Consider the following 72,089-nt stretch of genomic DNA (forward strand, 5'->3'; position numbering starts at 1 on the left):
CCCCCAGAGGCCGAACATCAGGTCGGCTGCTTACATTTCGGAACAGAGGGAGCGGGGAAGGAGGTTTCCGAGCCTCGACCATGGCGAAAGACGTCTTACACCAGGGCCTATCGGTGGGAGGGGGCCCCCCTGCTGAGCCTGTGGCTTCCGACGGGGTTTGTTGGACCTGCCAGCATAGTGGGACTGGCGTCCCGCAGCAGGAGCGTTAAGCGGTCGCTCAGATGGCGTCTTGCACAGCCAGCTTCCTAGAAAGACACAGTTTGAAGGCCTCGTCCTCCTTCTTCTTATCAACGCAGCGCTGCTGCATCAGTGCAACGGCTGGACCGAAAAGAGCTTGACCCGGTTCAACTGGTGCCCCAGCGATGCGACGCTTCTCACTATCGGGGAGACCAATTAGGTTGAGCCACAGCGCACATTACCCAACCACCGACAAAGCCATAGAGTGCCCGCTAGCCTGGACAGCCTGATGGGCATTGTGTAGGATGAGGTCATTGACCATGATGATCTCCTTCCAGAGATCGGGGGATGGCGACCCGCTCTCCAGCTGCTGGCCCAAATCAAGCAGGAGTTCAGCCTGATACGCGGACAACAGTGAGGAGACATTGAGAGCTTGAATGGAAAGAGCTGAGTTGTCTGGCAATGGAAGGCTCGATCACTGGGGGATTGCCCATGCCCTTTACCTCAAGCGTCGTGAGACCATGTTTTAGATCAAGCGGATCTCCCCAGCAATACCTCATGTGTTTTGCACATGCAGGGAGGACGGGCAGGAGCTGCTTCCTCGGGCCGGCAGGAGGCCCTAGAAGCTTACCATCATACACATCCCTCTCCTGATCCGAAGCGTTCAGAAGAGCCGGCCATTCGATGTTGAGGCGCACGGCAGCGCACAAAGCTCCAACTTCACCGATTGAGGTGGGGAGCCTGAGGGGCCGCGGAAGACGGGATGGCTTCCTCGTCATCCGAGCCCTTGAGAAGGCCCGCCTCGGCCTCATCCCTGGAACCTGCCGGTCCTTCGGGGGAAGCGGTCAGTAAATCCTCAAACGGGGAAGGACACATGTTAGCCCAGTCAGAGGAAGCCGCACCGCAGGAGGCCCCCAGGTGCACGGCGTCGTCGCCTTTTTCACCCTCCGAGTCGGACAGCTAGAAGTCGACACATTGGGAAGTGGCCGTCTTGAGCCTGCGATGCAGGAGCTTTTTCGAGAGTGCCAGGCAATGGCTACAGTTCTCCGACAGATCAATAGCATCTTGCGCATGCTTGAGACCCATGCAGACAACGCAGAAGGGATGGGAATCCCTCACGGCGATAAGCACACCGCACGCAGCCGGGCAGGCTCGGGATAGGTTGTCCACCGGAGTAGCCGGAGCCGCTTTGGAGAGCGCCATAGGGAGGAAAAAAAAGGCAAAAAAGCAGGCGGGCAGCCTACAGAAAAAAAGGGTGGTGCGAGCCTGGGTGGCTCGCGAAGCTAACCTGGCTGAGGATGAGGTAAAGGCGTTAACTTACCTGTCTTTGGCACGCACTCCTGTCTGTCAAGCCAGACTTGGTGCAATTGGATGCTTCTGTAGAGGTCAGGAACGGATGCCCTTCCCATAGGTGGATCTCAAACACGAGATGATGAAAGAGAACCTAATGTTTTGGGGGTGTTTTCAGTTCGTGGACCAGGGAACCTAATCACAGTTAACGGCACCATGATAAAGGAACAATACATCAAAATTCTCAAGAACAACATCAGGCAGTTTTTCAGTGGCCCAGCCAGAGTTCTGACTTAAATCCGATTGAGAATCTGTGGAGGGAGCTAAAGATCAGGGTGATGGCAAGGAGACCCTCCAACCTGAAAGAGTTGGAGCTCATCGCTAAAAATTAATGGGCAAAAATACCAATGGAGACATGCAAAAAGCTGGTGAGCAATTATAGCAAGCGCTTGAATGCAGTAATAGCCAATAAAGGCTTTTCTATTGACTATTGAGAAGGGTATGAATAATTTTGGACATGCCACTTTTTGTACAAATGTAAATAAAAGATGAGTAATAATGTTTTCCACAATGATGTCATTTCTAATCAAGAAAAAAACTTGCTGCTTATACATATATATATATAAGTACACAGAGTATATAACAAATTTACAATTTTCTATATTTCTGCATAAATATAATCAAAAACCATCAGATTTTCACACAAGTACTTAAAGCAGACAAAGTGAACCCCCCAAAAAATTATTTAAAAATATCGCACTCTCTATTATGAAAAATATATGTATGTATACCTAAATAATTGTGTAAGTAGAAAACCCCCCGCAAAAACTGCATTTAGAAATAGTTCCCCCTCCCCTTCCTCACAGAAGTTTGACCCACTGCCTGCTTTCCCAGTTCATCTCACCTACTCTGCACACACAATATTCAACTCCATTAAGTAGGGGATTTTATTCACTCTAAATAAAGCGATTCTCTTTAATGTAGTTGATGCAGACTCATTCATAAATTAGTTGTGGCAAAAATGCTGATTACCGATGTAATTTTCCATGAATCTGCTATATTAGCGATTAAAACATTACTTATCTAGTTAACGTTAGCTTGTTTACAATAGCTTATTGCATAGTGCACTGTAACTAACAGGCCAAAGCCGATGTTTTATTTTGGATGACTTGGCATAATGTTAACTTAACATTAACGGCCACAATTGGCATATTGTTTAGCTGTGCATTTACTAAATGAGCACTGTGCTACATCCGAACTGACCTCACTGTATTTTTTTGTATAATCAATTTGTATTCTGTTCTTGTGTCTTAATTAATTTTAAATAACATTTTAAACCTTTTAATTACTTGTTTTTATTGTTGTGATTATTTTTTATGATAGTTTTACTTTCTTTATGTAAAGCACTTTGAATTACCATTGTGTATGAAATGTGCTACAGTATAAATAAACTTGCCTTGCCTTGCAGTGTAATAGACTAGATAAAATGACGGAGAAATTGAAAATTTTAACCTGAGAAAAACTGAAAATAACAATAATGACATAGTCTCCATGCTACAATAATGACAAAAGCAAAGTTGTTCCCACAGTGAAAAACACTGAAAATGTGAAAAGTTGTTCCCACATCTCCCTCCCCCATCCTGAACACATTCTGCATCACTGTCTGGATTAGGAACTGCACTGTCTCAGTTCACAAGACCTTGCAACGTATAGTGAGGACAGCTGAGAAGATGATTAGCATCTCTATTCCCTCAATCACGAACATTCATATCCATTCATAAAGCCAATAGTATTGCAGATGACCCCACATATCCCCCACACGCACTCTTCAGCCTCCTGCCATCTGGAAAAAGATACCGTAGCATTCAGACCCTCACAGCCAGACTATGCAATAGTTTCTTCCCTCAAGCCATCAGGCTTCTCAACAAACACATATGAACTATACCAAACACAGACACTCATCTGTATGAACTGCACTAATCGCTCACTCTTTATGCTGTTTTTGAACACTGTACAAATTGTGAATATAAATGGAATGCAATAATTTACAAATTTCATAAAATTCAATATAGAGAACATATCAAATGTTGAAAGTGAGACATTTTGAAATGTCATGCCAAATATTGGCTCATTTTGGATTTCATGAGAGCTACACATTCCAAAAAAGTTGGGACAGGTAGCAATAAGAGGCCGGAAAAGTTAAATGTACATATAAGGAACAGCTGGAGGACCAATTTGCAACTTATTAGGTTATAATTGGATATAAAAAGAGCCTCTCAGTGTCTCTTAGAAGTCAAGATGGGCAGAGGATCACCAATTTCCCCAATGCTGCAGCGAAAGATAGTGCAACAATATCGGAAAGGAGTTTCTCAGAAAATAAATTGCAGAGTTTGAAGTTATCATCATCCAAAGATTCAGAGAATCTGGAACAATCTGTGTGTAAGGGTCAAGGCCAGAAAACCATACTGGATGCCAGTGATCTTCGGGCCCTTATACGGCACTGTATCACATACAGGAATGCTACTGTAATGGAAATCACAACATGGGCTCAGTAATACTTCCAGAAAACATTGTCAGTGAACACAATCCTCTGTGCCATTCATTATTGCCAGCTAAAACTCTATAGGTCAAAAAAGAAGCCATATCTAAACATGATCCAGAAGCACAGGCATTTCCTCTGGGCCAAGGCTCATTTAAAATGGACTGTGGCAAAGTGGAAAACTGTTCTGTGTTCAGACGAATAAAAATTTGAAGTTCTTTTTGGAAAACTGGGACGCCGTAATCCGGACTAAAGAGGACAAGGACAACCCAAGTGGTTATCAGTGCTCAGTTCAGAAGCCTGCATCTTTGATGGTATGGGGTTGCATGAGTGGGTGTGGCATGGGCAGCTTACACATCTGGAAAGGCACCATCAATGCTGAAAGTTATATCCAAATTCTAGAACAACATATGCTCCCTTCCCATCTGGAGTTATATCATAATATAACAACATCATAATATCATAACATCAGTCAATCAGCCCATTTTTATTGAATGAATTCTATTTACAAGTATATGTAAATGAGATCTTGTATCTTCAGAATCTTATGGTGTTAAATGACTATTTTATTGTCAAGGAGGACTCTTTTTCTCAGTTTGCCGTTAATGGGGCCATTGATAAATCATTTCCTGTTAAACTAAAATTACGATTTATGGTAATGCTTTTATTGATGCTATCTGGAAATGTTCAGCCAAATCCAGGGCCTACTACATCTATTCCTTGTGTACCCACTCCTTCTGATTTTAAAAGTAGAACAGGTCTTGGGTTTATACATTTAAATGTTGGAAGTTTAGTTCCTAAAATGGATATGATTAAGATTTGGGAAAATATGACAAATGCTGATATAGTCGTTCTTACTGAAACCTGGCTTAACTAATCCATAACTGATGATATGATTTTTATTGAGGGCTATAAAGTTTACAGAACTGATCGGGTAGGTAAAGGAGGTGGAGTGGCCATCTATGTCAAATCTAAGTTTGTTAGTTCTGTAAATTTGTCAATTACTAGAGCTAAACCGTTTGAAGTATTGGCCATCAAAGTGGGTATTTCAAAATGTAATAATATCACTGTGGTTGGCTGTTACAGACCTCCTTCTGCAACAAAAGATTTAAAGCCTGATCAGATATTTTACATGAGTTAAATGACTCTGAGTTCATCCTAATGGGGTATTTAAATTGGGACTGGCTCTCAGGGACATCTGATTGTTTTAAAGAATTGTGCGACTCCTTAAATCTTGCACAACTTATTATTGTACCAACGAGACCAAATCTTAACGTTCAGTATAAGTCTACTTTACTTGATTTAATTATAACGAATAATGTTCAAAAATTTACATCAACTGGCATATTTTGCAATGATATCAGCGATCATTGTGTAATTGCTTGTGTCAGGGATGCAAAAAATATTTAAAAAAATTTGAGGAGTAAGCTTTCTTGCATGATTTGTATCACAGTGACTTGAGTACTTTTAACACAGGATGTTGAACTGGCATGGGAATATTTTCAATCATTTTTTTGTCTATCTCTAATAAACATGTTCCCGTTAAGAAAATCAGGATCAGTGGTAGGGACAATCCCTGGTTTTCAGACAGTCTTTCAGAGCTAATTCATTTGAGAAATAAATCATGGGCGCAAGCCAGATTCTCAAATGCTCCTGCTGATTGGTCTACATTTAAAACATTGAGGAATAAGTGCACATTGATGATGAGCCACTAGAAGCCTGTATTAGACAAGAATGGACCAACATTCCTATTCCTAAACTTGAGCAACTTGTCTCCTCAGTCCCCAGATGTGCAGACTGTTATAAAAAGAAGGGGATTTTGAATGAAAGAAGAGGGGATGCCACATAGTGGCAAACATGGCCTTGTCCCAACTTTTTTGAGATGTGTTGATGCCATGAAATTTAATATCAACTTATTTTTCCCTTAAAATGATACATTTTCTCAGTTTAAACATTTGATATGTCATCTATGTTGTATTCTGAATAAAATATTGAAATTTGAAACTTCCACATCATTGCATTCTGTTTTTATTCACGATTTGTACAGTGTCCCAACTTTGTGGAATGGGGTTTGTATTTTTTCAATCGCTCTAGTTGCACAATGTACTTTATAATATACAGTGTGCACACTGGTCAGTGTTATTTTGTGTATTTGTCTTGTATAATTTTGTATTTTATGTGGCTAGGATTTAAGTTCTTAACACTGGCGCTCTATGTAGCACCATGGTCTTGGAGAAACATTGTTTCATTTCACTGTACTGTGATGGAAATGAAAATAAAAGCTTCTTTACTTGACTTAACATCTCAGACTATACACACACACACACACACACACACACACACACACACACACACACACACAAACACACACACACATATATATGTATATGTATATGTGTATATATATATATATATATATATATAATATATTATGTATGTATGTATATATATATATATATATATATATATATATATATATATATATATATATATATATATATATATATACATATATATATATATACTGTCAGTTCCCCTCCGGAAACGCTAGGGGAACGCCCCTGCGTGATCGCATTCCGAACCACGTGTGTAATCTGACCACTAGGCGTTGGGACGTGACATCATCGGCGGGTGACGTCGCATAAACAGGAAGCTACAAATGGCTGCGAGATGGACAAGATGCTAGCTTCTGCTCGTTCATTTAAGCGCTGTTTATTTTTTCTGATACTGTGTTTTTCTCATCAAGTGATGGCTAGCAGACAGAATTTCCGTAAGTGTGTTTTTCCGTGTCCCCGTTTCATTACCGGGAAGGATTGGCATGATCGATGTGTCGTTTGCTTGGAAGTGGAGCATGCACAATCGGCTCTCGAGGGAATTGATTGCTCGCATTGTAGTCACATGGCTATGCGCACGCTTCACTCTTGGAGTGAACAAGTTCCAGTAGTCTAAAAAGCAGTACCAGCAGTGAGTTTCAGCAGTACCTCCCTTGGCGATCTCGTGGGGCTGTTCGGCGGCAGCCCCAGCCTGGTCCTTCCAGGCACCGCAAAGCCCAGAAACAGAGCGTGGCCACCCAATCTCCGCGGGCAGGGCCTAAGGGCCCAAGGCGACGCTCTAAGCCCAAGAAGGAGCAGGATGACCTGAGGGTCACACTCACCTCCGACAAACGGGTAGTGGTGCGTAGATCCTGAGGTCTATGGTTGGGGGATGGGGCACACCTCACGATACGGTGCACATCTCTCCCCTGCACCACCAGGGCACTAGGCCGTTGGCTCTGCCACAAGATGTGCTCCAGGGTCACCCTCACCTCCGACAAACGTGCAGTGGTGCGTAGATCCTGAGGTCTACGGTTGGGGGGATGGGGCACACCTCACGTTACGGTGCACATCTCTCCCCTGCACCACCGGGGCACTAGGCCGTCGGCTCTGCCACAATATGTGCTCCAGAGCACGGCCCCTGCCAGCGAGCACCTCCCTCCACTTCCGGCCAAAGCCTCGGTACGGATGGGGGAGACCCGCCGCCTCTCAGGAGGTATCAACGGACACAGTACGTTGCTCTGGCCATTCGTGTCATGGAGGCCGGTCTGCCAGTCCTGCCATAAGGTGTGCCTCAGGGTGCAGCTTCCCTCCAGTGGTTCGCTCCCCACCTTTCCACCCGGAGGTTCGTTGTGGGAGGGGAAGTTCCGCCACCTCTTGCGAGGCATCATCAGCTGCAGGGCGCGACCCCAGTTGCTCTGAGTGGGTCAGAGGCCAGCCCCGAGGTTTTCTCTCAGGGGAAATCCATATCTTACCATCAAGGTCTCGCAGCGTGCCTTTCGAGCCTTGGATATTTGGAGAGACCGGATGTTTCTGTCCTGAGGCCCTGTGTTGGGGACTCCATGTCGTCACGTGACGCTAGTGACGGATGCTTCCCTCACAGGGTGGGGAGCGGTCATGAGTGGCCACTCCGCCCAAGGTCTGTGGAGCTGCCCACGTCTCTTGTGACACATAAATTGCCTGTAGATGATGGCAGTGTTTTTGGGGTTAAAACACTTCCTCCCGGACCTAAGAGATCACCATGGTTTGCACGGACAATACTTCGGTGGTCTCCTACATCAACCACCAAGGGGGTCTCCGATCTCGCCCTTTGTACAAGCAAGCACGAGCTGTCCTCTTGTGGTCTCGGGACAGACTATTCTCTTTGAGGGCCATTTTTATCCCGGGACTGTTGAATGTCAGAGCAGATGCCCTGTCGAGGCAGGGGCCGAGGTGGTGGAGCTCATATAGTAGAGGTTTTACAGAGCCCAGGTGGATCTTTTTGTGACCCAGGAGACCTCACACTGTCCCCTCTGGTTCTCTCTCTCTCACCCAGCCTTGTTAGGTCTGGATGCCATGGTACGGTCGTGGCCGAGGCTACTACGCCTGTACGCCTTTCCCCGATCGCACTGCTCCCTGGAGTTCTGGAGAGAGTTCGCCGGGATGGAGTCCGTCTCCTCCTGGTAGCACCTCGATGGCCGAGCAAGCCATGGTATAGTTTGCCGCTGGGTTAACCCCCTCGACCCTGAAGGTTTACATGTCCGCCATCGTGGCATATAGCACCCCGCCGGCGGGGCAGTCGCTGGGTAGGCACCCACTGGTGACACATTTCCTCCGTGGCGCCCGGAGGCTGAGGCCTGGGACGCGACCCAGAGTGCCTGTCTGGGATCTGTGCTGGCAGCTCTATCAGAGCCCCCCTTTGAGCCATTGACCGAAGTGGCCTTTAGAAGGTGCCTTCGGCCTTCTCACGACCTGTCATGTTGCAGGCATTCTGCCCTCTTCCATTTACAGCCCCCGAACAGGAGCGACAGAACCGACTGTGTCCAGTGCGAGCACTGGTCACTTACCTCCGCAGGACGAGTCCGTGGAGAAAGTCGGAGCAGCTGCTCGTCTGCTACGCCCTAATAGGAAAGGTTTCTGAGCCACTAAGCAGACATTGAGCCAGATGGGTAGTGGATGTGATTGTGTCGACTAACGAGTCCTCTGGCCTCCCCGCACCGCTCGGGGTCCGAGCTCATTCTACCCGAGGTGTGGCGGCCTCTACAGCCTGGTCCACTGGAGTGGCACTCCAAGACATCTGTGACGCTGCGAGTTGGTCCACCCCACTGACCTTCGTCAGTAACCCTAATTCCAGAGGAACGAGATGCTGCGTCTCCGTGCCACACACCCTGCATCCCTGCGGCGCTTACATTCTCTCGCAGGAGCTAGCGTCTTGTCCATCTCGCAGCCATTTGTAGCTTCCTGTTTACGTGACGTCACCTATTGGTCAGATTACACATGTGGTTCAGAGCGCAGTCACGCAGGGGCGTTCCCATAGCGTTTCGACGCAGCGTCTCGTTCCTTACGGAACTAGGGTTACGGTCGTAACCTAGAGACATTATCTCTAATATGACTGGTCACAAAATGAATCCCTATACATTCTATTTTGTAGCCTTTTATTAACTCACTGATATTATTAAATATTGTATGCAACATATTTCTTCTCACTTTTTACCTTTTGGCCATTTTCTCCTTTGCTAAAAACTTTTAAGCCTTTTAAAAATCCTCGTCCCTAATTCTAAAGCTTTTTTAAGGTTAAGATGCTTTTTGAATAACTTTTATCATTACTAGGATCTTCTCTTTCATTTGAAGTGGAATCAGCCACATATCTAAGAATTTTCTTAGAATTACATCACTAAGCGCAACTCTTTGCAATAAGAATATGGGCTCATGAATATGTGAAAAATACATTAAGCTCTTGACCTGTATGTGCATGATTGCCCTGCTGCCATATGACTGCATAAATATGCCAGGTACAGGTGTTAAAGTGTATCTCTCTATATACCTATATCAGTCACCAAAATAGGGATAAATCTCTGCCTTTAACCAATTTGTCAAAACCATTAACCATTAAGGTTATCAGCTTTGGTATCTGCTGAAAAATGAATTGGGAGAATAATCACACGTTAGTTCCTTTGCTGCAAACACCTTTAACACTCAAAATGAGACAGCCCATGTTGCTCTTTCTCTTCTCCTCAGTGAGGGTAGATGTTTTTTTCTTTATAAAATTAAGTTGACACTACTCAATCTATTTAATTATTTTGAGCATTTGGATTTACAGTGTTGACTACTTGAAAAAGTCAAGGTTTCACCAAAGCAGAAATCATGGGATGTAGGATTATTTTCAATTCTAATTTTTTAGCTTCTGAAGTGGGGGAATTATTCGAAAGCTTCTGTGCCATGTCTAATGTAAAAATGTCTTAACAATTCTTTATTCAACAAAACACACAAATTCAAGGATTCCTGAGAATTATGCAAAGATTGAACATATCAGAAGTCTTTTGTAGTGCGCTGTAGACATGCTCAAAGTTTTCAATTATTCTATCCCTTAGATGTAAGAATTCCCTAGAACGTCTTGAATGTTGATATTTTCTTTGTGGGTGGTGCTGGTGGTGGTGGGTGCTGGGAAGGGGGTGGGGGTCTTGGGGATGGCTTTTGAAAGATTCAGAGTTTTGCTCAGGGGGAGCGTGTGCACGTTTTTGCTCATGTGCATTTGCTAAGGGGGGCGTGTGTGCTTGTGTGGCATTATAGATAGCCTCCCATTGGCTAACGATCAGTCTGAGAGACGTTCCTAACTCCGCAGGGTGGCATAATCTTGATTTGATAACCATCCAGTCTGAGGGGAGGGGGTAACCCTATCACAAACCACCCCAGATCAAACATGTGTTTTAAGTACTTGTCTCTTATATAATTAGGAACAAAGACATGGCCTTGTTTTACAACACTGTTTCATCTGAGGGGTCATAACCCCCACCCCCACCCCCTTTTTTTAAATACCATTCTACTATCTATTCAATCAAACACATGGCCTTGTTTTATAACACTGTTTCATCTGAGGGGTCATAAAACCCCCTTTTTTAAAAAAAATAATTATCTACTATCTAGTCAGTCAAATACATGGCCTTATTTTACAACACTTTTATCTGAGGGGGTCAAAAAACCCCTTTTTTAAATAATTTAATTTACATTAAAGTGGAGCAGTGAAGCAGTAAATTTATCATTCAGTGAGAGTGCATAGTGAGATACACTTTAGTGTATTACAGCCTCTGTTTTGACTTGTTAGCTAGATGATTTCATAATACACTTTTATTCAAAAGGTACCAACAAGGTATGTAGGGGGATCGACGCCAGTTATTTTGAATACCTTTATGATGTTGTTTTTTTGAGAGGGAGGTAGGTAGGAAAATTGTATTTTATTTTATTTCATTTTGGTTTAGTAAAAGGTATTTTGAGGGAGATTGGTCTGTTTATTATTTTGGTCTTGTCCTCCCCTGAAGCCTAAAAACCCTTGTCAATTAGTGAATAAAAGATTGTATATTGTAATATCTCTGAATAAAGACTTTCATTTGCACATTCTGTTGCGACTGACCCCTAGACGGTCGTAACATAACTATACTAGGTTATGTATATAATCTGGTTATGTATATAATCCAGTAACACAGCCTCTCGTTCCCTTCACAGGGAACCACGTTACATACTATTATAGTTCTCATTCATGGCTTGATTCCATGGGAACGTCAATACAACTTCCCACACTGGTAGATCTACAGGAGCAGAACACCAGCTACCCCTGTACGACATGGAATCCTGGAGTGTGATCCAAGTCCAAGTTAAAAATCTGATCAAATTATGTGGAAACGGACAGTCTGCTGCCTCACAGATATCACCAGGCTGAATATCGCTCTTATATGCCGCACACCTAATAGGCTGGGGAAATACCAATGTGTGTAGCAATGTGTGTAATTGTTGCTATCTGCTCTGCTGACTCAAGGGGCAGAGGACAGAAAGCTTGCAAAATGACCAGGCAACTGGGTGCAGTGTTCACCTTGGGCATCCCATTTTATGATGCAAAATAGTCTTGACCACAGCTAGAGCAAATTCCAGGCAGAAGGAGGAAGTTTAGAGGGCCAGTAAGTCCCCACTCTCTTTAGAGACATCAAGGCTAAAAGGAAAGCCATCTTTAAAAATGTAAAAACTTCTCAGATGCTGACTCCATGGGCTCAAATTAGATTAGATTAAATTAGATTAGATTAGATTGGATTTTACTTTTTTGTTATTACACATGTATAAGTAAAAGGCCATAAAATGCAGTTTGACATCTAACCAGAAATGCAATAAGCAGCAAGTTCAAGATGTACAGTATTTACAGTATGAACAGGATAATATACAAATGAATATACTATTGACAAAATATACAGGCTGGGTGCTATAGACATTATATACAGGGTGTTATATATTATATTGACATCATATATAGGTGCTACTGACATAATGAAGCTGGAGACACATTCAACCAGCAACTCATTGATGTGGATGAGAGTGTGCATGACTCCTCTCTCCCTCCTGAAGTCCTTGATAAGCTCCTTTGTTTGCTAGTGTTACAGAGCAGGTTGTCTGTGCACCATACGGCCAGATGCTGTACCTCTTCCTTGTAGGCTGTCTCATTGTTGTTGGTGAAGAGGCTTATCACTGTGGTGTCATCAGCAAACTTGATTATGGTATCAGATCAGTCTGTTGATCTAGTCTGGGGTCTGTTGATCAGAAAGTCCATAATCCAGTGACAGAATGAGGAGTTATTTTCCATATATTCCCAAGTTTAGTGAATAACTTGGAAGTGATGATGGTATTAAATGCTGAGCTAAAGTCCACAAACAGCATTTGTGCATATGTGTTATTTTGTCCATATGTGTGAGCACAGAGTGCAGCTCTAAGGAAACTGGGTGGAAGACAGTTCTTTAGGTGTACCAGGACCAGTTGCTCAAAGCCCTTCATGCTAATGGGTGCGAGTGCTACTGAGCTATAGTTGTTCAGCCACATCGGGTTGGAATATTTCATAACTAGAACATTGGAGGTGGATTTAAAGCACTTTGGCACAGTTGTTAGTTAGAGCGACAGTTTTAAGAAAACCCTGCAAGCTATTCTACCCATACTATAAGCCCACACCCGGGGATGCCATCTGGTCTAGCAGCCTTGCAGCCTGGATGTCAGAGGAGGTGTGGGTGAGGGGCTGGTGGGTTTCAGAGTGTCAGGTTTAAGTGGCTGTCTCTCTGTTGTTACTGTTGAAGCAAGCAAAGAATTATTTAGATCGTTCAGGAATGAAACGTCTGTCTTTGATGAGCCTAAATTGCTGGGCTTATAGTCGCTGATGGCCTGGATGCCCTACCAAATGCGTTAGGGGTCAGAGTTTTAGAAGTAATCCCCTACCTTTAGCTTGTAGCAGGGCTTGGCCTTTTTATTGCCCCTCCTCAGGTTTGTTCAGGATGTGCTGTAGGCCTATGCATCACCTGATCTGAAGGCAATGTTACAGGCCTGCAGCAGGAGCCATACCTCCTTGTTCATCTATGGCTTCTAATTTGGATATGTGGTGATCTGTTTCTGGGTTGTAACACTGTCGATAGTGCTGTCTACCTATGAACGCAATTCGTCCTCTGCAAACCCTCAGGGCTACAGTACCAGCACTGCCCACTATCTTTCAGGGTAAGAGGTACTACAAGAGGTACAACAAGACATTTCTGTTTTGGCACCAAGGGGGTGGAATTAATTTCCCCTAGGGGTCTGGACAGCTAAGTCACTGGATATCTTCAAAGGACAGTGAAACCCACTTCTTCATGAACTAAGTGAACTAGCACCTATTCCCCTGTTTGTTAATGTGTGTATTAAAAAAAACAGTGTTTGAACAGTGTTTTAGGCTTATGGTATCTTAAGTCTTTAACCTAGTGAACCAGAGATAATGGACTCAATGATAAAGACTTAAAAGCAGTTTTGTACATTGTTCTGGATAAGGGCACCTGCCAAATGCTGTAAATGTAAATGGTGTTGATATAATCCAGCATAGAGGGGGTGTAAATATCAATGTCCATGTGAGAACCACAAGTAGACTGAGAAGCAATTCTGTTTGTTGAAACCTGTCCTGAAGTACAGATTCTGCCCCTGCTGGCCACACTTTGTTGATTGTTATTGTTGACTTTACATGTTGGATGAGTGGTGAGTTAGGGGTGGTCACTTAGTAGTGAGAAACAAAGAAAGGTGGTCTGACTGTCCCAGGTGTGGAGGGGGGGTCACAGTGTAAGCTCAAGTGATGTTTGTGTAAACATGGTTCAAAGTTTTGTTTTCTCTTGTATTGCAGGAAACATGCTGGTGAATCACTGCCAAGTTTGAGTAATAAAAAAATCACCTGCAACTATATAGGCTGCATAAAGTTCATTCTGTAACGAGTCTGTCTGTGTTTCCCTTTGTTTCTGTCTGCTGTCATTTCCCTGCTGTTAATTGTTGACCCCGCCCACCTATCTGTTACCATGGACATTAACTACACTCATTCTCTTCCCCAGGTGTCTTGTCTTAGTCTGTGATTGCCTCTGTCTTGTGATTGGTTCTTGTTCCCTATATATACACTGTTTGTTCATTCCCTTGTTGTGAGTCGTTGTTGGTGTTTGCCATTTTTGCTTGTCTGTTCCTGTTCCCTGTCCTGTTCAGTGTTATGACCTGTTTTGCCTGCCTGTTTCTCGTTTTGTTCATTAAAATAGTAAAACTGCATTTGGATCCTCACTTACCTTTGTCTCACCATGTCACATCGTGACACATTCATAGCAAGCTTGGCATTTACATCTGGGGGGACATATACTGCGTTAACAGAAGTGGATGTGAACTCCCATGGCAGATAAAAAAGGTCATTTAAAAACAAGAAGGTTTGTACACCAAGCATTGTTAATAAATGCTCATCCCGATTTGGTAGCGTGACATAGCTTAAAGCAGGTGGATATGCAGGTGTTGCTCAGAAAAGCAGTGCTGGCTTTATAAATATTTTTAGAAATATTTTGAGTGCAAGGATGGCTTGCTGGTGTATATCCAGCTTGCAAGGAGCTACTGTCATTTCTTGCAGTATAGCCCATAGTCTCAGAACAGGCCTAGTTAAATTATGACAATTTAGAGAAAAAGGCCAGGCTAACCTGACCACCTGCTAGCTGTGAAGAGTCATTGCCCAGGTCCCAGACAGAGGTGGCAAATGTACACACATCCTTTACTTAAGTAGAAGTACAGATACTCATTTTTTAAAAGACTCCAGTAAAAGTAGAAGTAGTGACTACACTCTTTTACTCAAGTTAAAGTAAAGAAGTATGGGCTCTGACATGTACTTAAGTAAAAAGTCGCCGTTACTACTACCTGTTTAGTGTCACTCAAGTAACTGGACGTTATGTTTTATATGATTATATAATTTTGGAGTGTGCTGATGGATATTTGTGTTCATCAGCCACAAGATTGTTATGAAAGGCAGGCACTGATGTAGGTGAGGTAGGGTGGAGTCAGCGTTCACATTCATCCCAAAGGTGTTCAGTAGGGATGAGATCAGAAAACAACCACATATAGCAGGGAAGGTCAGGTGGCCCAATACTTTTGGAAATATAATGTATACCAAGTGTATCACCAAGGCCATATCCCAAACTGTAGGGAGATTCCAGCTCTGTCCTTGAAAACAACTCAAAATTATTGTGATGTTTTACAAATGACAAAATTAATGTTAATTAAATTAAGCACTTTGTGTTTTTTGGGTTGACACCAGGGGCAGTTCTAGGATTTCATCTTTAGGGGGGCTTAGCCCTCAGTGAGAATTTAAAACAAGAAGAGTTCTATATTATATATGACAACTCTGGTAATAAGAATAGTGAAATTTCACTGCTTTTGTTTGCCATCTTTGCGTCTTTCTGCCGATTAACGTTATAGATAAACGCCTCCAGCTCTGACTGCACGTACCTGTGCTTTTCTGTTCAAATAAAACAGACAGCTGATGACGCACTTTTGAAAGACTACAACACACGTGTGTAAAAGTATGGAATAAAAGCAAAATCTAAAAAAATCGCTCTTGGATCTTGGATTTCTTTCCCATCGACGACATGTCCTGCATTTTAACGTAATTTTTATTGTTTATTTATGAAAGTAAACATTATCCTTATAGTTTTAGGGTGGCTGAGATTACAGACAGGGGGCTGAAGCCACCCTAAAAAAGGTCTAGAACTGCCCCTGGTTGACACAATTCGCAACGCATTCGCCAGAAATACTTTTTGACGCCGATTATTTCAAACATCTCCCTCAAATATGGCCATGGGTGTTCAGGAATGTCCTCGTTGTTAGTTATTTTAACATCGGTGACTCCCTCTGAATTAACATTAGCCATTCCTTTTGTAGGGGTGCTGCTCATTGTTAGCTCCGCTATCCTTAGTCTATGTCTGATAGCCAGTAAATAATACAGTACACCAGTCACATGGTGAAAAATGATAGGATGATAGGCTGGAAACAGCGCTCAATGAGAAGAAATAATACTGAAAGTAACGAGTCCATTTTGAAAATGTAAGAAGTAAAAAGTACAGATATTTGTGTAAAAATGTAATGAGTAAAAGTAAAAAGTTGTCCGAAAAATAAATAGTGGAGTAAAGTTTACTTAAGTACAGTAACGAAGTATTTTTACTCCATTACTTCCCACCTCTGGTCCCAGAATATTAAGAATATATCCCGAACGTCACAAATTAACGCTAATTACGGAGGTAATGAAAGTAAAAATGTTTAACAAACGAAAGCAACAGAGCAAAATATTGAGGGAAATGATAGAATAAAACAGTATAATTTAAATGTAGAGGCAGGCAAAAAACCAAAACACCTTTATTAAATATTCACATATTTTTACACCTATATTACAGCTTCAGACCTCACCTTTGCTAATTTACACCCCTCTACAGTATTACTCTTAGTAACCTTTGACTGCTAAAGGTTTATCTCACTGGCTGCTACATTCCGACTACCTTCAAACCTGTCCTTGGCCTAAGACTACCTACTATGTTCCTGGCTCCTGGTATAGACCTAACCAATGCCCCTAAAGGCCTAGCTAGTTTCACATAATGTATAATAGAGTTTTAGAGGGTGCTTCAACAAGGATTGTAAACCTCAGACATGTGAAGTGTAATAGAACTGGTGCTCCCGTGGGCTATATTTTTGTTGATTGTAATTATGCTGCTGAGTTTTCACCTATTTGCACTGCTGTGAGGACTCTAATCCCGGATTTGGGGGTTACCATCTACACCTAACTTTCCACTATAGAAATTACTTTATCACTCTCAAGTGAACAGTACAAAAATGAAGATGACTGCACAGAATTATTGATAATAACAGTATTTTTTATGAAGACGGCCATTAAATTAAGCTAATTTGCAAAACCTGTTTTTGAAGACATGTCCTAGGATATTTGGTGTGACCCTAAATATGAAAGCCAAAAAACTATTGACATGTGATTAACCAATTATTAGGAAAACCAAACAAAATAATGATTGTTTTGCATAGCTTTCACAAGAAACATTTCTGGCATGTACAGGATTAGATTCTGAGGGCATATCAAAAGGTTTTTTGTGCACAATGGAATGGCTGCTAAGGTTGGGGCATGGTCGAGCTGAAATTTGATGCACTGCAATCCTTCTGCTAATTTGTAACTCAGATCCTTCAAAAACATGGCTGCCCATCAGCTATCAGCAGATATTACATATCATTAATATACAGCAACTCCGTCCAGGGTGTATCCTGCCTTGATGCCCGATGACGCCTGAGATAGGCACAGGCTCCCCGTGACCCGAGGTAGTTCGGATAAAGCGGTAGAAAATGAGTGAGTGAGTGAGTAATATACAGCATACTTCACAAAACATCATGAGTAGGTTAATCTAAGGAATCTTTATCATTCTTTTTAACTTGGTAAAAATTGTCCCCTGGGGTGATATTTGCTGAAGGCCTGTTACATTTTTATATAATAGTACCATGTATATCAGACTTCCAGTTACAGCTTATACTCTGTATGTATGTTTTTCTGTGCAGTGAATCTCGTGAATCAACGTGAGAGAGATTTTGAATATATAAGCTCAACCTTAAAGAAGGAAGTAAACAGGTTTGAGGTGAGAGCAGAAACGTTTAGAAGGTAAAGAAGGCTTACACTGTTGGGTATTGCACAATGTTATAATTAAGAAGTTTTATAAATTAGATTTAATGGTGAGGGAAACATTACAAGAAAGTGCACCTGTCTTATTAATTGGCTTCTTAAATTGTTCTTTTAAACAGTCTTTGAGCATTACCTATAATGATAAAACATGCATTTTTCCCCCACAACAGAAAAAAGTGTAGAGATTTCAAACACCACATAGTGAAGTACCTAGAGTCTCTTCTTTGTTTGCAGCATCAGGTGCATGCATGTATACGATTGCTTTTGTGTTTGCATTATGGTGCATATTGTATTTGATTTAATAAATATATTTGTTCTTTCTTTTAGATGGTGAAATGCTGGGAGGCCTTCCTGACAGTGGGAAAAGCCATCATGTAACTATAACATAATCATTACCATTGATAAGATTCCAGAGGAACAGCTATGATAATGAGGATAAAATAAAATGTGAAATGCACAAAAGGTGTTGCTTTTAATTAGCAAAATGTTGAAAACAAATCACACTGTAAAGCAAGCAAAACCTTAAATTAATTGTTCTGTAAAGTGATACTTTTTAACTGAAAATTATTATTATTATTATTATTATTATTATTATTATTATTATTATTCAAAAACAAATCCTAAATTCAACTCAGAAATACATATGTAAAATGCAATATTATACAAACCTGGCTATTTAGGCATATTTACACCTATGCACATGACTTAAAAGCTTTGTTAACAAAATCAACTGCAAATATATACTTTGGTTTGTCTATATTTGCATGCCTATGCAGATTCACTAAAAAAGAAACAGTAACCGATGAACATCAAAGCCACTCACTTATGGCATTATGCTGTCCTAAAACACTATTATAAAAAAGTGTTTCTTTATAAACTACATAACCTTCTGGATAATTATATGTTCAGACCATATTTATGGCTAAAAGCTCACTCACTCATTTTCTACTGCTTATCCAAACTTCTCAGGTCACGAGGAGCCTGTGCCTATCTCAGGCATCATCGGGCATCAAGGCAGGATACATCCTGGACGGAGTGCCAACCCATCGCAGGGCACACACACACTGTCATTCACACACTACGGACAATTTTCTAGAGATGCCAAACAACCTACCATGCATGTGTTTGGAAGGGGGGGGGGGGGGTGTCATTGGAGTACCCGGAGGTAACCTCTGAGGCACGGGGAGTCGAACCCCCAACCCTGGAGGTGTGAGGCGAACGTGCTAACCGCTAAGCCACCGTGCTGGCTAAAGGCTGATGTAAGTCATTGTATTTAAATGTGGCATAATTATACACTGATGGAAGTGGAATGCAATACAAATGAGAATTACTTTCATTTCTGAGATCCAAATCCATTTCTAAAAAAGCAATACAATGGGATAAGCAATGGGAAATTGTTAAAAACACTATACAAATAAATTGAATACCTTGCACAATGCAAACATTTTTGCAGCTACAGGTCAAGAGTTTGAAGATGCAGACAAGTTTTGACCTCTGTGAATTTGGACTATAGAAGCAGAAGACCACTTGTTATACTCCTGTAAGCCAAGAACAGGAGTCTAAAACACAGGTTCTTTGAAACGACAGACGACGGTTACAAAAAAGAAATATCATCTGGGCTTTTTCAAGTCTTCAACTACATTTTTGTGAGTCTCCATTTTGATGTTTGATGTAAACATTAATGCAAGCTATTGACCTTGCATTTTTTTAATTTATTTATTTTGTTTGTTTGTTTATGATGTATCTCTGGAGTTCAAATCCCAGTGCTACCACACTGTACTGCTAGACCCTTGAGCAATTCCCTTCACTCCCACTTCGTCAGTTGTATGTAAGTCGCACTATGTAAGGCCATCTGCCAAATGCCATAAATAAATAGTAAATATAAAGAAATGTAATACAACTGCAGCTTAATGATTTCTGCTATTCATTCCAATATGAAACATTGTGCTGCATAATTTAAAAAAAATAATTGCGTAAATTAGCTAAATTGAGTTGCTAAATGAAGTTGCAATGTGCTTGTGTATTCTGATGCAATACGATTAAAAATATTCTGTGGAGTATTTATTACTTTAACAAAAGATCAGATTTAACCATGAAAGGCAGTGGGAATTCATGAAAGACTTTGATTATTTCAAATAGTTATTTGAATGATTTATTTACAAAACAACTGTCATTTAAAAGTTTAAATCAAAATGCAATGAAAATCAAAAGAGTACCAATGTTATAGACTGTAATTGATCCCATTGATCTAACATTCATTTTCAATAAAAATTACAATTACTGGTCTTCAGAAAACCAGTTTAAAATTCACATACTGATCACCAAACATTTATAAATATACAAAATCATCTGTATTACAATGCTGTTTAGCTTGAAAATACACTTAAGCCTGAAAATACACTTAATGATGATCAACCTTGGAGATTGTTAATGGTAGGTTTGTAACCCATATGTGGGGACAACACAGTCAGGGCTTCATTTTTAATGTCCAAAATGTCTCTTAAATTTGAAACACATTTACCATATATGTATATGTGGTCTAAAATATTATCTAAAATATTATTTTCATTATAAAATGACAGTTTTTCCTGATCAAATTTGTTTAAACCGCAAAACATCTGACCCATAGTGAAATTACTATACAATATTTAGAGAGAAAAATGAGATGATAATGAGAGGATGTAAATAGTCATAGAAGTTAAATCTGGCCAGACATCAAGTGCTTTTTCAAAACAATTAAAACTTGTAGCCACATTAGTGTAATAGATTAAGAAGATGAGGGCTCAAACAGACAGGATATCAGTGAACTTGCAAAAGTATCAGTTTGTACAGAGGTAGTAGCTGGCTTTACAAGCCTAGAGGAAGCAGGTGATAGACTGCACCCTCCATGGGTGATACAGTGCATTTCAAAAGTATTCATACCCACTGAAACTTTCCACATTCTGTCACATTACAACCACAGCCAAAAATTTATTTTATTGGGATTTTATGTGATAGGCCAGCACAAAGTGCCACAATTGTGAAGTGTTAGAAAAAAATTATAAACATGGTCCAAAATTTTTTACAAATAAATATTTGAAAAGTGTGGAGTGCATTTGCATTTAGTCCTCCCCCAAATCCATACTTTGTAGAACCACCTTTCGCTGCAATTACAGCTGCAAGTCTTTTGGGCTATGTCTCTACCAGCTTTGCACATCTGGAGTGAAATTTTTACTCAAGCTCAGTCAGATTGGATAGTGTCTGTGAACCGCAATTTTTCAGTATCCTCCAAAGTTACCATAGGCCTCTTTGTGCTTCATTAATGCTCTCCTTGCCCAGCCTGTCAGTGTAAGTGCACAGAAATTTCTTGTTAGGTTTGAGGTTGTATAATTCTTTTTCTATTTTCATATGTCTGTACAGTGCTCTGTGAGATGTTCAGTCTTGGGATATTGTTTCATAACCTAAACCTGTGTTAAACCTCTCCACAATTTTATCCCTTACTTGTCTGATGTGTTCCTTGGTCTTCATGATGCTGTTTGTTCACTAATGGTCTATCATATAAAATCCCCAAAAAATAAATTTTTGTTTGTGGTTGTAACATGATAAAATGTGGAAAGGTTCAGTGGGTATGAATACTTGCAAGGCACTGTAGCTGTCATGAAAATGTCTAAGAATAATTTAATAAGAAAATCAGGAAAAAATAGGATACAAGTAAAATATAATGCAATATATAAATATCACATTTTTCATGTAACACAAAGTGTAATTTTTTGGTTACTAAAAATTATCCATTATAGCCTATTTGGTTGTATATAGCCCCTGCAGATGTGTGTGCGTGTACTGTATGTGTGTGTCACTGGCTTTTTATAGGCCCTCGCTGTCTGATAACTCTGGGTTGCTCAGGAACTGGTATGACTGTCAGGAGTGATCACTCTGGTTGATAATGTGGCTATAACCAATGACCAGCTTGCTTTGACGGCACAACACGACAAACAACACTACAACGAGGAGTAGAAGAATGAAGCCACAGGCAGCCAGCCCAAAAATCACATCTACACCAACATACAAAATAGAAAATAAATTATTGATCTCATTTGGAAGTGAATGGTAGACATAGCATAGTATTGACATTATTAAAGTGTGTCATTTGTTTTTGTTTATACCTTTATCACTTGAAGATGAGCTGATCTGGCACTCCTTGTGCCAATCTGTTGGAATGACCGAATTTGTGAGTCTAATGAAGTCTTCCAGGGGGCACAGCCGGGCACAACCAGGTAAAGTTAAATCGTATGGCTCAGTTGCAGTGCTATCATTACGATAAAACATTGCCACAGAGTATGATCTGAGGGAAAAGACCAGACAGCATAAATGTACAAGTAAAACTTATACTAAAAAGATGTGAACTCCATGTGATCTTTTGCATCTATACAACATTTGTTAGTCTGTATATTTATAATCAGACCCTCCAGTGTTACCCATATGAGGATGGGTTCCCCTTGAGCCTGGTTCCTCTCGTAGGGTTGCACGATTTAGGGAAAATGTCATATTGTGATTATTGAGGTCAATACTGCAAGTAAATGCAAGTTATACATGGTACTGCACACACCATTATTGATGATATTTGGAGCAATATTACATGTAATTGTTAAACTTGATTCCCTTACATATACATTTGCTTTTAAGCCTAATTATTAATTTTGATTATGATGTGATTGTGACAGGGGCTTGGGAAGAGGTTTCAGGTTGGGGTAAAGAGTTTTTTCTGTCACCACTTTTGAATAAGAAACCATATCATGGCTATAAAACTTGTCAAAACTCCACGAATCACAAAAGTATCAGTGAAGTTGAGAACACTTGTTTAAACAGTGCATAAACTCGAACTTGACTGCACATCACATTTTTTACTTTATTGATACTGCTTTTAATCGTAATGCAAAGACCGGTCATCGGGACATAAGCTGTCATGTACAATAAAAGCGCCTGCTTTTTTTTAAAAAAAAAAGCACAAAAAGCCGCCTAGACGGTGGACTTGCGCTCAGGATTTTATATATATTTTTTTTTGAGCGGCGTGTGGACAAATTCTTTTTACGCACACACTATTTTATTTCTTGATAACAGACCGCTGCTATCTATAACACACCGTTACCATGAAAAACAGAGCGTTGCCATGGACACAGGATTCTAGCCGTTGAGACGGAGCACACTATTTTCTTTAGCGGACGCAATACAATTGTTCAGCAGTTTCGTGTTGCAGCCACAGGCATATGAGACCTGTAATGAGCAACAGCACGAAGCCGCGAACTCGTCCTGAATATTTTAAAGGTGTAACAGCTGATGAAAAAGTAGAGACAATTGTAGAGGAAAATGAAGAGAGATTTTATCTTAGTTTTTATTTTATACAAAACATTTACGTCTCGTCTTTTTTCGTCAACAATAATGCATGTTAATTTAGTCTTAGCGTTTTTGGACAGTGGTGCAGTCTTGTCATCGTCTCGTCTTAGTCATGAAAAAAAAGGTTGTTGACGAACATATTTCGTCTCGTCTGACGAAATTAACACTACATATAACAGAGGTAGCATTTTTTCTGGCCACCAGTTCAGTGTCCGTCTGCTCGGCATCCATCTTCACCCGTTCTGCACACCGGAAAAAGTCACGACATGACCATACGCGCCACTGCCTAAACTGAAACTCACTGGTCTTTTTTTTTTATTAGTGGATAGCGGTGTCTTGTATGAAATAGGCAAACAGCTTTCAGAGAGAATGGGTTGTCATGTCCACACACGCATTTATTTATTTCATAAAATCGCAGCATTTTGCGTCATATAATCGCACAGGCTTGATATCGCGATTGCGATATGATTAATCGTGCAGCACAACTCTCAAGGTTTCTTCCTTACCATCCAAGGAAGTTTTTCCTTGCCACTGCTGCCTGAGTCACCTCAGACTTGCTCATTGGGGATATATACATACAAATTGTGAACTAAATCTATCTAACATTAATCTTGAATTTTGTATTATATTAATCTTTATATTATTCTTATAATAACCCTTTGTTCTATGTTTATGTTCTGTACAGCTGCTTTGAGACAATCTCAATTGTAAAAAAGTGCTATACAAATAAACTTGAATTGAATTGAATTATGACACTTACTGCAGTGCTTCAACTAAGTGTAGAAAACAACTAAAAGTGTGTAAACTTGTATGGACCTTCACAGATAATGTGTAAGCTGATGTACATTCACTGGCAACTTTAACAAACTTACATGTGTACCTGTTCTTTCATGAAATTATCAAATCTGCTAATTGTATAGCATTGGAGCAATGCATACAGTAATGCACTTAACATGGAGGTTGAGTTAATGTTCACATTAAACAGTAAAATGAAAAAAATGTGATCTCAATGACTTTGGTTGTTGGTGCTGATTTCTCTAAAGTTTTCACTGCAATACCATGAAGATAATATTTAAATACTATGGAAAACAAAAACAACTAGTGAGCCTTTGTGAGTCAAAACAACCTATGCCAAGGTTATAGTCATTAAGATCACGGTTTTGTGAACATTACCTACAGCTCTCACCTATTTCGTCATGATTTGGCATTGCACAGATGTTACGTGTGTGTGTTTTTGTGTGTGTGTGTCTGTGTGTAAGTGTGTTTGTGTGTTTTGACAGTTTGCATCACCCATTCTGATCCTGATGCAGTTCAAATATGTGACAGGAAGCATATGGTGGCTGTAATCCATTATACACATTAAGTGCCTCCTGAAGCGCTACAATGGTTGTGTCATGCTGAAGAAGATATAAAAATACAACAATAATTATTGTTTGTGTATTTTGAGTTATGCAGGATTATGAAATTCTCAATGTTCTCAATGCAATCCTAAAATTTTCTCTGCAAGCATGTGGTTGTTTTGCAAATATTTTTTTACCAATATTTTTTACTTTTTACCAAGTAGGTACATGTTGTACATTATTACATTTCAATGTCTAATAACCACATGAAAAAGGACAGAATGATTCATACTAAAAAAGCATGATAAATCAATTTGGCATTTACAACGATGGTATTAACAAGGTGCTTTCTTGGTATGACACTATGAGTCTTAAATGTATTAAGTACTACAAAGAGAGTACATAAATGGAAACAAATGAAAAAAGAAAAGAGGAACTGACTCACCGCAGAATACATGATCATCTTCAGCTGCTGATTTAAATGTAAAAAGGCAGCAGCTGATAGGTTCTTAATAATCTGATCCAGCAAGACACCTAAGAGAAAGAATACTAGATGAATGCTAACTGTCCAAACTGTACTGAGATAGTAGAAGTTCTTAATGAGGGAACTGGAAGAAAAATGAGCAAGGTATTCAATTTACATGTATACTATTCTGTATTCTGTGCTCTGTAGTAGCATGGGCACCAAAATTGCAAAGCTGCAAAAAGTAAAAAAATGTACACATCAGGCGTCTCATTTATAAAACTGTGCGTAGGATCCCTACTAAACGTTTACGTACGCCCAAAAGCCAAAAATGGCGTACGCCAAAAAAAATTCAGATTTATAAAACCGTGCATACGCACACCTGTAAGCAATGTTCCCTTTATACCGTAAATCACAGATCACCCGCAGATGTGCGTCCATGAACCAGCCTCAAATCCCGCCCTGTACACGCCCATTTTTAACCATAAATAGTCAATGCAAATCACTGCGCGGGCACGAGAGGGGACCTCGTTATAATGAGTTTCCTCTGCACTCTGCGTGTTTAAAAATGGGGTGAGGAGTCAGCGTCTCAGGGGTAGCCACTGTCGCCTGCAAGTTATAATCATATTAAAAGCAACATTGTTATAATTATATTAAAAACAAAATTGTTACATTTTCTACTTTTTAATATTGTTAAACTCACCAAGAAGCCAGCCATCACATAGCTACTGCACCTGCATTTAGTCTGTTCCCTACACTGTTATGTATCAAGATAAAGGAATCATGTGTTGACCCAGGCCAGCGTGTCACAATGTTTGTGAGGGTCATGTTGGAGTCACATATGATTTGCACATTAATAGAATGCACATGATTTCTATTAACATTAGCAAATTCATTTTCAGATGGTGCCCTTATAGCAACATGACAGCAGTCAATTGCGCCGATTACATTTGGGAAACCAGACATTGCTGCAAAATTTCATTTTAATTTCGGCCTGTTCTCGCACAGTGTAGGGGAACCTGATGTATCGACTACCCATATTAAGTATACCATTCAAAACAACAGTTATTATGGCACTCAGGGACGGCTGTGATATACCAGACCTATAGGGTGAGATGTTAGATTCCAATAGAATTATTTCATATACGAAAAGGTTTTAGACACAAAGTTGTACTTGATAGTTTTTTTTTTATATAAATAATTTACCTGTCTGCCAATTCCCGCTGGAAACAGCCGGTTGCCACGAACCCCAGAGTGGTGAGGACTTGTATTTGGACTGGGATGGCATGGTTCCGGCGTGTCGCCCTCTCTAATACTGGACCCAATTCAACACATATATCTAAGAGCACACCTCTAGGGAATCATAATGGGCCAGGAAATCATCATGGTCCCTGAAAACTCGTTCTCTCCTTATTCTGCCATTGGCATAATCCTCCAACAGTGCCAGCAGTGCCATCATGAAGCATTACATACCCTGGTCACCGGAGGATTTATATGTTTCTACCAATTAGACTGATCGTTAACACCTTGACAACATCACAGAATTAATTTGTGGGCGAAAATTTAAGAAGAAAATGTTATAGTGAACACATACTTCTTCATGACGGTTTTGTAATGAACACCGTAATAGTTAGGACCGATGATGAGTAGCGATTGTGCTTCATGACTGTATATGCAGACTTTGACATTTTATGATATATGTACATTAAGGAAAATATTCTGCAGTTCTCTAATAAATGGGTATTTCATGCTATTCTGTATCACATGTAGTCGCGCCATCTCCTCCTGCCCTCCCGTTGTGGACAATGTAACTGTAAGGCAGCGCTGATTATTCATTCATTCATTCATTCATTCATTCATTCATCTTCTACAGCTTATCCGAACTACTCGGGTCACGGGAAGCCTGTGCCTATCCTCAGGCGTCATTGGGCATCAAGGCAGGATACACCCTGGATGGAGTAGCGCTGATTATTATTATTTTATTTTTAACACATTTTGAATTACCTTTGGATTTTACTAGATGTATATAGCCTAAAACAATCGGCACAAATAACACTGTTGGATTTAATCTTCATGATAATGTGGATATAACGTATGAAATGGAGTGAAAATTATATGTCATTCATTCTTATAATCGTTCTTCTCACATGAATTTTCTACAATCTAACTTCAGTTCACGACCTCACCATCTGTGTCGCCAATTCCCTTTGTCTCCGGAATGTGCGTACGCACGTCTCAAAGTTTGCTTATAGGTGCGCACATTCTCCCGTCAAGTTTGTTTTTTATAGATCACAACCTTTGCGCCAAAACTGGCGTACGCTTTAAATGACACCCCAGGTGAGGGATATAAAAATATTTCCAAAAATATAAACAAGCACTGCCTCTCATTAAGATGTGGAACATGCAAGGCATGCAAAACTAGATAACTAGATGGCCACCACTTTGAGGGACCTACAGTATTTTATGGCCAACAGAGTACACAATATGCATCACACAATATCAAATATATCACATACATCTGGCCTGTATGGGTGCAAGAAAAAATACACTTCTCAAAGTTCCAACTGGAGTGATGTACTTAGTTTGAAATTACATTACATCAAAGGCAGGGTCTCCGTAGAATCAGCTTTCCAGCACTGGAGAGAACTGAAGGAGCAGGAAGTTGGCCGCATATTCGCAGATTTGTGTTTCCCGAGTCAATAACTCCTGAGCTAAATGCCGTTACTACACAACACCTCTTTTCTATCGTAGTAATGTATAGAGGCAGCTACAACCTCGTTTTGTGTAGTAACAGCGTTTAGCTTAGGAGTTATTGACTCAGGAAATTCAACTTTACTTAAGGCGCTTTTTTCCTTCTCGGTAGGTGAGTAACGTTGGTTTTGCTTTGTATTGTTCTTCCCTTCAGCTATGAAAAAGACACATTTCTTTCCATTATTTGCCTAGGTTACGTATGTATGTGTGGGCGGAGCTATCAATACAGGGGTGGGACCCATTTGGGTTAGGGGCGTGTTTGTTTTGATGATTTCAAATTTCGACATGGGCTTTCAAAAATCGGAGACCCTGCCTTTAAATTACATGGAGATTAAATACACTATATTTTAAGATTAAAATACAGTGTAGAAATACAAACATTTTTATCTTTCTGTTTATTATTATCAGAATTTATGGATGGAATCACATTACAGAGTCATAAGTAAAGCTTTTAAATTTGTGAATAATGAAAATGTCCTGATCTGACCTCCTTGTAGCCGGCATTTCTCCTCTCTTTTATAGACACCAAACATGATCTGGAAACCAAAGTTTTTCAGCAGCTTCAGTGTGTTCATCACATCTGGAGTCACCCAGGCTGGAGGGAACAGGCCATGCTTCTTCTGTGTGCAGAAAAGTGAGAGTTACATTGTATGCGTGTGAGGGACGGAGGGCCTGAGAGAGAGTGAGAGATAATAGGCACTAGGCACCTAATTCACAGTCAGATCCAGAAATATTTGGATATTGACAAAATATTGTTACTAAATTTAATTTATCATCAACAAGGTCACTCAGCAAGCAGACCCTCCACACAAAAGATGTTTTTTATTTTTTCACTATTCTATGTCACCTTTAAAGTTTGCTGATAGACTGCTGTGTGAGAAAATTCCTAGATCTACAGTTTCTGAAATACTCAAACTAGCCCATCTAGTTCAAACAACAATGCCATGATCACAGCCACACTTTCACACTTTCTTCCTTCTGATATCTATCTTGGTATCTGCTTTTTTTCTGTTTGTTTGCATTCTCTTGCTGCCCAATGATTGGCTGAATAGGTAACTGCAAGACTGTGTAAGTGACTGTACAATCTTCCTAATACATTGAAAAAATTGTCCACTCCAAAAATATTGCAAACTCAAAGGCTTTTTTCTTTTTAACTAAATCCATTTGAGTGTGAGATCAAAACAGTATATGAATATAAGGCAAAAAATAGAAGTATAAGAATAAGAGGTGATAGATCAAAATTCCATCTTTTATTTCTTGATACATACAGGACATGGCACCTTTGGAGGTGTGGCAGACCACCCAATGTTTTGGTAAGCAAAAGTATAGGAACCGCTAGTCCTAATGTAAATTGTTTAAAGCTGGTTTTATGACTTCTGCATAGTTGAGACAGTATAAACATTTTAGATTTTCAAACCTTACACTTCAAACAAAAAATTCAGTGTTATAGAAAATTTTGTATGTCAGAAATGAAAATATATTACTGTTTATGGCTTAGAACTTTTTACTGTTTTTTTTTTTACAGTTAAACATTTATTTCCCTTAAAGCTTAAGGATATCTTTGTGACAAAGACATGCATTTGCTTAAGTTCTTTAACATTCATTTAATTTTTTCTACCACTTATCCGAACTACCTCGGGTCACGGGGAGCCTGTGCCTATCTCATGCGTCATCGGGCATCGAGGCAGGATACACCCTGGACGGAGTGCCAACCCATCGCAAGGCACACACACCCTCTCATTCACTCACGCAATCACACACTGCGGACAATTTTCCAGAGATGCCAATCAACCTACCATGCATGTCTTTGGACCGGGGGAGGAAACCGGAGTACCCGGAGGAAACCCCGGAGGCACGGGGAGAACATGCAAACTCCACACACACAAGGCAGAGGCGGGAATCGACCCCCAACCCTGAAGGTGGATGCGAATGTGCTAACCACTAAGCCACCGTGCCCCCCTAAGTTGTTTATTCCCAAGGGATTAGGGCCTTGATCTGGGGCCCAGGAGTAGTAGCTTGGTGGCCCTGGGATTCAAATTCATAACCTTCTGATAAGTAGTCCAACACCTTAACCACTGAGCTACCCCATCCCCCTTACAGCTAGATATTACTATTATTATCAGTACAAATAAACTGCTCACAGAACCTCACCTCACAGAAAAGTGTATCATAGATACTCCATATCATCTCAAGGGACGTTGACTTCAGCCCAGTTTTATTCCATACCATCTCCAGGAAATCCTACTCAGTAAAAAGCACAGCATTCAATACATTAATACATTGCAACACTGTAATAATGTTATGCAATGCAACCAGCACTTCCACATGCTTAACATCTTAAGAAAAAAAGCTTCTTAACTGGAATATCTGGAATATAATCATATCTCTCCAATCTAATTGAGATAAGAACGATAATCCTAGATTTTTATTTAATTATATAGCTAAATTAACTAGAAATAACAAAAACACAGAAAAATGCACACTATCAATAGGCAACAAGAATGAAAAATTATTCCAATGGTAAAATTCCAAACATCAGGCAATAAATTCAGACTAGCGTTAAATTCGTCAGACGAGACGAGACGAAATATGTTTGTCAACAACCTTTTTTTATGATTAAGACGAGACGATGACAAGACTGCACCACTGTCCAAAAATGCTTACTAAGACTAAATTAACATGCATTATTGTTGACGAAACAACAATTGTATGAACAATTTGCTGAACAATTGTATTGCTTCCGCTAAAGGAAATAGTGCGCTCCGTCTCTACGTCTCTTAGAATCCTGTGTGTCCATGGCAACGCTCTGTTTTTCATGGCAACGGTGTGTTATAGTTAGCATCGGTCTGTTATCAAGAAATAAATTAGTGTGTGCGTAGAAAAAATTCGTCCACACTATGCTCGAAAAATAAATAAATCCTGAGCGCAAGTGCACCGTCTTGGCGGCTTGTTGTTTTAAATTGTATTTCCTGTGGCTGCGCAGGCTCTTTTATTGTACATGACAGCTTATGTCCCGATGATCGGTCTTTGCATTACGATTAAAAGCAGTATCAATAAAGTAAAAAATGTGATGTGCAGTCAAGTTTGATTGTATGCACTGTTTAAATAAGTGTTCTCCACTTGTCACTGATACTTTTGTGATTCGCGGAGTTATGACAAGTTTTATAGTCTTGATACTGTTTCTTATTCAAAAGTGGTGACAGAAAAACTCAGCACCCCCAACCTGAAACCTCTCCCCATGCCCCTGTCACAATCCCATCATAATCAAAATTAATAATTAGGCTTAAAAGCAAATGTATATGTAAGGGAAGGGCTTTGACGGTGCAAGTATTCGCAAAGGCCGGTGCTTATTGGAGGCGAGTGGACATAAGGGTCAGTGTTACTTCTGAAGGCAAGTGGACAGAAAAATTGTGAAAGCTTCTGGACCTCTAGGGTGCCAATACTTTTGGAGGCGAGTGGACATGAGCATGTGACGTGATGCGAATACATGTGAGGTAATTTTTTTTTTACATGTTGTGCAAATTTTTGATTTCGCTTGTTTTGGGGGCGGGGCTACACGTGACGTCACCAGAATACCCTGTGGGGTGCCAATACTTTTGGCAAAAAGTGGCTACTGAGGGTTTGGACATTTCATGTCAATATTGAAGTCATTATGGGATTCTACTTATTATACTGCATAGAACAGTACATGCAATTCTTAATGTTGAATGTATTGTGTGTGTGAGAGCTTAGAGGACTTTTCGGAATTCCCTATTCAAGTCTATGGGATGTTTGATCGTCGACTACGGGAAAACCGAAAATTCTGCCGGAACTCTGAAATAAAAACTTCGTCCGGAGTAAGGTCCTAAAGAACTTGTCCCGAGTTCGGTGTAAATCGCTCGAAAACGTGCCGAGTTATAAACCTCAAAAATTTATAATGGAAGTCTATGGGGAAAAAGGCCACTTTGAGCTTCCGTACCGGGAATGCCGGAATTCCGATCGCTTTGAAAAATAGGAGCAACAAACTTCAGACCAGAGTCTACGACATATCCGAATTTGGTGCATGTGGCTCGAAAGCCCTAGGCCGCATTTTTTTTTTAAAATTTTGTCTAATAATAATAATAATAATAATAATAATAATAATAATAATAATACGCTTATAACGGAAATCAGAATGTTGGCTTCTACAAAGCCAACATAATAATAATAATAATAATAATAATAATAATAATAATAATAATAATAATCTTATAACGGAAATCAGAATGTTGGCTTCTACCAAGCCAACATAATAATAATAATAAGGTTATAACGGAAATCAGAATGTTGGCTTCTACAAAGCCAACATAATAATAATAATAATAAGCTTATAACGGAAATCTGAATGTTGGCTTCTACAAAGCCAACATAAATAGGTGACGAAATTAACACTAATTCAGACTATAAAAAACTGCTGAACCTGTAGATAAAAATATATCAAAACAGTTTATAGAATGTTTCACACCTCTTCAAGAGAGTGATTTAATTTTAACAATTTTCTCTTCAAAATCACTTGCATACTGGGTCCCTTAGTCTGTTTACTAGATAATACTAGTAGCAACAAAACCCCTTTTAAAAATAACTCATTCTTTCCTTACCACTGATTATATACCTAAATACTAATTATACTGACCTCTACCCCTGTCAGATGTCTAACTAAAGGCGATTATCCAATCTCAAAGATCCAAATCTGAAAGGTTCACATGCATTTTTGAGTGTTTTGAATGCTGTCTCTTCCAAAGACACACATTCTGGCTCCTCCTTTTATTTATGCTGTCATGTGGCTAGTCATGCCATAGTCCCTGCTTACACTCTGCACACAATGTACCTTGTTCTTAACAATTATATGATCACAAGCATGTAACAATTACATGATCACAAGCATCTAATATTCTCTCTTGTCCTATGTAGCTACATTGTTTTGTGTAGCACCAAGGGTCCTGGAGGAAAGTTGTTTCATTTCATTATATACTGAGTCAGCTATATATGGATGAAATGACTATTTTCATTTATTTTACTCTTAGGTCCTACTAATCTAATGTATGTTGGTTACATTTAACCTGTACACTAAATATGCAGGCACAAAGTTCTCTGTTGTAAAATCAGTTTCATACTTGTTCTAGGTTATACATTTCAAATAACTTTTGACAACAATGCAGGCATTAAAGGGAGAATTATTTTAAGTAATCTGGAGAGAGATTTAAACTCACTTTGTAAGTCTTGGTCATATTTAGGAAAATTTCCGTCCTTTCTGTTTCATTCATAAGCACTTGGTAGCGTGGGCAGTTTGGAATAGGAAATAACAGCAGCTGGTAAACAAAAAAAAATCATGACACAATTACTAGTGATCAATTAATGTTCATGGTATTATATCTAAATTTTTTTATTATTTTTTTTTTTTTGCAGTAAGCAAATGTGGAAGGTGCATATTCTTACCTTTTCCTCATCTTGGGGGACTGTGTGTATTGGTATAGGCTGCCAGGCCAAACCTGGATGAAACACCTGTGAGCCATTGGGTGGGTAAAGACCAGCAAGATTTGAGGCTGCACTCATCAGAGTGCGATCGTAATCTGTGCTCCGTACAACAATCTATGCCACAGGAAAAAATTGGAATCAGCACCTAACATAAAAGGCTGACATTAAACAAGGGTTACATAGGCTTAACAATTTACAATGTCAAGGTATATCTGAAAACAAGGCAGTTTTCAGGCAATATTACTCCATAGAATACTGTCATTGCATTGACAAACCTGCTTGTTCGCATTGGTTGTATTTCAGTCAATTTAAACTGACTCAATTTATACTGTAGTCTAAGAAAAACATAAGAGCAAGACTAAAGTTTGCAAAAGAACACACAGAGAAAGGCCAAGACATCTGGAATAATGTGCTTTGGACAGATGAGTCTAATATTGAATTATTTGAAGACCATAACAGAGGGAATGTTTGGCATACACCATGTATATGACTATAAAGTCTGGATATCCCAAAAGTTGCACAAACAAGTTCTAATTAGGCCAGAATTCAGATATGAACAAATCACTCCTTTCCCACTGCTGTGCATCCCACTCAAACAATGCATTGATTAGTCTCTCACACAGAACCTAATGTTTTTTTTTTTATTATTATTATTTATTTTTATGATTCACCATACCCACTCTGATCAAAAGGTGCAGCCTATTTGTTGGTACCTGAACAGCATTAAAGACTACAGCAGGGGGCAGACCTTTCTCTTACAGTCCCAAAGTTATTGAACAGACTTCCAATTAGTCTTCAAGACTCAGAAACTGTCTCAGTGTATATGTCTAGGTTAATAGACCTAGATTATTCGGTAAATAAGCAGATCTGGAGGGTTCATGGGCATAGACTGCTGTCAAGACCAACAACAAGTGGCTGGCCGGTTTATGTTGCAGGAAGCACTCATGTCTCATCCACCTTTAGTGTTCATTTGCCTGCAATAAACCTGAACAGGACAGGTGACCTGATATTAATGAGGATAATGTGCCTCCCATATAACATACTTTTTAATTTGTGACATTCCACATAACGTAACTAAGTATTTTATGCTGTTTTTCATTTTGTGCCATTATTTGTGACATTTTCTATAAGCTATCCCCTTAGCTGTCCCCTTTTGTTTGAGCCTTCCAAATTGTTCGTGGGTTGGTGAAATTTGGATAACACAACTTCGCAACTATAAATATTTGTTTAAAAAAATGTTTTTGTTTGTTTGTTTTTAACTATTTTCCGAATATATTGCCCATAGTATGCTGGGTACAAACAGAAATACTATGGAGTGTCAATTGTGACATGACAAATAAATTTAATGCTGCACCTCAGAAACAGGCAAGAATGAAAACAGACATTGAGTTTATTATATTAAAAACCACAGACCTCAGAACGCGTATAGTTTTCGCTCAGGAAACCTGTGTAGCGTTTTCTCAGAAACTGGCCTAGTTCAAAATGCTGCTGCATACCTTCCTGTACATTCACACAAGACAAAAAGGATATCACCTAACCACATAAGCAACCTAGCGAATACAACTACTTTATTATAGGTTTACCTTGCAAAAGTATTCATATCCACTAAATTTTTTTCACATTTTTTACTTTACATCCACAGACAAAATTTTATTGGAATTTTACATGATAGACCAACACAAAGTGGCACACAACAAGTGAAGGAAATTTATAAATGGTGTCAATTATTATTTTATTAAATATATAATATTTGAAAAGTGTGGCCTGCATTTGTATTTAGTCCCCCTAAAATCAATACTTTGTAAAACCACAATTTTGCTGCAATTACAGCTACAAGTCTTTTGGGCTATGTCTCTACCACATCTTGAAATGTAAGTTTTTGCCAATTCTTCTTTGAAAAATAGCTCAGTTCGATTGGATGGAAAACATCTGTGAACTGCAATTTTCAATTGGATCCTCAATTGGATTTAGTTCTGGACTTTGACTGGGCCATCTAACACATGTATATGCTTTGATCTAAACCATTGTAGCAAACTGTAAAAATTGTAGACACCTTTGCTGTCTCACCCACATTACATGATCAAGATGGTGGCGTGTACACATCGCAAGGCTCAGCATCTCTCGCGATTTGCCGTATTTGTGCTTATTTACACACTATTCTTCTGCGCGCTTGTGCAATTGATCGGATACCATCGGAGCTCGTAAGGAATCACAGCAAGCCCTTTATACCGACCGGACGTTTCCGGCGCCGGCGCAGAGACCGAAAACAGAGACGGGGAAAAATTGGTTAAAGCTAAACCCACATCGACCAGCAGTTCCAAGTATTTTTCTAGCCAATGTTCGGTCCCTGACGAACAAACTGGATGAGCTCAGGATCTGGACCCTCACACAGAGACTGAATACGGACTGCAATATCATGGTCTTCTCGGAAACTTGGCTCAACACCGGCATCCCAAACAGCGTGCTAGAGTTCGAGTAGAGCACGATTTTCAGGGCAGATAGAGATGCAGCATGCACAGGTAAGAACAGAGGAGGTGGCTTATGCATTTATGTAAACAAAACATGGTGCAACTGTCTCTGTCACTGTTTCTTCTCACTACTCTGCTGATCTTGAATACCTGATCATTAAGTGTAGACCCTTTTATTTACCACGTTAGTTCACATGTGTTGTTGTGATAGCAGTGTATGCCCCCCGGATGCTAAGGCTAGCATAGCCATGAAAAAACTAAGTTCTGCTATCAACAAACTGCAGACAGTGCATCCTGATGGAGCCGTTATTGTTGCTGGGGATTTTAATCACTGCAATTTAAGATCTTTTCTGCCAAAATTCCAACAGAATGTGTCCTGTTTCACCAGGGGACAAAAACTCTGGATCATGTATATACAAGTGTGGCCGATGCTTACAGAGACACACCCCTTCCCCCACCTAGGACAATCAGACCATCTCTCATTGTTCCTACTACCCAAGTACTCTCCAGTCATCAGACATGTGAAACCCACTATCAGGACCGTTAAAGTTTGGCTGGATGGGGCTGACGCTTCTCTCCAGCAGCAGTTCTCACACACAGACTGGAGTGAATTCGCTTCACAGGCCATGACTGATTCCGTCACCAACATCAACACCTACACCAACGCTGTCCTTGATCACATCAATGCTGTGTGGATCAGGTGACTAGACTAAAAAACATCAAAGTGTTCCCCAATCAGAAGCCATGGATGAACCAGGAGGTCCGTCTCCTGCTCAAAGCACGCAATACCGCCTTCAGGTCTGGAGACCTGGGGGCCTACGGCGTCGCCAGAGCCGATCTGAGGAGGGGAATCTGCAAAGCCAAACATGCTTACAAACAGCAGATTGAGGAGCACTTCAACTCTGCTGACCCCCGACGTATGTGGCAAGGAATACAAGCTATCACTGACCACAAACCACCCAAAGCAACACCTGCAACCAGTTCTGCCTCAATCCCCAACGAGCTCAACCTCTTCTACGCTCGCTTTGAAAAGGGGAACATGGAGCCCTTGCTCAAAACAGAGCCGTTACCAGGTGAGCAGCCACTTACACTCTCCACCTCGGAAGTGTGCACCACCCTGGGAAGGGTGAATGCAAGGAAAACAGCTGGCCCTGACGGCATCCCTGGTCGTGTACTCAGAGCATGAGCGGAGCAACTGGCCGAGATCTTCACGGACATCTTTAATCTGTCCTTGGCCCAGGCAATCATCCCCACCTGCTTCAAGTCTGCTACCATCGTGCCGGTGCCAAAGCACTCCACTGCAACAGAAATGGCTGACTTTCGTTCCTTCGCACTCACACCTGTCATCGCTAAGTGCTTCGAAAGACTGGTCCTCACCCACTTTAAAGCCTGTGTGCCACCCAGCCTGGACCCTTAACAATTTGCCTAGATGATCTACTTGTCGCAAACTGCAAAAGGGACTTCTTGTGGATTTCTCTAAACAATGGCTTTCTTGACACTCCTCAGTAAAGGACAGATTTGTGGAATGCATTACTAATAGTTGTCCTGTGGATAGATTTATCATTTTCTTTCTACTTCACAATTATGTTACATTTTTGTTTGTTTAAACGTCACAAAATGTGGAAAAGTTGAGTGGGTATGAATACATTTGCAAGGCACTGTAAGTCTTAACAATGTACAAAATGCTACTGTGTGTGTGTGTGTGTGTGTGTGTGTGTGTGTGTAAAAGGTACCTGAGAAAGCTGTCCAAAACCCTGTGGCCATGCGCTCTCCTGGTATGGGTCTGTTGGATAGGCTTTGACAGGAGAACGGTCTCCATGGCGGTATAACTAAAGGAACAAGGACAAAAGTTGTTAAAAAAAAAGATTCAAGATTTTAGAATTTAGATTTTAAAAGATTAAAAGATTTCATGATTCCCTTTTATAATCTATTACAACAACCCATTGTTTTACAACACCCAAAGTATTGGCACAGTAGAACCAATTTGTTTGTTTATTCAATACAATGATGACATAGGGGTTCATTTAATTGATCAGAATTTAAAATTTCTTAATAAATATATATCATACATTTCATATATATCTGTACTTGTGTTTATCAACGTAGGATATGATACATTTGGTGGCAGATCACACAATTTGTTTAGGTGAGCAAAAAAGGATTATCTTAAATAACATAATTGCAACATAGTTGCAATAACTGCTAGCAACCCATTAACAGAAAATTGTGGCATTCTGATGTTTTTCCAGGCTTGTGCTGCCCCTTTTTCAGCTATTGTTTTTTTTTTAAGGGGTTAATCTTTTCCATCTCCTCTTATTTAAAAACATGGTCTGGTGGGTCTTGGGGGGCACGGTGGTTTAGTGGTTAGTACGTTTGCCTCACACCTCCAGGGTTGGGAGTTCGATTCCTGCCTCCGCCTTGTGTGTGTGGAGTTTGCATGTTCTCCCCGTGCCTCGGGGGTTTCTTCTGGGTACCCCGGTTTCCTCCCCTGGTCCAAAGACATGTATGGTAGGTTGATTAACATCTCTGTCCATATTGTGTGAGTGTGTTGGCTTGGCACTCTGAATGGTGGGTCTTGTTGTGGTTTGTTAATTGACTTGGCGAGTGTAAAACCTTTCCATTTTGTCCCTTTTTTGTATTGGCAGTGTGTTTTGGATCATTATCTTACTGCATAATGAAATTGGATGCATTTATCTGAAGATTAATAGTAGATTAATGGTCACACTTTTGGGAAATTTAGTGTTGCATGTGCTATGAGCATGTTTGTGGAACGTGGAAGAAAACCTGAGAACCCAGAGGAACCCTGAATACAAAAAGAATAAGCAGTAACCCAAGCTCAGAATCAAACCATACATCTACAGAATTAGTCTCTGGAAGGTCATCTACATTATGCATCTGTGAACTATGTAACATTTCATAATTAGAGCAACCTTAATATCAGGTATTCCTATCTAGAATATAGAAATATAAAGAAAGTTTTAGGTGAACTTTCCCCAGAAAGAGACAGTAAAATACGCTAAAATTAAAAATGCATTTTGAATCTTTTTGTGAATTTATGACCCTTTTGTTTTAACATACCCGCTGTGCCGTCTCACAAGTCCGATTCTGATGGCGACGTTGTAGCGTGAACATGTGACGTCATGTGATTACACAAAACAACCTAATCGTTACTTTTCACTGGACCCCTAAGTAAATAAGGTGGTAGATTTTTATTTACTTATTTATGTGTAATGAATTGTTAAGTAGTAAATAACCTGACCGTTTACCTATCAAATCTTTAGGTAGAGAAACCTCGGTCTTATTATTATAATCTTCTCCGACGCTATGTTTATAACCACAAGACAGGAAACGTAACTGAAAGCTACGGTTTGTTCAGCCATAGAATTGGCCTTGATAGGTTTAAAGGGACAGATTTAATGTTGTCTTATCGTTGGATTGGTGGCTACATTAAGCCACGTTATAGAACAATACTGGGTAAACATTTATTTATGGTATACAACACAGAACAGTAACATACTCACCACTGTGACCAATTTAACCTTACATTCTACAATCGAATATCCGAAGACAAAAAACAACAAGATGCTAAAAATACACGATCCCATGTTTGCAGTTACAGACATTAAGTTTAGAATGCCTCCAGAAAGTATACAGAAACTGTGACACGAAATAAGAGCAGAGACGTGTGTTGTGGCTCAGCTACTGCCCAGGGTGAAGACTCCAGCCTGGTCTACTGAACGGGCTAGGACGCTCGTTTTCGAGGTTGCCAGGTAATTAGCAACAACGCAAAAACAGGACCAACATTTTCAGTAGTAAAGTAAACGGCACCATAAACTGCACCACTTTCCAGCCCCGTTTTTTAACCTCTTGTAAAAAAAAAAATTAATGCTACTTTTTAAATATAATGTCTGGGGTGTTTGGAATGAAAACAGCACAGAATTGTTAAGAGAGAGTTTACACAAATCTGTTACCCCATTTTACTCCACTGAATTTCTCAAATTCTTCAGTCTTGATCAGATGATATCATCTAATAAATCTAATACATCTAATTATCCTTTAGAAAGTTTTCTGGTCTGGTATATAGCCAGGTATTTTGTATGAAAAACATATATTGACCTTATTTGTATTACTCTTTATATTCTTTGTAATATTTTTATTCACTTAATCTGGTGATGTATCTAATCTGTATTCCCTACACACATTCTAAAAAACAGCATATGTACAAATATTATATTATGTTAATATTAAATGTGACAGAAATCCAATACTTGCATTTTTTTTAACAAGTGTCATTATTGTGTTACACATTACTATGTAAGAATATTGCCTATTTGAAACCCATTGGCAGTTTTTTTTTTAATCCATTCCCTTTAATCAGAATCAGGTTTATTAGCCAAGTTTGTTGACACACACAAGAAATTTGGTTCCAGCTGTTTGTGACTCTCAAAAGTACAGACATAAATAAGACTATACTATACAAACTATAAAAGACAATGCAGACGATGAGATACAATATAGACAGAAGGTGTATTAACAGGTATCATCGTCATCATCAACATCGTCATAGGGTTGTAAATATCTGATTCAACTTTGTGTGTGCCGGGTCTCTATCCAAGCACTCATAGATCATTTGAAAATGGATCCTAAGTTACAGTAATTGTTTGTAAAAGTAAAGTTATTTGAAATTGTCAATTGTATATTGCCAACATTATATTCTGCGACAAAGTAATGAAAATTTGTGAAATTATGGCAAAAAAAACACAAGACAACTGGTATAAACTGGGAAGGCAATTACTAAAAACACAAGAGAAGGTGTGAGAGGCAGAATAGATAAGTCACATGGCTCAAGACAAAATGTCCCCCTAGTGTTCAGACAGGGAAGTCCAAGCTGTTCCTGACAGTTTATATATAGCAATTTGTACTTCATTAAACTTACAGGCATTTTTTGGTATAAAAGCAGCAGAACAGGTCTTCCATCAGATTTACTGGTTTATTTATGACTGCAGTGTGGCCAAATAAAAACCATGAATGGAAAATTCAAAAGGTACTTCTGGCCTGGGATGATTATATTACTTTTCAGGCCATTGCTATGAGGTTCTAGTGAACTACAAAATGCATTAAATATTCAGTCTCCCTTAAGGTGTGAATTGTGGGCAGGACACACACATTTATATTGAAGGTGTGCCACCTCACTCTCCAGTGTGCTTTAACTCTTTATTTTGAATATAGTGTCTTCTGGTATGGTAGGATTCAGACTTTTGTGCATTACCTGCTCAACTCAGTTTGTTCTAGTGTTATATGATTTTTTTCATATTGTATAGTGTTGTTCTATGATTAGATAGATTGGTCTAAGCTTTTTAGTTCTCTCAGATTAATCAGATTCTCTCTGATTAATCAGGAATAGTTTTAAGGTTTGAATTTTGGGCAGTGTGTACTCATTTATATTGAAGGTTTGTAAGTATTCCCCTAGACCTTTAACACATTTTTAATTAGTGTCTAGTACTGGTTTTGGTCTATTTTTCCAAATTGTATTTTAATCTCGCTTTTAGTCGACCACAGTTATGTGCCACAAACCCATCTCTGTACTCACCTATTGCAGACATAGGCACTCTCATCCGCAGATATATATCTACCCTTATCTATTGTCTGAGTCTCAAACAGTGCTGCTAGGTAGGCTCTGAAATTGCCAGTTTGGCATAAGAAAAGCTGATTTAAGATTCGCTTTAACCTCCCACTACTCCTTTGATTTTCTCACTACTCTGTTTTCTCCACACAGGCTTCCTAGGTACTTGTTCTGTCTCTTGCCATTTCAAGACTGGACTACTGCTACTCACTGCTGGCAGGTCTACATATAAACACAATCTGTCCTCTGCAAATGATCCAAAATGCAGCTGCATGACTTTTTTTCAACCTGCCTAAATTCTCAATGGTTCGATTGGCGGGTTCGATTCCCGCCTCCGCCTTGTGTGTGTGGAGCCTCGGGGGTTTCCTCCTCCCCCGGTCCAAAGACATGCATGGTAGGTTGATTGGCATCTCTGTCCGTACTGTGTGAGTGTGTGTGCCCTGCGATGGCTTGGCACTCTGTCCAGGGTGTATCCTGCCTTGATGCCCGATGACACCTGAGATCGGCACAGGCTCCCCATGACCCGAGAAGTTCGGATAAGCAGTAGAAAATGAACGAATGGTGGGTCTTGTTGTGGTTTGTTAATTGACTTGGCAAGTGTAAAACCTTTCCATTTTGTCCCTTTTTTGTATTGGCGTGTGTTTTGGATCATTGTCTTACTGCCTAATGAAATTGGATGCATTTATCTGAAGAGTAATAGTAGATTAATGGTCTGGTCTGTTTTTTTTTTCAAAGGGGTGGTTGTCATTAATAATATAAAATGAAGATGTTATATGAATATATTTAAATCAAATCTGTGACTTAACTATGATAATCTGGTTTATGTAGAATGCTTTTTTTAGTGATTACTAGTGCTGTATTGCCAGTTACTACTAAAAATTGAGTAGCCACATTGGCTGGTGAATGAAAAATTTATACTCATAAAATACTAATAAAATAGTTTAAGTGGTGTTTGTTGTTAGCATTTTTTCAAATCTGTGTCACTGGACAGTAAATAATGTCAATAATTTGCATTAATAATGTGCTTTCTACAATTTGAAGTGAAGTAGAATTGTGCAACCAGTAGCTCTAGTAACTAGTGACTTATAGGTCAGTTCATTATAGACTTAACACTAATTCATTCTTCCCAAACTCTTCAAATGTTCACTGATAAAGATCAGAGCACAAAGCTGAATGAGGCAATGGCAGATCAAAGATGGCATGATATTCTCCAAGTGGTTTTATCCACAGCAATCCCATGGGTTATAGGGCTGTCCATGCAGATTCATCCCCATCAGAGTGCACCGCTAGCAACAAGACTCCAACAGCGCCTTTAAAAGTAGCTTCTCAAAGCACTTGACATAAAAAATTAAATTAAAAGACACATAATATTACAGACACCAAAACTAACCATACAAAAAATAAAAAACAAACAAAGAAGTCACATAAAAGCTACCTTAAAAAAGTATGTTTTAAGATGGATTTAAGAACACCCAGGGATTCTGCCTTCCTAATCTCTGAGGGCAGGGAATTCCACAATTTGGGAGCCAAGGAAGAAAAATCCCGATCACCCATAGTTCTTAGCCATGTTGTTTGAACAGTCATAAGACCAGCTTCAGAAGAGCGTAAAGCACTTGTAGGTTTGTAGGGGGTTAATAGCTCACACAAATAGTGGAGGGCCAAATTGTTCAAGGCCTTAAAAGTGAGCATGAGAATTTTAAAATCAATACGAAAACTGACAGGAAGCCGTTGCAATTTTTCCAGGATAGGTGTTATGTGCTCCCTTGCACTGGTCCTAGTCAGAATTCTAGCAGCTGAATTCTGTACCAACTGTAATTTACTTAGGGTAGCTTTAGGAACTCCAGCCAGCAAAGCATTTTCAGCCACAGAGAAAGTCAACATGGGATGAAACATGTTTCTGAGATGAAAAAATGAAGCTTTGACAGTGTTACGAACATGATGGTCAAATGTTAAATTGGTGTCAAATATCACCCTCAATTTTTTTAGTTTAGTTTGAAATTGTAAAGCTGAGCCATCCAAACTTAAGGATATGGACTCTGCTTTACCCAACTGATGAGGTGAACCAATAAGCATCACTTCAGTCTTGTCACTGTTCAAACAAAGATAATTTTCAGACATCCATTTCTTAATCTCAGTAAAACATTGAGAGGAAAAAGACACAGGCATATTGACATCAGGTTTAGAATCTATATAGATCTGAGTGTCATCGGCATAAAAGTGATAGTTAAGACCAAGTGATCTTAAAAGGCCTAATGGATAAATGTAAATACTAAAAAGTTAGACTAATCACCCATCACAACAAACTGCTTACGGTCAGAAAGGTAGGACTTAAACCACTTTAATGCAGATTCAGAAACCCCAAAGATAGTCTCTATGCAGGTGATCAAAATTGCTGGATCTAAAGTGTAAAAAGCAGCACTAAGATCAAGAAGAATCAATATAGAGAGATGGCCGGAATCCGAAGCCATTAACAAGTCATTAGTGACTTTAACTAATGCCGTTTCGGTGCTGTAGAGTTTACGGAATCCAGACTGAAGTGGTTCAAAGAGATCATTAGTGGAAAGATGAGAAAGTAGTTGAGAAGCCACTGTTTGTTCTAAAATTTTTGGCGAGGAATGGAAGATTAGAAATGGGACGAAAATTATTCGGATTATCAAAGTTCATGTTGTTAGTTTTTGGTACAGGGGTAACAGCAGCAATTCTAAGTCCTGCTGGCACGACAGTCCTGCTGGCACAGAGAGTTATTGATCATTCTCAAAACAACAGGAGAGAGGGAATCAAAACAAGATTTAAAAAGACAAGATGGTATCGGATCAACTCTGGAAGTTGAGGCTTTCAGTTTTGAAAACATATTACATAATTACTGGGAGTCATGAACAGCAAAGTTAGAAAGACAGATACCAGAGAAAGCAGACATGTTTACGGATGAGGAAGCAGAAAAATAAGTGGTAACAATGTGATTACGTATATTATCAATTTTGGTGCTAAAAAACTCCAGAAACATATTACATACTGTAGGTGAGTTGAAGCTGGAACATTAGAGAGGCTGTGATTTTTTAGCAGGTTATTGGTTGAGTGAAATAGTTGTTTAGGGTTTCCCTGATTATTGACAATTATCTGAGAAAAATAAACAGATCTGGCTGACAACATTTCAGCCTTATATTCGAGTAAGCTGTCTTTCCAGGCCTGGTGATGAACTGGTAAACCTGAAATGAGATCTACGCTCCATTTTGCGACACAAAGCCTTCATTGTATGGAAAATCATCATTGTACCAAGGAGCTGAGCGTGCAAAAGAAACAGATCGAGATTTCAAGGGAGCCAGTGTGTCCAGTCCAGACAGGAGAACAGAGTTCAGCACAGAAACGTTATCATCCAGATCATCAGATAGAGAGTCACAACTTTAAGAAGAGTCAATAAAGTCTGAAATATCAGTGGCCTCAATAGATCTCCACTTGCGATAATTAATGATGCGAGAAGAGGTAGTGTTCATGACAGGTAACTTCATTTTAAAAAAGACAGCCCGGTGATCAGACAGACCTATCATAAGTTGACAACTGAGACAGAAATGAACCTTTGGAAATCACAAGGTCTAAAGTGTGGCCTTTGTCATGCGTAGGACAGTCCACGAGTTGGTCTAATTCAAAGCACTCCAGTATAGGCAAAAAGTCTTTAGTAGTTGTGGAGTCTTTTATGTCCATATTGATGTTTAAATCACCCAGGAGAAAAATTCTTTCAAATCTGAGGCAGAGAAAAGACAACATATCTGATAATTCAGATAAAAAGTCTTTATTTGACTTAGAAGGCCTGTAGACTGTAGCCACTGCAGTAGAGAGGGGGCAGAAACACTCAAAACAAGGCACTCAAATGAGTCAAATTTGGGGGCAGCCACCAGATGCATGTTGACCTGTTGATTGTGTAACACAATGATACCCCCACCTCTGCCAGAAAAATGCAGAAGGTCAAATAATCCATAGCCAGCAGGAGTTAGTTGATTAAAAAGAAGACCGTCAGATTATTTGTGCCACGTCTCAGTTAAACAGATAATTTGCAGCTTTTGTTCTAAAATAATGTCAGATAAAATGATAGCTTTGTTGTTGACAGAGCGCACGTTAAACAGTGCTGATTTCAGCAGACACAGAAGAGGAGATGAATCTGATGCAATCTCCCCACGCCTGAGTGCTGATAAATTATTAAAATTAACCCCTGCCTTGAAGAGCGATGTATATAACGCTTAGGTCACAATATTTGTGTGTGTGTGTGTGTGTGTGTGTGTGTGTATATTTATATATTATATATATATATATATTTATATTACAACTTATATATATATATATATATATATATATATATATATATATATATATATATATATATATATATATGTATATATATTCCACGAGTCACGGGGAGAACATGGAGAACATGCAAAGTCCACACACGCAAGGTGGAGGCAGGAATCGAACCCCCAACCCTGGAGGTGTGAGGCAAACGTGCTAAGCACTAAATCACCGTGCCCCTCCACACACACTTTTCTTAAAGAGAAATATACAAATGTATATTTCATACAGAATAAAAAAAGGAATAATACAAAATAAGTAAAAATAACAATCACAATAATAATAATACATATGATAGCATCTGGATTGCTTGTTGGAGCATATTTCATTAAGAAAGGAGTTTATATTTAACATCACATGCCAGTTTCAGCTTCACTTTAAAAATTGCCTTGACAAATTGCCAGGCTTGGTGACTATTCTGGCACAACCTGAATAGAGATAGTCACACATTTCGGCCAAGCACCTGATATGATTGGACTCCCAGGACCATAAAACGTGCTGATGTCAACCTGTCGTTCAACGGAAATGTTCAACCTCGCCATATGACACACAGATTAAGACACACATTATCTTCCAATAACGTCTACAACACATCATTATTACTATAATTAAAGAGTAAATAAATAAAGCAAGAACAAAAGAAATAGAATTGGTACCAAAAGGATGAATGTATAATTTGAATAACTAATTCTGGTCAGCCTCATTGGCAAAGTTTTTGGTGTTGTTGAAATGCACTGCACGTTCATGCTACTGTACAACACACAGTGCAGCTTGAAACCTGGGACTAGAAACTCAAACCCTGGCAAGATTACATCTATTTGAACTTGTGTTTTTAGGCTGTTTGTGACAGTAACACAAACTGGACAAAATGTTTCTTTTCTTGTACAACTCATTATTTTGCTCAATGAATATTACATTCATCATAGTTTATGTGATTGGGGCTGTTAAAGACCAAGGTGAAGTTAGTTGGGAATTCGACAGATATCACTTAGGCTCTGTCAATAAATGATCAAATAACTTATCAAATGAATTATAGTCTGGAGTTCCAAAGTGCTTTACATATGAAACACTGTGTCAATTTAATTTGTTGACTTAATATAATGGAAATGTTGTTTTTACCACAAGTGAAAAAACAACAACGATAGGAACAAATTACGTGAAAAATCACGGCCATGGCAACCGGTCACGGTACTAATGCTTCTTCTTCTCCTTCTCCTTCTTCTTCTTTTTGTTACTAAGAGCTCACCCGTAAAAGCGTTACTGCCATCTACTGGCAAACAAAATCTTGGTTTATTTAAAAAACTTTTTATACATTTTAATTAATTATTACTAACAATAAACTAAATATTCCTTGGCAATGGTAGTGACTCAGAATAGATTCAGAATAGATCAAAGGAAATAGAAAGATAACAGAAAACAAGTTGGGATTTTCAGTACATGAAAACTTACGCAGTTTAATTGTAAAACAGGTCACTGCTTTTTTCTGCTTTTTAAGCCTTAGAGTAGGTACAACCTCTTAATTATATATTTAACATGGGAATGGGAATATTTTTCAGAACAGTCTTAAACCTTAAACACTCTTAAACCTTAACAAAAATCAGTCTAACAATCTGTATTTCAACAATAACAGGAACGTGTTTTATTAGCTTTCTTATTGTTTTTTCTATAGATGGGGAAAAACAGCAGAAAATAGCATAATATCCAGGAATTGACATATAATATGTGTTTATGAACTTGATATTTGATATGATATGATATTTCCCAAAAAAGAGTGATGGAGAACACTTCTCTTGGTTACTCAGAACATTAGCAAGTTTTCAGATCAGATCAGGAGATACTTCGCCACTGCCTTTATACAGCATCTGCAATGTAATATGGCTTGTGCCCAAAGGATGTGGGTAAACAGTGAAAGGACCATGTATGCCTAAACTAATTCACAGGTAGCCTACACAGACAGATTAATAAGCAAGTAAGTAAGTACACATACGGTCATTGTATCAAAATGTATGTACACTCACATCTACACTCACATCTGTACACTCACATCTTTCACCATAGACATAATCTTGCTTCATGCACCACCATAGACCATGAAACTGTGGGCAAGGGACCCTGTGGGCAAAGGACCCTGGCAAGTACATAGATTGGAATATTAAAGAATTAAATTCTGATGTTCTACCCCTGGTTGGAGTCTCATCGCCTGGTGGTCACCCTGCCAGGGATTGATCTGCATGGTCATCCAATGACTCATGGGATTGCTGTGGATGGAGCTGCCTGGAGACTGTCATGCCTTGAACCATTTTTCGTCAGTCAGCTGTATGGTCTGGATTTTATGAGCAGTCATTTGAAGACTTTGGCAGGAAGGAGTGAGTGCTGAGTCCTCAGAGTTTGTAAACTGTTGTAGAAATTATATTATTAACATTTACCTTATTTACTGTCCAGTGTCACCCAAATGAGCATGGGTTCCCTTCTGAGCCTGGTTCCTGTCAAGGTTTATTCCTCATATCATCTCAGAAAGTTTTTTCCTTTTTTTCTTTTGTCACCTCTGACTTGCGTATTAGGGATAGATGTATAGTATTTTAAATTAATATATTTAAATTAATTTTAAACTTAAAATGTATGTATTTATTATTGTATTTAAATGACTTTTTTATTCTTATTTCTATTATGATTCTTATTTCTATTTATTTTTTCATTTCTGATTCTATAGTTCTGTAAAGCTGCTTTGAGACAATGTGAATTGTTAAGAGCGCTATACAAATAAATTGAACTTAAATTTAATTAAAGTCCTTCTCACCTTCCCTTGTGTCTAACCTGGCATACAACTCATTGTATGCTTTCTGTTTGGCCTTGGCCACATCCCTTTTGAATCTGCACTGCAATTCCTTGTGTCCTGTCTATTTTTTCGGTTCTTTCTATGTACCACTTCTTTTTAGCTAGCCTCTTTCTCTGCATGGTGTCCTGTACTTTCTCAATCCGTGCATTTTGCTTGAACTTATTGGAAAAGTGATAGATCTTTTTATTTTTAGACTTACTGAATGTGGTCTGACGATGGACAGCTGTACATCTCTTGCTGAAACACCCTGCTGTAGTTTCCTAGTTATCTGGAAGCTCTTCCTGACCACCAAAATCCAGTCAAAGCTTCTGTCTGAATTCTTCAAAACACCCTTTCCACCACTTGGTCTTCTTTTATATCTTTCCTCTCCTCTTCTTCCTGACCACCAGAGACATCTACACATCACTGTCCGATGCTGTCTGGTTACACTCTCTCCTTCCACCACTTTGCAGTCACTAATCTCTCTCAGATTGCCTTGTCTACATAGAATGCTGTCTACCTGTGTACTCCTACCTCCATTCTTATATGTAACTCTATATGTTCCTCTCTCTTCTGGTAATAAGTGTTACTAATTAAAATAACTACAGCTATTTCTATCCACTTAGCAAGGTCCACCACTATCTGTTCCAGGTTCTTTTCCTTAACACCAAACCTGCCCATCACCTTTTTCCCCTCACCAACATGCCCGATGAAGTCTGCTCCAATCACTACTCTCTCCCATCTGGGAACACTCTCTATCACCTCATCTAACTCACTCCAGAATCTTTCCTTCTCTTCTAGCTCACAGCCTATTTGTGGAGCATAAACACTGATGACATTCAACATCACCCCTTCAATTTCTGACTTAAAACTGATTACCCCGTCTGACACTCTTTTCACCTCCAAAACATTTTTCACAAATTCATCCCTTAGGATCACATTTCTCTCCCTATTCACATCATAATAAAATGGATTATATCCCCTTCCAATTCTACATTGTGCTCTCTTGCACACACAGTATATCAACCTTTCTTCTCTCCATCTTGTCCGCCAGCTCTCGACCTTTCCCTGACATTGTACCATTAAGAGTCCCTATTCTAAGTCCTGTACTCCTGCCTTTCATCTTCTGTCTCTGTCTATGGACCCTTCTCCCTCCTCTCCTTCCTAGACTACTATCCAGTTGTTAACCCTGGCTTTGACTGATCCCATATGGAATTCACACATGATTCACATGTTTAAATTTGACGGTTTACACCAGATGCCCTTCCTGACGACAACTCTCTCTATTTATCTTGGTTTGGGACTGGCACAAAAGTGGCTAGTTTACAGATTATTTTACAGATTATGTACTGAAGTTATTAAAAAGAAATGCACCTACACTTTCTAGTATTTTTTGACAGCTGTAACCCTCAAACATTTTACCACAACAGGTTTATGTTGAACAACAGGTTTATATTGAAGGGAATCAGTTATTTTGTATAACATGCTGTTAGAACAGTGGTAGATAGTGATTAGACTAATTTTCCTTCAAATTTCGAGTGATGAAGATGAACAATATTTTTTAAGAAAAAATCAAGTGTGTGTGTGTGTGTGTGTGTGTGTGTGTGTGTGTGTGTGACAAATAAAGGATGCCTTTGACTTGAATTTGACTTTCAGATGGGAAATTAAATGTTAAATGTAACTGTCCCATTTTCAAGAGATATTTGTTTTATGTGCACAAACATGAAGTGCACAAGTAGCCAATTTCATTCATTCATTCATTCATTTTCTACCGCTTTATCCGAACTATTCTCGGGTCACGGGGAGCCTGTGCCTATCTCAGGCGTCATCAGGCTTCAAGGCAGGATACACCCTGGATGGAGTGCCAACCTATTGCAGGGCACACACACACTCTCATTCGCTCACACAATCACACACTACAGACAATTTTCCAGAGATGCCAATCAACTTACCACGTATGCCACAATAACATTACAGTAATTAATGTGTGCCCAGTTGCCCTTTGGACCTCAGACAGAAATCATGTAAACCTTGATGCAGTGTTCCATACAGCTGGCATAGCCAAGCTGCCAAATACTTTATAAGTATGATAGTTTTTCAATTTTAGGTAACTTTTCACTGTTACTAATACACATATTCATAATTACCATAAAAATATCTGCAGGGAAACCATATTAATGAATCTTATACTATGTAAAACATTCTGAAAAAGGTAATCCTGCAATGAAAAACACGAAGAGTTTGCACACCATAATTTATTAAGAGAACAATGATTTTGAAAAGAAAGTTGTATCTTCCAGGGAATGGTAAATGCAAATTATAAACAAACAAACAAACAAAAAACAAAAAAACAAAAAAACAAATAAATAAATAAAATGTAATGATTAAAACTCCATAAAACTCACAATTACACAATGCCAAAGGACAGATAATAAAAGTTTTAAAAATCATATTAGAATCTACATCAGTTATAGTCAATCTGCATTCAGAAAGAAAAACACAAATTTCACAAGTATCTCTTTCAAGTGCCCAGAAAACAGACAACAGAAATGACTTAGAAATAAAGCAGCATTACAAAGATTATGTGCAAACATTTAAAACTAAATCTTAAAAAAAAAAAACACACACATTGTGATACAGTGTTCATACTTTGTGAAATTGTAAACAGTCAATCTGGAAATGAGGTCCTGTTGGCTATAAAATTTATGTCTGAGGCTTGGGTTGACAGTGTAACTAGTGTCATTCATGGATGAATAGATGGATGGATGGATGGATGGATGGATGGATGGATGGATGGATGAATGGATATAGATAGATAGACAGACAGACAGGTGAAGCAATAAGCTGTACCTGTGCTATTATGGTAGTGCTAGGAGAAGATGAATCACGTTTATTAGATTTTTTTTATTATTACAGAATATGTAGCATAGTGTTTACATTGGACTTTAAATGGAATAACTGGAAAAAACACTGCTTTGAAAAGGGAAAATTTACCATTTGATTTGTTTTTTAAACAAACAAACAAACAAATAAATAAACAAACAAATAAATGAATTTGTTTGTTTATTTATTTTGTAATATTGATGACCAAGCTGTGTCTCTTTGATGTTCATCCCTGAGGTGTTGGGGGCCATGATTTTGTTTAATTTAAGTTTTACCTGCAACATCACAAACAACTATACTCACAACAGTAAGAAAACCAGTTTTAGTCAATTGTGTAGAGAAAATATTTATTTTCTCTACACATTTTCTCTATGCAGCAGATGACATCTTGGGTATACCCCCCTGTCTTAAAGCAATATTTTTAATATTATATTAATATTATATTTAAAATTATATTAATATATATTAATGTTATAACTGTTGTGCCATCAGACTATTAATTTATTAAAAGGTATACACGTATGTACCATGCAAAATAATAGCAATAATAGTACTTGTCCATATTACAAAAAATGAAAGTGTTATGCATTACAAATTCTTATATTTTTTAATGCAGATAAAAACGGTACTATTTACATGCAATCAGTGAAGCTTTTCATTCAGTATATCTTTATATTACTATAAAAACTCCACTGTTTGCTACTGGCAGTCAATACTATGGGCTTTAACTGGTTTTGTTTCTTTTTTTTTATTTAAACTGACATTAATAAAAAAAAGGATACTAGGGCACACTGAGTTCCAAATAATATACAGTGTTTAAAACGTTTATTCCCTGAATCAAATAAGATGGGGTGCAGCCTTTTCCTGAAGATGATATGCATTTGTATTCATTATATTCTAGACTATGCATGCAAGAATAGTTTTCCATACTCTAAAATGATAACCATGGCCTGTTAAAACCTGTATTTTAAAAATACTGTTCAGTGTACACAGAAGGTGTGGATTGAATCCTGCTGAATGAAACCAAACATTTGAGAGTGCAAGGACTTGCAGGCATGGTGGAAAGATCTCAGCAGAATTCCACCCCAACTACACAAAAAGACAATAAACTACTATTAAATACTAAATATACCAATAGTTATAAATAACTATTTTTCACTATATAAAATGCACAGACATTAACCATTCTAATAAACCCCTTTCATTCTCACATTCTTTGAATTAAACCAGAAATTGTTCTGTACATTGGGCACATACCACCTATACTCAACATATTGAAATTAAATATATGAACATTATATACTCACTGACCATTTTATTAGAGGCACCTGTATATCTGCTCATTTTTGCTATAATCATGCACATACAGAATATGTTGGCAAATGTGATCTCAGTGATTTTGATCATGGCATAGTTTTGGTGACAGGTAGTCTGGTTTGAGTTCACACACTTTACAACTATGGAGAGTAGAAAAATATCTCAAAATGCACATCAAGGAGAAGACTAATGCTGTCAACCAGGAGGGTCCAGAGAAACTGGACAAATGAATATTGGAAAAATATTGCCTCCCAGAAACAGTGTGACACTCATCTGCCTCTAAGACTCGAGAAAAAAGCCTAAAAATATATTTTTTGTGTGTTTACTGCATGTCTGATGAGCTACGGTTTTAGTCAATAATCAGTAACCCTTTTGTCAAAGCTATGAATTTTCATTCACAAGTAACCTTTAAACATTAAACCATTGCACAGCTGAGGTAGCAGAGAATAATTGTGAGTATCTAATAGTCCACTATATTGCAATGCTAGAGTAATGACTACACAGTCACATGCTGTTTCATTGGGAAGAAAATATTAAGATTCACAAGTAGACAGTAAGAGGGGTTTATAATGTATAATAAAAAAAGCAAAAATGTGATAGGTGTGCAAAGAGTACTGGTCAGTACTATTTTGCAAATGAGGTTAAATGAGAAAAGCTTTATTTTTTTACTGTCAATTGTCACTCCCTTGAGTTTGTATACAGTATTTCTATGCCTGTCATTTGTAACAACAGTAATGATCTTTACTCATTTGTTATATACTGCTTTACTTATTTAATAAATACTGCATTTAAAACACTAGAGATGACAAACCTTCTTCCTAGAAACTAAATTGCAGTGCTCTAATGACAAACTAAAAGCTTATTTATATCTTTAGGAACGGTTTGCTTATACCCTGCTGTTTATTCAACTATCAATCATTTATGTATCCTTTGTTTTAATATTGTAAAATTCATTTAAAACTCTTTTAAAAATTCATGTAATGTTAAAATTGCAAGTAATGTTACCTGACTGCTTTTGTACCAGCTTACATGCATTGTGTAAAGCTTAATTTTCATTTTTATTATATAACATGTTATTAATATGTAAATCCACATTAATAAGCAAACCGGTTAAATTATAAATCAATTTCAATGAGCATAGGTATTGTTGTAATAGACATAAATTGCCTGAAGATGTGTTGCCTGAAGATGTGTACAGATAAAAGTATACCTCGCTTGGTATACCTATCTTATGATTTTTATTGGAGTAATAAACATTCTACAACCTTGAAATTATAGTAATCTTGCATGTATCATCCTAGTACCTTCAACAGTTGATACATAAGTAAATTGATTGACATAGGTAAATCACCTCAGACTCTTTTTAAAACTCTGGTTTTAAATAAAAAATAAAATATTAAATAAAATCAAAACATTAAACAATAAATTACTTTATTATTCACTGTTAACTGAACTGAATATTGTTTAAAGTAATCTGGCATCTATCTACCCTGTAATCTTAACAATATGTGAAAAGTATAGGGCAAAAACTGTAGTAGTTTCTACTAATCTGTAATTTTAACATTCAAGCTTATGAATTTGTCCTATAAATATCAAAGTGGAAATCTGAATAACAATAATAATCTTTCTGGGATGTGAATCAGCTTTGAGCAATAGTGTTCATATGTGCTTTTATTTGTGTGTCTTTAAGTATGTTTGTACTGTAAAAATTGTTATTAATTATCCAGTCCTAAAATACTATTTTAGGCTGTTTTATTTGTGTTTGCACAATAATTGCAAATTAATGAATTAATTAATGATCACACACATGCTACAAAATATATTTCCAGATTCACTCACATAAACATAAGTATAAACTCGTGCACAAAATGTGCTAAATAACAAATACAAATAAAAAAAATCTAATATCATTTAACACTATTAATTCATAAAATGCACTCATGTAACAAAGTCACTTGACTAGTTAAACAGATATCCCCACAGCATCGACTGATGAATGCATTAATTGACTATTCTGAACAACCCTAAAGTACAGTATGCATTGTACATCCATATGGCAATGTGTAACTGTGTGCACCAATGTCAGTACATTAAAGTTGCATTTAAAGGACCTGTTTTTTCTTTAAGTACATAAAAGATATTCTACACTAAACTCAATGAACAGGACAAAAAAAAAACTATGTAAAAAACACTTCCATAAAACAGTATCCAAGTTTGTATTAGAAATAAAACACAACTGTTCTAGAAACACAATGTACAGTAAGTCCAGATTTGTACAATTAGCAGCTCTGGAGAGGTCTGACCTGAGGTACCTAGATATGCAATACAGAGCAAAACTCAATAGAAAAAAGGACAATCTGAGATGTTTACAGCAAAATAGTACATGCTATAGAAAGTGAGGTAAGAGCAAAGTATTTTATACAGATTTTGCTTTGCAGATATGAAAAATGAATCACTGAATCAACAATATAAACATATACTGTACACTATCTACCATAGTATCCATTTGGAACTCCTGTCCTGAATTGTAGGCAATTCATATAAATGTAATAGTTAAACCATGATTTATATTTTAGACAAAACAAACAAAACAACCCCTGATGTTCTAACACAGTAATATACATAAATATCCATTATATAGTATTTTATAAGTCTCTTTACTTTTAGTTTTTTTTTAGTTTTTTTTTTAGTTTTACCTGAAAGCACATAAATTGGACAAAAGTTCTCATGTGTCATATGAGTCAAATGTGAAAGATCCAAACACATGAATGTGTTTTCCAAGGCTGAGGTATAGCAGTTTCACAAAGACAGCCAAATGTCTATACTGGAATATCTACACTCTACTAATACAAAGAAGTATGTCATCCTATGGCTGACAAATATTGCAGCCCCTTCGGTTTCATTTATCCTGAGATAAACAATGTTGAAGGCTACAGATGTACTGTGTTAAATATGTAAGAGTAAAAGATTTTTAATCCTAAAAGGTGTCATCTTTTACAAATAATTTTAAAGCTCTAATACATTCATATGCATGTAACATAAGAAAGCTTGACAAGTTGCCTATAAGAGGAGGTTGCTGGAGGACAGGAGGAACAAACCTAAAACATTAAATACAAATATACATAAAAATGGCATGCACCACATGCAGATTTGATGGCTAAAAATTAGGTTAATTTTACATTTCAACCTGGGTTCATGCCATTTGATTCAAGAAACTGAATAAATAAATAAAAGTAAGTAATACATATAAACATACATTTAACAAAGTGGTTTTCAGACAACAATCAACTCAGGCTGGTGGAGCACCAGGAAAATTGCAAAGGTAAAACACAAAGCTCTGATAACTAAATAACAGATGTAGCAGATTTTTTCCCCATAAAATTAGGTCTACAAATACATTACACACTAATTCAAGTTGTCAACCAGTGTATGTTTAAAAGGTAGATAAGTTTGGGTCTGAGCTGCAGTAATTTGGTTATTTTAAGACACTAATGTTCCATCCTTTAACTTTACATACCATTAGCTAACCTGCTACTGCAATCAATGCTATAATCACATGCTTCCAAATATCATTTACAAAAAGTGCTATTCTCTGATGTTTCTTGACAAACTGTCAAATAATCCTTATGGTGTATTTCTCTATGCCAGTGTTTAACATAATGGCTTAGCTAGACCTGACAGATACATACAGTTCTATTGCCAGCAGAGTGTTGCTTATTGATCCTTAATTTTAAATATATTGTAATTTAATGTTTGACTATATAATCAATATTTTGATTTTATTGTTATATATATTTGTCTCAGTTACCTTGGGATTCAATGAAAAATATTGTACATGGGCTTTTTCTTATTATTAGTAGTACAATTTAAACTTAAACTTTACTTAAACTCCTTCTAATGCACACACTTACTACCCACACCTTTAGAAGCAATGGCAACTGTCCCCTCCTAAAGTATTGGAATGACAAACCCATTCTTTTGTTTTTGCTATACACTGAAGACATTTGAAATCATATGAATATATGACAATTGCTAATAATTTCTACTTTATTTTCCTTTTGTTTAAATCTACATTTTAAAACATCACCACACAATTTTAATTAAGCAAAATTATACAAACAGTTTGTTTAATGAAATTTAAGTGAAATCGCTTTATATATGGTTGCATATCCCTAGCCTGGAATAACTTCAACCCACTGACATCTCCATACTATTATATTCTTCTTTTGTAATGCTTTTACTTTTATTTTTATGTAATGAACCACTGAGTGATGAACCATGCTTGACTTGACAACTGGTATGTTTGGATTGTAAGCAGGACTTTTCTCCACTCTTTCCATCTCGTTGGTTCATGCTTAGGCTTGGTTCCAGACCTTTTGTATGTCATCTTTACATATCTGTGCAAATTCTAATCTGGCCTTCCTATTCTTACTGCTCTGGCACGGGCTTCTATGTTTCTGCTATCAATGTCTTCAAAATGTGCATTGTTTTTTCTGCTGTTTCCTTTGCCAACCATGTTTCATGTATGGTTGTTAGTAAACCAGTGGTTTCTTTATTTTGTTAATATTGTTACATTTCTCAGAATGGCTTGTTTTCATTCTGCAAATACAATCGTCATAGGTGGGGCAAAATCTTGGGCTCAACCAAAAGTAGACACTCAGATCACATTTTGTTCCACAAAGTATCTAGAAAGGAAAGTTTATAAATGAAAGTATATAGGAAATGAAAGCTGACCTTGATCACAAACAAAAATGTCTTCAGTGTATAGCAAAGACAACAAAGCAGCGGACTTTCCATTTGACTATTTTTGAAGGAGACTGTACATACCCGTTTAGTGTGATTAATTCCAACATCAGTCTATTCAAATATGTACTCCTAAAACAAACCCCCCTGCCCATCCAAAAAAAAAGGCTTTTACTGGAGGACACTTCTTTAGAATCATGAAGTGAGCCACACAGACTGCCAAGTGTGCAATGCAAATAATGCTGAGGTAATCAGGTCACCAAATAATCACAAGAATCATTAGTATCTGGTAAGTCCCAGGCCTAGACTGAAAGTACAGTGCAAAAGAAAGCAGAAAAAATTTAATTTAAACACTTTAAATGCTCAAATGCTTCCCTGAATTACTCGTTCCCATAAGCAATAACGTCAAACAACATAGCTAACATTTTTTATGTAATGAATAATAAATTAATACAAATAAATAAGATGCACTGCAGACATTAATTACCAAGCTATATTACATACCTGTAGTATGAGAGAGACAATTTTTGGACAAGAGAGAAAAAGATTCATTTTTGAATGGGCTAATGTCATTAATTGGATATTTTATGACCAAAATTGTTTTTTTTTTTTTTAATTGCATGTATCTAGATATATGAGATAGCAGAAAAAAGGGCAACTTGGGGTTTATACTTCATAAATTCCTTTCTTACTCATGGCTTTAATAATGGTTACTTTTTGTAAATTTAAAATTAAAAAAAAATAAAATTAAGAATTGTAATATTGTTCTTCTTGTATTAGATGTTTATAGTGCACATCCAAATACAGCACAGAAAATTGGCACAGTTAAAGCCCTGTCCTTTTGTCAAATAATATTTAGTTTTGTTAAAACATTTTATTTTTTAATATTTTTTTCTCAGCACCTACAATACATCTTCTTGCACTGTGCTGGATGTGGCAGTTGATGCTGATATAGTTTCAGTTTCTGGAGCAATTGAGTCTTGTCTATCTATCCTCATAATCATTTTAAGCTTCTTTTTCGGTGGATTCTTCAGTGTGCCCATCCTCTCTTTTACCTTGTACTCCAGCGTACTATGAGGAATACCATAAATGTTCTGTGCTTTTGAAACACTCATTTTCCCACTCATCACCACACCAATAGCCTCTTCAAGGATCTCACTATTATACCGGCGATATCGGCCCCTTTTTTTGCGTGGCTGCTTGGAGACTGTTAGATCTGCTTCAGGATCTGAGGTTGGATACTGAGGTCCAGATGTCGATTGATCAGTATCGGTGACTAAATACTCACTCACCCCACCTCCATCAAAGAAGCTTTCAAAGCCATCTCTACTACACTGTTTGGGTAAAATGGCCCTGAGCCTCCTGCTTATAGAATTATCTGTCTGCAAACAGCCCACAGTAACAGAACTGTAATTATAGATCTCAGAAATGTTCCCATTGGAGTTCCAGGAGAGATCCATACCCTTTACTTGTGGAATTTTTAAATCAACTGAAGGGGAGTTTCTTGTATCTTTTTTTGATGTAATGGTAAATATATCAAAGGACTTGTTAAAGCAGGAACTGGTACCTTTGTTAAAGGTTCCATGATTTTCTAAGACAAGCGGATGGTTCTTTAGATCGCTAAGATGGCTGGGAGCAGATTTACACTCAAGTACACCATCTAATTGTGGTTTCTCCCAGAATCCATCACGAGACAGGAGAGGGTATGTTTGACTGGAACTAAGAAAACCTACCGTCTCTAAGCTGGTCAAAGAAATAGGTGATGGCTGTCCAAGGAAGCAATGCTTCTTACTTAGGAGTTCCTCCTTTATAAGAAATGATTTGGCAAGTAGAGGTTTGAAAGGGGCAGAGCAAGTATGGTTGTTCGATATACCATCTCGCAAGCCTTGTAGATGCAATCCATCCTTATCATCACTTTCTTGGTCATTTTCTTCAGTGTTCATAGGTTGCCTGATTAAGAAAAATATATACTTATAAAAAATAGAAAAATATAAACATCTTACTATGGATTTGATTTTTTTTTTTTCTTGAACCACCTCTAAATAAACATAGGTAGTAGATGGTTATACCTCATTCTTATGTAATGAATACAATGAATAACATAACATTTTGCATTTTTATAAAGTAAAATTGTAATTGAAATATAATTAACCATTCTTAAAGTTATTCATTAGCAATATATAATTTTTCAACAGAAATCCATTGAGAAAAAGGTAACAGGTACTATATTAGTGCAATTGTACTTAATTAACAGCTCAAAAACTCATCTTACAAAAGCTGTTGGCCAAATCAGATTTAGAAATATAAATTTAAATGAGTTATCTTTCCCATTATAACCAATTAATCTTGCTTTACCTCCAGGAGTTTCCACTCATACAGTATTTGTGGATTTGCAATTTATAAACTTTATGGTTACCACATTCTTTAACACAAAGGTAGCTAATCTTGGAATGATTGAAATTACATTTATAGCATACCGTTTATAAAATAAAAAAATCTCCTATATATTAAATAAAAAAATACAACAAAATAGAGCATTAATTATGTTAAATTGAAAATATTAATATGTAATAGTTACTATGGAAAAACACAATTTAGCATTTTCAATTATATAATTATTACATGTATCAATATGGAATAGGACAGAGCAAAATAAATATTACACCATAAGCATAATACAATGGGTGGATAGAAAAATAGAAAAGACAGCTTCAAAAATTGCTCTGATTACCTTTTGACTACAGGTATAACAGAAAATTCATGAGAGGGCTTGAGAGAGATTCTGCTTTGTTTTTTCTTGGTAGAGAGATCCAGGACTCCATCTGAAAATGAGATAAATAACCCCATGTTTCTTGTTAAATTTTAAGTCTAATTATTTTATATGAGAAAACAAAGAGTTATTGCCTATAAATCACACTGCATATATTTTTAATATCTGAAGAGAATTGCAATTCATTAACACATTTCTAATTCATTAGGTAAATAACTAATTATCTAGATAAAAAAGCTTGCACAGGCACAAGGCTTCAATGAATGTCCTGTAAACAATTATATAGGTTCCAAATGGGGATGCTCAGTTAGCCAATCTGGTGAGCCTAAATGGCACTTTAGAAGTTTTTAAACATTCAGATAGCAATTTTTGTATAGATGCTGCTTTTTCCATTGCAAGCTAATCTTGCAAAAATCTAGCATCCTGAGCAACATATATTTTGAGATGTCACCAAAAGCACATTAGAGGAATGCTGGTCTAGGTCCCTGCTGATAAGAAACCGCTGTGGGTCAAGCCAAACAACCACATGCTTATGATGAGCAATGCTGAGGTCACAGAAGTGCAAAACTGGGCTTTCGTGGACTGAGATGTCAGTAAATATGCAAAAAGTTGGTCTGTTGTCAGTTCCAACCATCACAGCACTTTAACAAAGCCCCACAACAGAAGAGAGTGATCACTTTTTAATTTTGAAAACATTTATAATTTTGTTCAGTGTATATACTTGAAGCTTTCAAAAATGGGGTTTAAATAGTCTGTGTACTTTTTACTCATTTGATATCCTATTTATGGCTGTAGCCAGCTATGAGGTCACAGAGACCTCTGTAATTTTTTCTTATTAAAAAATAAAATGTAAAACTCTTAAAATAATATAATTAAATAATTAAATAATAAAATAATTTCCCCAAAACAAAAAAATGTTAAAATGCTGACTTCAATTTGTTTTCTATTGACAGATTCTTAGAGTCATCATTAAGTCCAGACCTACGTTTTTTTTGCGTTGATTGGAGGCCAGCTCGGAACTGGACGAGTAGTAATAGTTATTCTTATCATTTTGGAAAACCACTAGCCACAGTATCAAGCATTGTTTACAGGTATAAGTTTACCATTTATTAACTTTATGATTCCTTATATTTATTATAGTTTAAAGATTAATAGCATTTACTGGTAATAATAAAGGTAAATACTAGTTATATGCTATTGCTACTTATAAATAGTGGCAGATACTATTTGCACCTCAGTATTGTTGTGCATTATACAATGATAACAGAATGTAAATCATTATATTTATATAAAATATTAATGATGATAACTTATTGAGATAATAGGGGAAGTTGTGGCCTAATGGTTAGAGAGTCTGACTCATAACCCTATGGTTGTGGGTTCGAGTCTCGGGCCGGCCACGACTGAGGTGCCGAACCCCCCAACTGCTCCCAGGGCACCGCAGCATAAATGGCTGCCCACTGCTCCAGGTGTGTGTACATGGTGTGTGCGTGTTCACTGCTGTGTGTGTGCACTTTGGATGGGTTAAACAAAGAGAACAAATTCTGAGTATGGGTTGCCATACTTAGCCGTATGTCATGTCACTTTCACTTCACTTTCATAATAAAGGTAGGTGTACTTATTGAGATAAGTACACCTACCCTATAACCTAACCCTAAAGATAAACTTTATGAATAAAACGTAATTTTAACTTTTAAATTAATTTTATTGAAAACAAATGACTTCGTGATCTGATATGTGAAGGAAAAGTATAAAAATCAGGCATCACCTTAGTTCTGGCAGGCCACGTCATCAAGGGTGCATCAGCTGTTAATCAGCCGTCCACGACACGCACCAATCCGGTTACGACATCCATATTACCCGACCATTTAAATTCCCATTCATTGAGCCGCTCTCTAGCGCTTCGCTGCTGCTGCTGCGATTTAAACTCCCTCCTCCAACCCCGACTCCACCATGCCAGAACCCGTGTTCGTTGTATCAGTTTACGTCATAAATCTCCACATATTTTTCTCTCTCTCTCCCTCTAATTATTTAATTATTTATTTATCCATTTATTAATTTATTAATTTCCAAAAACACATAAGCTATCATATCTAATACTATGCATGATTAATGGTTCTGTTATACGTTAGGTCTATTCTATTTTCTAGTTGCTGCGCTCCCTGCTCTGTCCATGCATGTGCACGGACGCCAACACTAACTGTATGCATATCATCTAATAAATTCTCATTTGACAAAGTGGTCCTGACAGAAAAGCTATTTTGGCAGAAGGTAGGAATTAACCCAGGTCTCTGGTGTCAAAGCTACACATACAGTTAGTACACACTCAACACCTCAAGCCACTGGGGCCACTGTTCACGTGAAAGTTTCATGCAGTCACTGTTTCGTGCGCGACTTGGAATATATTTCATTATTTTATCCAAAATAAAGCAAATAAACTAGTGCGGTGATTTCTCGCATTATTAAAGCTATAAGTTAACAAACATCAGTAAAGCATTTTTTAAACACATCCAACAGTACAGTTCCCTCATACTGTAGGTGAAGCGTGTCCTGGGTAAGAACTTGAGGGCAAGTTTTTTGTGTTCACACTGCCCTTCCCTTGTCTATTCCTTCCCACCTCAACACACCTGTCCCTTATGTGTCTAATTGTCTTCAGTATTTAGCCATGCCATGAAGCGTTTAGCAGCACAGAATCCTTGTCTTTTGTTTTGTCTTTGTTTTGTCTATGTTTGGTTTTCTTTGTTTTATTTAAACTGATTCTGCCAGTTTATCTGTCCAGCACATTAAAGACTTTTATAATTTCCATCAGCATCCTGCATTTGAGTCCTCCCTTCCGGCCTAGCCTGACATCAGCACCTGCCTCGACAGGAAGTCTGCCTACCAATTTACATGTCCTGGGATGAAAATGGCTCTCAGCAAAAGAAACCTGGTCTCTGATGATTGATATAGGACACCACCGCAGTGCCACCAAAGTGTTTCAATGCTAGAAACATGGCCCTTATCTCAAGGCAATTTATGTGCCATTATAACACTTATAACCTTGAGGGGATGTCTGCAAGGATGAAAGCCTGCACCCATGAGCCAGAGCTGGAATGGCCTCATGTTGAAGCAGACCCAAAGGGATAACATTGGCTGCTGCCGACAAAAAGGCTTCGGCCTAGCCGAAAAGCTTTCACTGCTAGCAAGATGGAAGCCACCCGAGCAGTCGACAAACATGCCCACATCGTGGTGGAGTCCCAAACTACTCCCAGAAAGGTGGTTCTCTGAGAAGGAGAAAGCATACACATTTCTGGGTTCAACCTGAGGTCTAGAGACCTCATATGGGCAAGCACAGCATCTCTATGACTGGCAGCCATAGCCTTCCACTGGGCCAGAATATGCCAGTCATCCAGGTAATTCAGCACACGAAGGCCTAGAGTCGCAATGGTGAAAGGGCAGGATCAATGCACTTCATAAATGTGCATGGTGAAAGGGCTAGGCCAAAAGGAAGAACACAATACTGGTATGCTTTGCCCCCAAAAGTGAACCTGAGGAACCTCCTGTGCTCTGGCAATATGCCTATGTGAAAATAAGTGTCTTTAATGTCTATTATCACAAACCAGTCCTCAGACCTAATCTGGGACACAATAACTTTGAGCGTGATCATCTTTAACTTGTAAGTCTTCAGAATACAGTTCAGAGCCCACAGGTACAAGGATTCCTTTTTAGGCCCACCACGGGCATCAGGATTCCTTTTTAGCCACCCTGGCCTAGATCACAGACCTAAGGTCCCCTCTGGCCTGACGGGTTTGGGCCTAGGCACACTGAGCAGCTCGAGCACGAGCCACCACACTTGCCCTATTCACTGCTCTGATTGAGCTAGAAGGGGTCTGGGTGTGGCTGGAAGATGGCCCAGGCTGCTTGCTGTGGCAAGGGATAAACTTCCTGAACACCGCCGACTGGCATTTCACCTCCTGTTGCCTGTTGACGACATCACTGTACCACAGAACAAGCCCTGAGATGAAATTGAGTTGTCCAGGAATTATCTTTGTCTTTAATTTCCGTTAAGTTGAGCCACAGGTGCTTCTCCGTGGCAATCAGCGCAGCTATTGAACAGCCATCTGTTTTGTGGCCCCTCCAACCCCTCTCCACTGACAAGCTCTTTCAGTAGGTAAGCCTGGTAGGCCTGCAAAACTGCCATGGTGTGGAGCGCCGCACCCTCTTGGCCTGCTGCCATATAGGCCTTAAACGCAAGGGCTGAAATAGATCTACAACGCTAGAATGGATGCACAGGCTTCCTCCATTCAGGCGAGTGTCACTTCAATCACAGAAACATTTGCATTATATAGTATATTCACTGGATCCAACCAAATGGCCCATTCAATAAAGATACAGTCGACCTGAGAGCAGAGGCCACTTATGAAACTGTAAGGCTAGGCTGTCTTTTAGGATTGATGTTGCAGAGCTTGATTAATTTACTATTCCAAAGAACCTACAACTTTGACTCTTTTATATTTTACCTCTCTCCTCAGGAAGGGTCATAATTTTACTCACTATGTTAATTACTACAAGAATTAAACTTATTTTTCTATACCTTCTTCATTTAACCATTTTAGAAATTCAATATTAACTGATTTACGGTTTCCGTGTGCAGCAAAACTAGATTCCACTCAAAATGCATATATTTTCATATACAAGTTGAACCACCACCACAAAGCAGCCAGGCTTAATTTCTTACTTAATTTCATCCCAACTCCCTGTGATGTGCACAAGAAAGATCAAGAAAAAGTTAGACTGAGCACTGAAGTCTAATCTATGTCTAGTAAAGTGATTTATTATTTTGTAATCTAAAATTGACCACATTTTATGCTATTTCTTATGATACATATATACTGCATAGTATATCACATTAGGCCTATTTAAAGTCTGATGCTTTTCCTTTTGCTTCTCTTGTATCCTCGTATCTCTGTGAACTCATTTGCATGCAATCTAATGCATAAAACTAATGCTTCTAGTTTTATTCATCTCCACAATTTGATCACATTCAGTGCCAATATTGTACATTCCTGACTTTTTTTTTAAATTCCATTTTTTTTTTAAATTCTTTAGTTATTTTGGTGGATAACAGGGTATGCGCTATTTTGAAATGTTACTGGGTAGCCACTTTCAGCACATTGCACTAGTGGTGTTTCTCAAATCTCATAATTATGAATTATTCTGAACAGTTTAGTGCTAATGCTGAAAGCTGGTTTATTCTCGCTGTTAACTGTGTGTATGTGTACACAAGATTGTCACTGAATGTATCCTGCACAATGTGCCACTTTCTGTATCTTTTGAGTACCAGTGTTCTGGCTTCTCTAGTTTAGTAAAGACTTCTGAAAGTAACATCAGGATTTTTTAAGACACTGCTCAGTGACAACAATCAGACTTGCTGGGGAAACTTCAAAATCAAAGGCTACCAGACTTTGCATTGTTCTTTACAAGCATACAGAGGTTGTGAAGCAAGTTTGGTTGCATTAACAAAGGCACTCACTCTCTGGTAACCTAGCAACTTGGGCACTAACAGCCAATCAGTAACATTATCAAGTTTGGTTGCGCTATATCGTTGTCTCGTGCTGGTGCTGGATTCCTCTTCAGTATTCGGCAACTGATAAGCAGGAAATGAGCCGCAGCGAACGAGAAAATTGTAAATAAAAGAGGAAAAGTCAGCTCTTTTTACTGGCAGTTTTTTGGTTATTATAACTAGGGCTGAAACGATTCCTCGAGTAACTCAATTACAAAAAAAAATTTTGAGGGAAATTCCTCTGCCTCGAAGCCTCTTTTAATTTATTTTAAAGCTCACGTCACGTTCTTGTGCAAATATTGTTTGTGTGTGTGTGTGTGTGTGTTTGTGTGTGTGTGTATGTGTTTTTGCGCGCACGTGTGTGTATGTAAAAGCGGAAGGAGACGCGAGGAATTAGCAGTCTTTTGATTTGAGGGCGCGTGCTAGTGCGGGCTGCAAAATGGAAGGGCGCGATAACAATGTCAATGAGCAAAGAGAAGAAACAAACAGGAGAAAACGACAGAAAATTTCCAAGTTTTGGGACACAATCTGTGTCTGTTTTCAGCAACAGGAAACATTTCTTCAAAGCGCAGGGCAAACCTCAATTCTGAGCATGTTGATACCTTTTTTCGTTGCAATCACATGCTCCTTTAAAGACTTCTCCTTTAAAGAACACACGTTGAGAGAGAGAGAGAGAGAGAGAGAGAGAGAGAGAGAGAGAGAGAGAGAGAGAGAGAGAGAGAGACTTTTATATTCTGATTGATATATATATGCCTAAAGCACTCGATGTGAAACCATGCATGGACTCTAGGTCCAAGTTCCTGTCCAGGTTTTTTTCCTCTTAAATATCACAAAGCATTCCAAATTAGACAGTAAAGGTTTGTTATGGCTGAGCTATAGATTTTGAATCTTTTAGTTCTGAAAGTTCAGTTGCATTAATTAAAGTCAGTATTTTTGTATTTTGTATTATTACTATTTATTTTAATGTATGCCTTAGTTTTGATACTTAAAAAGTAAAAATAATTTAAAAATTTTTTTGTTTTTGTTTTTGCATCTCAGAAAAGGGTTCATTTAAAACCCAGAATGTTTGGCACTTAAATGTACTTAATTCTTCTACTTATTCGTCTACTTTGTCATTGTTCACAGTACAGACAGAGAACAATGGGTAATATCTAAATGTTTATTTTTGATAGAAAATATTGTTGTATGCATAGCATGATATGCTATTTTATAAAAAAGAAACCGATTAGTTGTTCATTTTAAGAGAACCTTCTTATTTTTCTCTTGTATATTTAATATTGCTCTTTAATTAAGCAAAAACACATTTTATCAGATTACTCGATTAATCTATGAGATTTTTGGTAGAATACTCGATTACTAAAATATTCGATAGCTACAGCCCTAATTATAAGTCTACGAAAATATACTTGAATAGTATGCTATTAAACTTCAAGTATGATTAGAGTAAGAATAATTTGAGTTACTTTTCCATATTTCTGCAGGTTTTATATTTCAAACAATGTTACTGTAGTGTATCAGGTTTGTGTTTTATATTACAGATGTATCTCAGTCTACCACAGTTTTATTTCTGTTTACAAAACACTGCACATATTTTATAACGCTTTATTCACCAGAAGGTGAACAGCTAGTGAACTTCCTAGCACTAAACTTGCACTAAATTCTCAGGTTTCTCTGTTTATATTTAACACTCTGCACTATTTTATTACACTTTATTAAGCATTTCTTACATTTTCTTTTATTTTGCACCTTAAATGTTAAGAGATAATTGTTATGTTTTCATTGTGACTTTAGACTTATGTTTACATTTATTTATTTGAGTTTTCCTGGTTGTTGACATTTCTGTCTTAATAACTGAAGGGATTACGATAAGGGGAAGGTTTAACTTGTTTAAATGTAATATATTTTTCTCCTAGTCCTTATTTAAAATGGGCCATAAAAAAGTTCAATAATTATCGATATCGACTGATATGAAACACTGATATTGTGATACAGTTTTCGGCCATATCGCCCAGCCCTAATACTTCAATGATTTAATGGAAATGCATTTTAATTTTAGCTTGTATTTAAATTATTTACCTTGGTTACTGGACTCAACACCAGTCTTCTTAATAGTGAGGTCCAGTGGAGTATCCTGTTCAGCCATTAAAAATTCACAGAGGACAGGGTTTTGTGATGAGGGAGTAATAATGGTTTCAGAGTCTGTGTAATCAAAGAGGCAGCTGGTTGTGTTTGCAGCAGGGTCTAGCAAGGGTGCTTCTGGCCGGCTTTGGTACTTGCTGCCGTTTAGTAATGGTTGGGAAGGGGAAATATCCTGAGCTGAATAGGTTTTTGAGGTATATTCCATGGCAAGCTTTTGAAGCATTCGCTGCATAATCTCCTGTGCAACTGGAGAAATGAGAGAATCTGAGAAGCTTGGAAGGTCTGTGGTAGAATAAAGTAAAAAGATATGCACAAATATAATGAGTATGAACTGGTTTGTTTAATGGCACCTATGAAAATTCTGCCAAAACCTTTCATGTTAAAATACAGTTGTTTTTTTTTTACAAATATATATATATATATATATATATATATATATATATATATATATATATATATATATATATATATATATATATCCAGGCAAGTATATGTCCAAGCAATTATATTTACAGTAAGCAACAAAGGATATATCATGAATTTTAAATGCAGTCCTAACAGCTAGGGAAAATGACTTCAACATCAGCTAAAAAAAATTTCGATAGCAAAAATAATTATGTAATGAATTTCGTCAAGGTGCAACTGACTGTCCCAGAAATGTTGTTTATTAAAGTGATAAGGAAAAGCTTTGATTTTGGAATGACAGACTGGAAAATTGTTACTTACTCATGAGTGATGTTACTCAGGTTGGTATTTTTTTAAGCCTTTTAAGTATTCACCTCTCTGTAATGTCAAGTAAATAAGAAATGTCATTATGCTTTACGCTTTCTCTTACCTTATTGGATTATATGAATACTGCTGCTTTAACAATATCATCTGGTGAAGCCTACAGCAAAAAGACAATAATATTATTCATTTTGACATGATGGAAGTATGTCAGTTTGCATGAAAAGGAAACAAGTCTGAAACTGTTTTGTTGTAACCAGTACTGCAAGCAATTATTCAAAGTTCATGACAAAAGCTGACAACACATAGGCTGCAAATAAATCTTCATCTGGTCTACTGAACTTTATAATGAGACATATCACTGAAGATAAATCAGTTGCAACATTTGTCTTAGATTTGCTATTGAGCTCCTGAATGCTATAGCCAGCCTGCCTAGGAGGTGTTGAACCAAAAAACAGGCAGCATGGTGCATTCAGGATCCAAGACAGTGTCCAAAGGGCATCATTAGCTAGGCATCATTAACTACAATACTAGCTATAAATGCAACTCTAGTCTAAAATAGAAGTTATTTACTCTCGTATTTGATGAGATGTATAATAATTAACAATACAGTGGAGCAGTGAGGACTGTGTTTTGACAAAATGAAACCAGATTTAAAGAAAAGACATCACCTTAATGTACATAAGATTTCTGCTCTGCCCTTTTCCAATATCTGATCTAAAGCCAAGATTACACATTTATTGAAGCCATGTTAAACATTTCAGTAAAAAAAACTATTGAACCACAATGTGTTCAATAGCATCATCAGATGTATCATATACAGTACAATAATATATTAAACTAAGGTGTTGCGATGCCTTGGAAAAAAATGCATTTTAACACATCAAGATAAAATTAAGACAAATTATATTCACAAAAAAATCAGGGGCTCCAACTCATATTGGATATAGTGAAAAACTGAATTCTAAAAATGTGTGTAAATTTATTAAAAAGAAAGAAAAATTAAATATCACATGTGCATAATGTGCATAACATGTGCATAATGTTGCAACAACACTATAAATTTAGCTCAGATGCCTCACAATTCTCTTTGTTACTGAGCTATCTGTTATCCTGTGTTAAATAGTAGACTTACACTTACTGTACACTTACACTTCCAGCCTTACAGCTGACAATGCATATCAGAGCAAAAACCCATGAAGTCACTGAGGACCTTCCTGCAAAGCTTAGAGACAGGATTGTTTCATGGCAAAAATCTGGTTACGGGTACAAAAAAAATTCTGCTGTACTGAAGATTCCCAAGAGCACAACGGCCTCCATAATTAATAAAAAATAGAAGATGTTTGGCACAACTAGGGCTCTTCCTAGTTAAAAATTAGTCGCCTGGTTAAATTAGCAACCGGGCAGAATGGCCTGAGTAAGAGATGTGACCAAGAACACGATAGATACTCTAACTGAGCTTGTGTGAAGACTTCGGCAGGAAGGACAACCATCACTGCAGCCCTCTGCTGAACTGGGCTTTGGCTATATGGAAGCCTATAAATGTCTTAAAAACACTTAAATGACTCTTAGACTGTGAACAACAAGATTCTCTGGTCTGATGAAACCAAGGTTGAAATGCTATGTCTGGATGAAACCAGACATAGCATTTCAACCTTGGTTTCATCAGACACCAGACACAACCAGACACATCGCTCATCCCCTGCCCAATACAATCCCAACAGTGAAGCATGGTGGTGGCAGCATCATGCTGTGGGGTTGTTTTTCAGCAGCAGGGACTGTGAAACTGGTCAGGGTTGAGAGAAAGCAGAATGGACCAAAGTACAGAGATAATCTTAATAAAAACATGTTCCACAGCACTCAGGACCTTAGACTGTGCCAAAGGTTTACCTTCCAACATGATAATGACCCTAAGCACACAGCCAGGATGACACAGGAGTGGCTTAGGCAGAACTCTGGGAATGAACCCAACTGAACATCTCTGGAGAGACCTGAAAATGGCTGTCCACCAACGATCCCCATCCAACCTGAACAAGCTTGGGAGGATTTGCAAAGAAGAATGACAGAAAATCCCCCAATCTAGGTGTGCAAAGCTTGTTAGGTCATACCTAAAAAGACTCTAGGCTGTAATTTCTGCCAAAGGTGTTTCAACAAGTACTGAGTAAAGGTTATGAATGCTTATGTACATGAGATATTTAAGATTTATTTATTCATTCATTCATTCATTCATTCATTCATTTATTTATTTATTATTGTTGTTGTTGTTATTATTAATAATAATAACAGCAACAACAAGAACAATAATAATAATAACAATAACAATAATAATAATAATAATTCACAGGCATGTCTAGAATTCTGTTTTGACTTTGTCATCATATATATATATATATATATATATATATATATATATATATATATATATATATATATATATATAAATATATATATATATATATATATATATATATATATATGTATATATATATATATACATATATATATATATACACACACACGTATATATATATATATATATGTGTGTGTGTGTGTGTGTGTGTGTGTGTGTGTGTGTGTGTGTGTGTGTGTGTGTGACACTATTTATTGAAATTATTGTAAACACACGCTGTAAAAGAACATGATTGTTTGTTATTGACTTTTTTCAGGAAAATAGCTGGTTATTTATAATTTTGTTTATATTACTTGTTTTTATTACATTATTATTTGTTTATATTACATCTATAAACTGCTGTAACCTTCAGACATTACACTGACATTTATGCCATTTGCTAGACACCATTATCCAGAGAGAAGTACAAAAGTGATTTTGAAGTCTATACATTATACATTAAGACTGGTTCAATAGGTTAGAGACTTAGGATACCATCAACTGAAAACTCTGTTATTTTTTTATATACACAAAACAGGGAAAATATGTGCTAGTTTAAGTGTTTCAAGAAGAGGTAGGTCTTCACCTTCTTTTCACCTCCTTGGTGCCAGAAAAGAAAATCTTGCCCTATACCTACCCCTTACCCCGAGAAATGGTGGGTCCTGTGAAACATTAATATCAATAATAGTCTGATGCATGTTCTAATGTACTAATAAACTACAAGCAGTGTTTCCCATCAAAGGTTACACTTACAGCATGTCAGTTTAATGTAAGTATATTGACAGCCACCAGGACCAATTTAAAAATAAAGTGTTTCATGTATTAAACCATTCTGTCAAACCCAGGGGCACTACAACTTAGCTGTTAATCAAACACTCTTAATAAAAGTGTGAG

At 38.0% G+C, this 72,089-nt stretch overlaps 2 protein-coding genes across 8 annotated transcripts in view; both read right to left on the reverse strand.

The window, feature by feature from the left end:
• Window positions 1-20,163: 20,163 nt before the first annotated feature.
• Window positions 20,164-39,665, reverse strand: acp2 (acid phosphatase 2, lysosomal). 4 transcript variants are annotated; one of them, XM_027168656.2, is made up of 11 exons: window positions 39,432-39,665; window positions 37,644-37,739; window positions 34,856-34,942; window positions 33,404-33,556; window positions 33,178-33,276; window positions 30,101-30,190; window positions 28,437-28,569; window positions 25,181-25,269; window positions 24,686-24,792; window positions 22,168-22,346; window positions 20,164-22,056 (listed from the first exon to the last, which is right to left on the reverse strand). In XM_027168656.2, exons 1-11 carry the CDS (start codon window positions 39,531-39,533, stop codon window positions 21,923-21,925), a joined length of 1,269 nt encoding a protein of 422 aa, XP_027024457.1. In that variant the 5' UTR covers window positions 39,534-39,665; the 3' UTR covers window positions 20,164-21,922. The 4 variants fall into 4 exon arrangements, with proteins under 4 accessions (XP_027024457.1, XP_047672825.1, XP_047672830.1 ...); XM_047816869.1 differs by lacking the exon at window positions 39,432-39,665 and adding an exon at window positions 38,989-39,220; XM_047816874.1 differs by lacking the exon at window positions 34,856-34,942.
• Window positions 39,666-55,088: 15,423 nt separating this feature from the next.
• The window catches only part of lcor (ligand dependent nuclear receptor corepressor), an 18,184-nt gene continuing 1,183 nt past the window's right edge, over window positions 55,089-72,089 (reverse strand). For 2 of the 4 annotated variants that reach the window (XM_027168693.2, XM_027168692.2), the window contains exons 2-5: window positions 68,916-68,966; window positions 68,018-68,326; window positions 60,361-60,451; window positions 55,089-59,579 (exon numbers count right to left, since the gene is read on the reverse strand). In XM_027168693.2, the coding sequence (XP_027024494.1) occupies window positions 58,532-59,579; window positions 60,361-60,451; window positions 68,018-68,312 (1,434 nt within the window). In that variant the 5' untranslated portion in view covers window positions 68,313-68,326; window positions 68,916-68,966 and the 3' untranslated portion in view covers window positions 55,089-58,531. Of the gene's footprint in view, window positions 59,580-60,360; window positions 60,452-68,017; window positions 68,363-68,915; window positions 68,967-72,089 lie in introns of all 4 variants that reach the window. The other 2 variants (XM_027168690.2, XM_027168691.2) reach the window with 1 other exon arrangement.

Source organism: Tachysurus fulvidraco, chromosome 1, assembly GCF_022655615.1.
Source record: "Tachysurus fulvidraco isolate hzauxx_2018 chromosome 1, HZAU_PFXX_2.0, whole genome shotgun sequence".
In the NCBI taxonomy this organism is placed as follows: domain Eukaryota; kingdom Metazoa; phylum Chordata; class Actinopteri; order Siluriformes; family Bagridae; genus Tachysurus; species Tachysurus fulvidraco.

Coding starts and splice junctions, on each gene's coding strand:
- acp2 (XM_027168656.2), bottom strand. CDS start 39,533: ATGTCTGTAACTGCAAACATGGGATCGTGTATTTTTAGCATCTTGTTG. Junction 28,570..30,100: donor ATGATACACTTTTCTGTGAG/GTGAGGTTCTGT, acceptor TTCTGCACACAG/AAGAAGCATGGCCTGTTCCC. Junction 25,270..28,436: donor GAAATGCCGGCTACAAGGAG/GTCAGATCAGGA, acceptor TCTTTCTCTTAG/GTGTCTTGCTGGATCAGATT.